This window comes from Capra hircus (assembly GCF_001704415.2).
Source record: "Capra hircus breed San Clemente chromosome X unlocalized genomic scaffold, ASM170441v1, whole genome shotgun sequence".
NCBI classification, from domain to species: domain Eukaryota; kingdom Metazoa; phylum Chordata; class Mammalia; order Artiodactyla; family Bovidae; genus Capra; species Capra hircus.
In genome coordinates, this window is record NW_017189516.1 from 33,939,091 (window position 1) to 34,011,179 (window position 72,089).

At 39.0% G+C, this 72,089-nt stretch overlaps 1 protein-coding gene across 1 annotated transcript; it reads left to right on the forward strand.

Annotated features, from left to right (window-relative positions):
- The first annotated feature begins 18,413 nt into the window (after nt 1-18,413).
- LOC102187039 (melanoma-associated antigen B16-like) lies at nt 18,414-19,481 on the forward strand. Its single transcript, XM_005700949.2, has one exon. It carries the CDS (start codon nt 18,414-18,416, stop codon nt 19,479-19,481), a length of 1,068 nt encoding a protein of 355 aa, XP_005701006.2.
- Nucleotides 19,482-72,089: the final 52,608 nt, after the last annotated feature.

A 72,089-nucleotide genomic window follows, 5' to 3' on the forward strand; every position in this document is an offset into this window, starting at 1 on the left:
AGTCCATTGTATGTTTGGACTGCTGATGGAAACAGATTGCTTCTATGTCATGACTATTGTAAATAGCACTGCTATGTACATTGAGGTAGTTGTATCTTTTTGAATTAGAGTTTTCATCTTTTCATCTGGGATGATTATGCCTCCAGCTTTATTCTTTTTCCTCAAGATTGTTTTGTTAATTCTGGGTATTTTGTGGTTCCACATAAATTTTAGGATTATTTATTCTAATTCTGTGAAAAATGCCACAGGTAATTTTATAGGGATTGTGTTAAAACTGTGGATTACTTTGGGTAGTATGGCCATTTTAACTATATTAATTATTCCAATCCAAGAGCATAGGATATCTTTCCATTTCTTTGAATCATCTTCAAAGAAATGACACTAAAAAGGCTGTCTTTTTTTGGTGTTCTAGAAATTCTTGTAGGTCTTCATAGAACTGGTCAACTTCAGCTTCTTTGGCCTCAGTAGTTGGGGCATATACTTGAATTACTGTAATATTGAATGGTTTACCTTGCTCATTTTGTTGTTTTAGTGATTGCACCCAAGAACTGCATTTAGGACTCTTGTTTACTATGTGGGCTACTCTATTTTTTCTAAGGGATTATTGCCCACAGTAATAAATATAACAGTCATCTGGATTAAATTTGCCCATTCCCATCCACTTTAGTTCACTGATTCTTAAGATATTCATGTTCACTCTTGCCATCTCCTGCCTGACCACATCCAGTTTACCTTGATTCATGGACCTAACATTCCAAATTCCTGTGCAATATTTTTCTTTATAGAATTAGACTTTGCTTTCACCACCAGAAACATCCACAACTGGGCATTGTTTCTGCTTTGGCTCAGCCTCCTCATACTTTCTAGAACTGTTAGTAATTGCCATCTGCTTTTCCCCAGTAGCATATTGGACACCTTCCAACCTGGGGGCTCATCTTCCAATGTCATATCTTTTTGCCTTTTCATACTGTTTATGAGGTTCTTACAGCAGGAATACTGTAGTGGTTTGCCATTCCCTTCTGCAGTGGACCACGTTTTGTCAGAACTCTCTACTGTGACCTGTCTGTCTTGGGTAGCCTTGCATGGTATGTCTTATGGCTTCATTGAGTTACACAAGCCACTTTACCACGACAAGGCTGGTGACCAATGAAGGGGCCTGTTAGCTTTAATGAAGCTAATATTCTCTTTGCTGTCTTCTTACATTATAAACTTGACCCAAATTTAAAATGAGAAGAATTACATTACTAGTATTGTAACTTTATTAGGTTTTACATATTAGGTTTAAAGTCTTTGAAATAAATTACTTTGTTCTCATATAAGGTCAAGATTAATGATATGTTAATTTGAAAATAATTTTTACCTGCTTTTATAGAGCAACATGTTATGTGTACTGAAGAATGTTTTTTTTTTAAGTATGCTGTTTTTTGCACATGCTCTTAATTAAACATTTTACCTTTAACCAAAATTTGTGAGTGTATTTGCTTGTATGCAGGTTCATCCAACTAGAAGGTGATATTGAACTTGACTGCCATATACAAATCTTGTTTCAGTGTGTGTGTTTTATTTTAAAGAAAAACTTTACAATGTTATAAAATTCACCATGCAGTGGTATTGACCTGTTTAAAAATAAGCATACAGTTGATTGTAGTCGCATAGGATAAAACATTTTTCTGTCAAAGAGGAGAAAGAGAAACTTTTATTAAGTAGGTATTCCAAAAGGGGTTTTTGAAAACTCCAAATAAAATTTCCTTCCTTGACGAATATGATCTTTTCTTTTCATAGTCACACTTTTGAGTTTCTTCATATTTTTCTCAATTTCAGTATGCACATCTCTCAGTTTGCCATCTTAAATCCTTAGTTCCATCTTTCCCTGGAGAGAATATTTCTTCTTATGATATCAAGAATCATTTCCTACCTTTATTGCCCCTGGATTAACCTATCATAATTATACAGTTTCTTGAGAGTGCTCAAAGTTCAATATGTCTAAAGTTTTAAATCTCTCATCTGTGCAGCAAAATCTTGGCAACTTCTATTTTCTCAGACAAAACTTCTGACTCCCACCATTTATCCCCATGGTTCATTTTGGCATGTCTCATGCGAAACACAGACTCTGGCATGTATAAGGACTCACCAACATTCATTGAATGGATGAATAAACGAATGGATAGTTGATTTTCAGCATTTTAGCACTACATTCAGAAATTTTTTCTCCCTGATCTGGTCTTTGTTATACAGTTTTCAAATTGGACTATGGCCCCAAAAGATCCTCCCATACCTATAAGATAAACCCTTTCTACAATTTCCCAGTGACTTTGGCGTTGATCTCCCAGCCTGCCACTATCATATTTTACTAACCACAATACCTTAGGAGATTTTACTTTTCCTCCACTCCAGACTCTTATTTTCCCTCATATCTATGGCAACTATATTTTTGAAAACAGCACATAAATAATGTAAAATACTAATTTAATCTACCTGAGAACAGGAGACAAGAACAATTCAATGATCTATTTTTATTAAAGTGTACTATTATTTTTTTAAGGAGAAACTCTGTTTTCAAATCTCATTTCTAGACCATTCACAGGATATCCAATCTCTGCCGACATGAGTGTATGTATTCTTTCCTACAAATAGATCTTAACTAATACATAATTTATATTCAGTATGTATCCAGAGATACTCAAATGAAGTTGCTTCCTCCTTGATAGTTTTTTTTTTTTCATCTTGTATAATCTAATTCCATACCAAGCAAGGAAACTGTCAAAGAATTTATGGCAAGAAGCCAATAAGCCTCCTCCACTTAAGTAACTGTTATTCACCATCCTGAAGCACTCCTGAAACACACATAATTTGTTAAGCCCAGCTAAGTAAGCTACTGAGTTGAAATATGTTGTCTTGTATAATAGAGAATGAAACAAGTAAGTTTTGCTGTAAAAAGTGCTTTATGCACTTTCCAGTTTTCTTCAAGTCTAAATCTACAAATGACGACCTGCATGTCTCAGATTACTGAATAAAGGATCCCTTTCCTTTAAAGAACATGGGAGTAGCCAGGGGAAGCAGGGCACATTGCTAAAATGCATAGACGGTGTAACAGCTGGACGACGTAACTATAAAAAATTATCTTCCTCTACTGAAAACTTTCTTATTGCCCTGCTGTTTATCCATGGAGAGTTTCCCTGTTTCTTCAAGGTCCTGGAGCTGATCAGGCCGGCTATCCTTTGTTTCACTTATCTATGCTGGTCTTTTATTTTCAAGCAATGTCACTTTTGTCTGAAGGTTTCCATTTTTCTAATCTTAATGAAATCAGAGCACAGTTATAAGAACCTCCTCAACCCAAAGGGTAGGATACAATGTAAAAGAATAATACAAATTTTTGTATTATGGTTTTTTTTTCCACTTATTGCCAATATATATAAGTAATCAATAAATAACAAATGAGAAAAAGTGTCCTAAGGTCTAATTCCATGTAAGGAAATTCTCCAGAAAACAAGAAAAAGCTTATCAATCAAACAGGTATCATGTTAATGAAACTAAATAGATATGATTTTAATTCACTAGTGTCAAAAACATAAATATCAAATTTTAAAGATAGCAACTTTGTTTTCAAATGCACTGAAATTTGTGTCAATAAAATCAGTCACTCCTGCAAGAATATTATTTGTTTTAAATCCATTGTAAAACAAACTGAGAGTTTGAATGTGGTTATGTTTTATGTGCATATTATATTTTATTACAGATTAATTGCATCATCACATTAATTATACATTATGTAGCACATATTATATGTTATGTGCTGCTTTATATACATATTATAATTTTATATTATATATTAAAACACATTGTCAGTGGATCACAGTTGAAATCCATACAGTGTCTAATCAAAGCCCCAAGACTCTCAGATGGTCTGTTAGGCAAACACAGTTACTCTCAAAGACCGTCAGAATATTGCTAGTTTTATTCCATCCTACTCAGATACAAATATAATTTTAGAATATAATTTTCTCTTGGCAAAAAAGGACTCCAGGCACCTTTTACCATCTTTGTTCATTGATTATTTTCATTCTCAGAGAAGTATTTGGCTTGTGGCAATCTCATTAGAGGAAAACAGGAGAAAGAACTGTTTGGTCAAAATGTGTTATTTTATTAGCAGAAATCCAGGGAAAAATGCCTGATTTTTCTCGTGCATGAACAGATTGAAATTTTTATTTATTTTTTAATATAAATTTATTTTAATTGGAAGTTAATTACTTTACAATTTTGTATTGGTTTTGCCTACATCAACATGAATATGCCACAGGTATACACGTGTTTAAAAAAAACTTTAGAATAGGAAATTTACATAAAATGAAATGTTTCGAGTAGGAAATTTAAGCAGCTCAACAATAATTATTAATGTTATCAAAGTCAAAGAGTCACTGGCTTCTTCACAGTACACAAAAATAAAAATGTGCAGGTTCAGGTAGAAACTTTCTCTCAAAAGCATCATTTCCTTTTCCTTAAAATATTCATTTCCTAATGATATAGACTGTGAAAGTGAAATCCAAGGACATTCTTAAGTGTGTATTATTGAACTCATGAGATGTTCATGAGCAAAGACCCACAGTGACAGTCGCCTCCTTTAAGAGTCCATAAAGAAATCTGTCATAATAGTGGAATTTATGGAAAAAGTGGTTCTGTTTTTGAAGATGTATTGATAAAATAATGTTTCTTTTTTAATGTTTGTTTTTTAAAAATTTAAAATAATTTCATTGATTCATATAATAAGCATAAGTAGGTGTGTTATATACTATAAATCAGAAGCCACTTCTGGGTTAAGAGATTCGTCAATAATATCCACATCACCTTAGATGTAAAATAGCAAAGGTAGAAACTATTATCATCCTTAGAAGCTTGGAAATTTCCCTGGCCACGTTGTGCCACCATACCATCATTGTCTTTTAGGGACGTGTTTTCTCAAAGTTCTTTCCAGTACTGCTCTGTAGCAGATAGCGTCCATGCCTTGCCATGTCCCTTCACATTTAAATCTTCCCTGTGGGTCAGTAGCTTCCTGAAAAATTGTTCCTTTCTCCTTGAGGGCTTTCTCTGTTCACGGAGGGTGCTCAACCCTCAAATGCCTCAGGCCAGAAGTAGCAGTTAAAACCTTCAGGCCCAGTCCTCAACCAGTGATGGATGGAACTTGGTGAAAAAGTAGCACATCTTCCTTGCCCTTAGGTTGGAATAACTCTGAGGTGAATTTTATTGCAGAGATCCACAGTGGGCATAAGCCCCAATTACCCACAGTGGTAACCTGCTCATTCACACCCACCCGATTAGTCACTGCTTTTCACTCTTAGTGCAGAATGTCTACCAACCTACATGGAGGAATACACTTTTATTATATTGTAAACTTTTATTGTAAGTTCTTTATATTTCAATTTTTGTCTGTTTTATCATTTAGCAGTCATTTTTTTTTCTGGCTAAAACACAGCTACTCCTCCTAGTGTTACGCTTATTAAAATTTTTCATTACTAAGGCAATTGTACATATATTCCTGTTGCAAGAAATCCTAACAATTGTCCCCATTTGCTATTCAAAAATTCTGCTCCTTCCTCAAAGGTGAATGCATTTAACATCTGAAATATATTAATTTAAAGCTGATTATAGGTAGTCATTTTTTCATACATAGATACACCCTAAAAATATGTGGTGCTATTTTTCACATACATGGGTTCACTGATCCTTTTTAGCTTTTCAATATCCAAACCAATGTGTACTTTTACCTCAAGCAGTTTTACCTCTTCAATTTTTAAAAACATATTTATTTATTTATTTGGCTTCACCAGATCTGAGTCGTGGCATGTGGGAACTTTTTAATTGTGAATGTGGGGGCTAGTTCCCTGACCAGGGATCCAACCTGGGCCCCCTGCATTGGGAGCACAGAGTTTTAGCCACTGCATCACCAGGGAATTCCCTTCACATTCATTCTGTTTTTAATTATTTAAATAACTTAGTCTTGGCTGTGCTGGGTCTTTGTTGCTGTGTGCCGGCTTTCTCTAACTGCAGTGACTAGGGGCTACTCTCCGATGCGGTGCACGGGCTTCTCATTGCAGTGGCTTCTCATGTTGTGGAGCAACAGGCTGTAGAGCATGCAGGCTTGACTAGTTGCAGCTCCTGGGCTCTAGAGCTCAGGCTCAGTAGTTGTGGCACACGGGCTTAGTTGTTCCTCAGCATGTGGGATCTTCCTGGATCAGGGATTGAACCTGTGTCTTCTGCTTTGGCAGGCACATTCTTTACCACTGAGCCACTAGGGAAGCCCCGTCATGCTCATTTTGAATCTTCTCATATCTTCTATGTCTCCAACCCATTTAATTTTATGACATATGACATATATTTATAATAACTGTTTCATTGTCCTTGACTATGCATTTTATCACCTGTGTCATTTCCAGGTCAGTTTTGTTTGCTTGTTTGTTTTTTTTTTTCCTAATTATTGGTTATATATTCCTACTTCTTTGTGTACCTGGTGATATGTGATTGGATGCCAGACATCATGATATTGTGATTTTTGCCTTGCTCACACTTGTCCAGAACCAATGCACAGTTTGTTTTTTTTTCTCCAGTATATCAGTATTCTCAAGCCCTGTTTTGTAATGAATATTAAGTTGCTTAGAAATAAAATCTTATCAGTTTTTGTTTCAAGCTTCATCAGTTGGGACTAGAACAGCATGAACCATGGCTTACCTCACTTTACCTCTGAGTTCTCTCCCTGATGCCCTATGAATGATAATGGTTTATCACTCTGACAAGAAGTGCTCCCTGCCCTGTATGGGCACCACAGTTTTCTCTGTGTGCAGCTCTCTCCTCTCTGGTACTCTCTCTTAGGAACTCTAACTGCATTGGCCTTTCCTGACTCCCAGCTTTATCTTATCAACTTAGAGATACCACAGGCTCCACTGGAGCTCTAGGAAGCAAGCTGGGGCAAGTATAGACTCAGAACCATTCTTTCCCATTTCTCAGTGATCCCTGTTTTTCATGGGCTGATGTCCAATATATTGAATAATGTTGTCTTATATTTTGCCTACTTTTTTAGTCGTTTTCAGATGAGTGGGTAAATCCTGTCCTAGTTACTCCATCTTCAGCATGGTATAAGTTTTAGAAGTCATCAGTAAAATCTAAATTATTGCAGCACACAGATATCATGAAAGAATAAACCAGCATTCCAAAACACGTTAAAAATTAAAATTAGAATATGAAAGACTGTGGCAAACACACAAACACATATACTGATATAATTTTAGCCTTTTGAGAATTTTATGTGAATGAAATTATAGAGTAGATAAGGTTGACCTTTAAGTTTGGCTCCTTTGATTCAGCATTATTTCTTGAGATTGGGTCCCATTGTAACATGTATACTTGTCCCCTTCTTTTTTATTGTGGTACAGTATGAATCACAGTCTTATCAGTTCCTCATTGTGGGATGTTTATTTGCTTCTACTTTTTGGCCATTGGAAATTAAGTGTCTATAAACATTCAGATGCTGTTTTTGTGTGTGTGAGTAGAAGTTTTCATTTCTCTATGAAAATATACTGAAAGGGCCTTTTCAAAGTTAAGTAATAAATTAGTTTTATTAGAACCATCTAGATGGTTTCCCAGAGAACCTGGCTCATTTTGCATTCCCAAAGCAATGTATGAGAGATCTGATAGCTTCACATCCTCACTCAGGACTTGGTATTTTTAGTACTGTCTTTTTTTAGCTATTCTAATCGATATGTAGTGGCATCTCATAGCATTAAATTTACATTTTCTTAAAGTGTAATGATGTTTAAAGTAGTCTCATCTCCTTATTTGGCATCAATAGTCCTCTTTGGTAAGCATGTGTTCAAGTTTTATGCCAGTTTTCTAATTGAGCTCTATTACTGTTGAGTTTAGAGAAGTCTTCTTATTTAGGGAAGAAGCCTTTTTTTCCAGATATCAGATTTGCAAATATTTTTCCCAGTCTTCATATTGTAATTTCTTTTTCTTAGCAGTGTTATTCACAGAACAAAAAATGTTTTAAACTTGACTAAGTCCAGCATATTTTATTTTATGGATTGAAGTCAAGTGTGAGAACTTTTCACGTTGGAGAAAGTGGACATGCTATGCACTTGTGGTGAGTCTATAATCTACAGTAGGAGGAAGATGACTAGATAGATTAGAGGGAACATTTTAAAATCCACCCCTTAGTTATTCCAAGTGTGACTTGGTTCAATGGATTTCTGATGCTTCACTGCAAGAATCTGAGGTGGCTCCTGAAACCACAGCTGCCATCGACCATCAATAGGGTCATTTCAATAAAGCATAAAAACTTGACTTGCTTGAGGCAGTATGATTACAGGGTGTATAATAACCACATAAAGCCTCTTTGGTGGGTGAGAACTGGCCTATTATCATTTTAGTTGATTATAAAGAATGGACTAGAAATAGAATCGAGGGGGACTTTCCTGGTAGTCCAGTGGTTAAGGCTCCATGCTTCCTGTGCAGGGGGCACTTGGGATTCTCCAGAGCTCTCCAAATATCCCCATATACCATCACTACTGCTGTAGCTGCATCCTAAACAGAAAGCAATAAATGAGCTAACAAAGTTAAGGAAGGGAAAATTCAAGCACCTCATAAGCCCTTCCTGACAGTAAGTGCTTGTGTGCAGATCCTGTATATAACAAGGTTACTCTCTGGGTGTCATTTCTGTTGATCATTTTATTTATTTGGCTGCACCAGGTCTTTTTTGTGGCATGCAGGATTTTTAGTTGCAGCATGGAAACTCTTAGTTGCTGCATGTGGGATCTAGTTCCCTGACCATGGATCAAACCTGAGCCCTCTGCATTGGGAGTGTGGAGTCTTAGCCACTGGATCACCAGGGAAGTCCCTGTTGATCTTTATAAAATGAAAGAGCACAAAGACACACATGCTAATGAATGTGAACAACGGGACCACTTCCCTGATATCAGGGTAGCTTTTGAGTAGATGGAGCTGGGTGTTTTCAGTGATTTTAAGAAAGTTGACTCCATGGAGCCCTTCCATGCCCTTATCAGCAAAATAGACCTCACCTTTGCTGGGAAACTGAGTAGTGACAAGGACATGCCCAAGGCTGACCGCTCGTTTACTATCCCCCTCATGATCTTCAGGAAGGACAGCTGGGCCACTGAGGAGGAAATCTGGGAAGAGATTAATGTAACGAGTGTATATGCTGAGAGGAATCACTTTTTTCTACTAAGAGCCCATGAATCTAATCAACAAAGACATGATAGAAGAAAATATCTAATGTTTTAGAACATTCTCAACAGCGATCTACATGCTCTGAATACATGTGGATTCCAACAACCCATGCTGAAATCAACACAATTAAAGCCTTGCGATTTTTCAAGAGGGCCCATGTTATAGTTCCCATTGCCCTCCCTTCCTGCTATGAAGAGGCTCTAAGCAATGAGGGATGGATATCCCAAGCCAAAATTGCAGCCAGGGATGGCCCCACTGCCATAGCAAGTGTACATTACAGGGCCAAGTTCAACAGCTTCTCCTGACACAGATGTTTCATTTGGTTTTAAAAGACTAAAGTCAATGTTCTAAGCAGTTGAGGTCCAATAAGGGCTGGAGGGAAACTTTTACATCATCTTTGTATTCCTGACTTGTGTGGTAACTTGGAGTTTTTCCTCCCTCCCTCCTTCCTTTCTTTTCCACACTTTCTCTTTTTCTTCCTTTTCTCATCTCTCCATCCCTACTTCCCTTATAGCCTTACTTTCTTCTTTCATTTATTTTTCCAGTGCTGTTCTTTTTACACAAGGTTTAAATAGACCTTTAGAATCTATATTTATGTATGATTTTGGTTACATGTTTATGCTTTCTGTCATGATTGAATAGGAATTTTGTGACTCTGTAAAACAATATTTGCAGTCCAGAACAGGATAACCTGGTACTGCAATCCATGTTTCTTAGGAAATATGAAATAACTCAGTAGTAAAGTCATTTCCCCCAAGAAATTTGTATAAATAAATTAAATACTGGTCAATTCTTACCTTTCCTAATGCTTTTTAATGTCATTTTGTAAAACCAAAGATATCTATTTGTATTTAGTTATAAAGAATATTGGAGAAATTTAATCTTAATAATTAGATACCAAGTTCATTGGTTCATTTATCTCCAAAACATTCAGAGTCTGCTCTTTGGGAGACACTGTGCCATTGCTTGAGTTGCTCAGATTTTTTGTGTGTAGACATTGTAAAAGGTGAGATAGCAGGGTAAACAAAGAGGGACAATTTTAAAAAAGGAGTTAGGAGGCATGTGTGTGCATGCTCAATCACGTCTGACTCTTTGTGACCCCATGGACCTCTGTCCATGTAATTCTCCAGGCAAGAATACTGGAGTGAGTTGCCATTTCCTTCTCCAGGGGATCTTCCCAACCTGGGGATTGAACATGGGTCTCCTGTATTGCAGGCAGATTCTTTACCATTTGAGCCACCAGGGAAGCCTACTATTAAGAGATATTTCTAAGTATAAAGACAGGTCAACTTAAAAAAAGTATCAGCAGATACCTGCTTGACTTTATCTTATAATCTATAGGCAATGCATTAGAATATGTAACGAATCCATACATCTTTTCCAAAGGAATGCCCAAGACAGAAGTAGCAATAAATTTATAAATGACAATCATCAATCAGATGAAATAATTTAGGTGAAGCTTTTCTCTCTTGAAGAGATGGGTCTGGGCAAGTGGTCAGGAAGGAAATACAATGTGTTTTTAACTTAGCATGAAAAATAATGTTCAGTTCCATGCTGCTCACCATAGTTCTGTTTTTGCCACATAAACCCTGTACTTCAAATTCCTGTCTGAATGCTGTATTAAAACTCCACTTCTGACCTTTGTTTGGAATCTGTTACTTTTGTTGCCACCTCTTGTTCACTATCCTCTGAAGCTTCTAGTTCTTTCTCACTGTCCCCTGACACTTCGGTTGCCCTCACGCTGTCCATTGAAGCCTTGACTACCTTCCCACTGTCCCCAGAAGTTGCAATATCCTTCCCGTGGTCCTTCTAGCTCTGGTCGCTCTGTGGCCACAGAAAGCTGCCAGCACTTTTCAGTGAATCATGCCATTTTCCTTGTACTACTTTTACGGATGTAGTAGGGATATCAAGGCAAGCACACTGCTTTCCTTAGAGAAAGACCATTCCCTTCACTTTGAAATCGATATCCTCACTCAGTTGCTCTTTAAATTCTTTCCAAGCATAACTAATGTTTGGCATTTCAGTTGAGCACTGCAGGATCATCACCACAAAGCCCACATCTGAGTTGATTAAGAAGCGCTGGAAGAATAAATGGGATTCTATTCCCATCACATTTGGATACTCTGGCATGGTACTGCATGTAGGTCAATAATGACCTCTTGGTTTTCAGTGTGTCTGTAATCAAAAAGCTATTCCCTGGTGGCTCTTCTCTGGAACAATATAGTCCAGAGAATATAATTTCAGGAGATGCAGAGCAATGCAAGTCAGCATGAGTGATGATGTAGTGCAAGGTAAAATGAACAGATCATTGACTTAGATAGCATTCTCCCAATACAACACCAAGTCCCAGTTGTCACATTTTGAAAGTGAAGGCCCCAAAAGAAAAAAACTGCATGTGGAACATGGGGAAGAAGAGCTGGCATTTTTTCTATCCAGCTCATATCATCTCATGTACTTCTATTACTGACCTGATAGATATCCCCAGACTTATTCTTTCTCCTCCAGACTTGATACACTCAGTGACCATGGCTGCCAAATCACTTCTTGATAGAACATACAAAGATTTTGTTTGTTCCTTCTGTTATATAAGATCTATATGACCAATAGTTTTATAAGTGTTCTCAATCACAAAAGAAACAGAAATAAGTGATAATAGTTTTAAATAGTCTGTAAAATATAGGTGCAGATATTAAAGTCTTTTAAGAGAAAGCTAAAAGTATTTTTATAACAATACCTCAGCAAAAAGTGGCCACAAGGAAAGGTTTTGGCCTATAGAAAACTTCTCTTAATGATTTAAAGATATGATATTGACAGAATGAGAAAATTACCATTCTGTAGCCAGTAGTGGAGAATGGAGAATGGTCATAATTATCAGAGTATGAAGATCATAAAAAAAGAAGACACAGACATTATATAACTCCTAGAGGGAATGGCAGACCACTCTAGTATTCCTGTATGAAGAACCCCATGAACACGAGCAGTATGAAAAGGCAGAAAGATATGACACCAGAAGATGAGCCCCCCCAGGTCAGAAGGTGTCCACTATGCTACTGGGAAAGAGTTGAGGGCAATTATTAATAGTTCCAGAAAGAATGAAGTGGCTGGGCCAAATTGGAAATGACACTTAGTTTTGGATGTGTCTGGTGTTGAAAATAAAGTCCGATGCTATAAAGAAAAATACTGCATAGGAACCTGGAATGTTAGGTCTATAAATTGAGGTAAATTGAAGGTGGCCAAACAGGATATGGCAAAAGCGAACATCAACATCTTAGCAATCAATGAACTAAAATGGAGGAAATGGGCAAACTTAATTCAGATAACCATTATGTCTACTACTATGGGCAAGAATCTCTTAGAAGAAATGTAGTAGTCTTCATAGTCAACAAGAGTCCAAAATGCAGTACTTGGGTGCAATCTCAAAAACAACAGAATGATCTCGATTTGTTTCCAAGGCAAGCTATTCAATATCACACTAATCCAAGGCTATGCCCCAACCACTGATGCTGAAGAAGCTGCAGTTGACCAATTATATGAAGACCTATAAGACCTTCTAGAACTAAAACCAAAAATGGCATCCTTTTTCATCAGAGGAGATTGGAATGGAAATGTAGGAAATCCAGAGATACATGGAGTAACAGGCAAGTTTGACCTTGGAGTACAAAATGAAGCAGGGAAAAGGCTAACAGAGTTTTCCAAGAGAACTCACTGATCATAGCAAACACCCTCTTCCAACAACACAAGAGACAACTCTACACATGGACATCACCAACTGGTCAATACTGAAATCAGATTGATTATATTCTTTGCAGCCAAAGATGGAGAAGCTCTATACAGTCAGCAAAAACAAGACCAGGAGCTGACTATAGCTCAGATAATCAGCTGCTTATTGCAAAATTAAGGCTTAAATTGAAGAAATTAGGGGAAACCACTAGGCCATTCATGTATGACCTAAACCAATCTCCTATAATTATACAGTAGAGGTGACAAATAGATTCAAGGGTTAGCTTTAGAAGACAGAGTGCCTGAAGAACTATGAACAGAGGTTCATAACATTGTACAGGAGGCAGTAACCAAAACCATCCCAAAGAAAAAGAAATGAAAGAAGGCAAAGTGGTTGTCTGAGGAGGCTTTACAAATAGCTGAGGAAAGATGAAAAGCGAAAAGCAAGGGAGAAAGCAAAAAATATACCCAACTGAATGCAGAGTTCCAAAGAATGGCAAGGAGAGATAAAAAGGCCTTCTTCAATGAACAATGCAAAGATGTAGAGGGAAATAATTAAATGGGAAAGACTAGAGATCTCTTCAAGAAAGTTGGAGATATCAAAAGAACATTTTGTGTAAGGATGGGCACAATAAAAGACAGAAATAATAAGGACCTAATAGAGGCAAAAGAGATTAAGAAGAGGTGGCAAGAACACACAGAAGAACTATATTAAAAAGGTCTTAATGACCAGGATAACCACAGTGGTGTGGTTACTCACCTAGAGCTAGACATCCTAGAGTGTGAAGTCAAGTGGACCTTAGGAAGTATCACTACAAACAAAGCTACTGGAGGTGATGGAATTCCAGTTGAGCTATTTCAAATCCTAAAATGATGGTGTTAAAATGCTGCACTCAATATGTCAGCAAATTTGGAAAACTCAGCAGTGGCCACAGAACTGGAAAAGGTGAATTTTCATTCCAATCCCAAAGAAAGGGCAATGCCAAAGAATGTTCAAACTACCACACAGTTGTGTTCATTGCACATGCTAGTGAGGTTATGCTGAAAATCCTTCAGGCTAGGCTTCAAGCAGTACATGAACCGAGAACTTCCAGATGTACAAGCTGGGTTTAGGAAAGGCATAGGAACTAGAGATCAAATTGCCAACATCCGTTGGATCATAGAGAAAGCAAGGGAATTTCAGGAAAATATCTATTTCTGCTTCATTGACTACGCTAAAGCCTTTGACTGTGTGGATCACAATAAACTGTGGAAAATTCTTAAAGAGATGAGAATACCAGACCACCTTACTTGTCTCCTGAGAAACCTGTGTGCAGGTCAAGAAGCAACAGTTAGAACGTTACATGGAACAACAGACTGGTTCAAAATTGGGAAAGGAATATATCAAGGCTGTATATTGTCACTCTGTTTATTTAACTTATATGCAGGGTACATCATGTAAAATGCTTGGCTGGATGAATCACAAGCTGGAATCAAGACTGATGGGAGAAATATCAACAACCTCAGATATGCAGATGATACCACTCTAATGGCAGAAGGTGAAAAGGAACTATAAAGCCTCTTGATGAGCGTGAAAGAGGAGACTAAAAAAGCTGACTTGAAACTCAACATTCAGAAAACTAAAATCATGGCATCTAGCCCCATCACTTCATGGCAAATAGATGGGGAAAACATGGAAACAGTGACAGATTTTATCTTCTTGCCTTCCAAAATCACTGAAGATTGTGACTCCAGCCATGAAATTAAAAGATGCTTGCTCCTTGGAAGGAAAGCTATGATAAACCTAGATAACATATTAAAAGGCAAAGACATCACTTTGCTAACAAAAGGCCAGTATAATGAAAGATGTTATTTTCCCCATAGTCATGTACAGATGTGAGAATTGGACCATAAAGAAGGCTGAACACTGAAGAATTGATGCTTTCAAATTGTGGTGCTAGAGAAGACTCTTGAGTGTCCCTTGGACCACAAGGGGATAAAACAAGTCAGTCCTGAAGTAAATCAACCCTGAATATTCATTGGAAGGACCCATGCTGAAGTTGAAGCTCCAATACTTTGGCTGCCTGATGCAAAGAGCCAACTTGCTGGAAAAGACCCTGATGCTGGGAAACAATGAAGGCAAAAGGAGAAGAGGGCAACAGAGGATAAGATGGCTAGATGGCTCAAACTCTGGGACATAGTGAAAGACAGGGAAGCCTGGTGTGATGCAGTCCATCAGGTTATGAAGAGTTCAACACGACTTAGCAACTGAACAACAACTCCCAATGGAAATATAATACCATTTGGGGCATGCTCTTGCCAGAAAAACAAACATATTGGCCAAAAAAATACTGATCTAATCAGACTCATACATATAACTATTGATGATGGTTATGATGAGTGTCAGGGAAATAGGGTTCATAGTACTGTTTTGTGTACTATACTAAATGGCAGAGAATTTATATGTGAAATGATTTATTATAAAGATCATGCCTTTAACTTTGAACACCCAAGGGAAAGGCTATTTTTCAGCAGAACATAAAGTGAAGAGTAGGCCCATTATAAATATAAAATTGAAATCAGCAATCACAATCTGAAATACCAAGCCAAAGCCACATAGTTTGCATCAGATCTAGAGGCTACTTGCACCATATAATCAGGAAAAACTAATCAGCATGTTATGTAAACTTTTCCAAATCACACAAAAATATTTCAAATTACTCCACACATTCTAACAAGCAGGCTCCCCTTGATACAAAAACAAAGTAGATGAGGAGATTCAAGAAAATATTTAAGCCATTTTTTTAAAGTGGACTAGAAAACAAAGCTACAACAATAAGAATAGAAAAATAAAGCAAGAGTATAAAAATGCAAATAAAGAGATAATATTTATCATCTGCATATGATTTCTGTATATAGGGATGTGAACAACTTCACAAAACAGGGGTTTTCAAAATCATTAATCTCAGTCCCTCCATGTACAAAGCACACTTTTTAGTGGATAAAGTATGAAAGAGGCTGTCTTACTGGTGAAAGCAGAAATAGATGGCCATCACTTTTCTCTGACAGCCCACCCCCCACCTGGCCCCTGCCTGCCTTGTGCTCCAACTTCCCCTTTTTCCGTTGAGGCTGGAACATGACTCCTTCCAAGCACTGCAAGGACTGCAGTAAGTGAACTCATCAAGGCTTTGCTGGAATCAGACACTTCCCAGAAGGCCTTAGTGACAGTGAAGTCGCTCAGTTGTGTCTGACTCTTTGCGACCCCATGGACTGTAACCTGTAATCCCATGGCTTCTCTGTCCATGGGATTCTCCAGGCAAGAATACTGGAGTGGATTGCCAATTTCTTCTCCAGGGGATCTTAAATCATGAAAAACAAGCCAAAAAAGAGAACTCCATGAATGAGAACACAGGAGAACAACAACAGAGAATAAAGGGGGATCACACGCAGACGGGCTAGTGGCTGCTTTTCATCCTAAAAGCCCCTGTCAAGGCTGTCAGGCTGAGACACGCCCTCAGTTATGCTTCAGGGTTCTCAGGGGCAAGACAACCTTGGCAATGAGGGTCAAGACATCAGCTCAACAGAAGGAGGTATCAGGGGCTTGGCAGAACCCAATGTGAGGACTGCATACAAGAGCTACAGCCACCTTTGCTCCAAAACTGAGTGCTGGGTGTGCAGTGCCCACCCCTGCTGGTGGCTCTGGTGACGCCAGGGCAGGGGTCGCAGGAAGTCACAGCCCCTGACTTGCACCTGCAGAGAGTGAGGCTATGAGAGCTTGAATCCGAGGTGCGGACTCCAGTCAGCAACCGGAGGAACCCCAGGTGCTGTCAGGTGTCAGGTGAGCCTCTAAATGAGGACTGACGGGATCCCCTACCCCAGAAAGGAGTGCACCCACCTGATGAGAGCTCCACCCCAACCCTGGGAGACACAAGCAGGTTCAGGCTGAGCTACCACACGCTTCCTGTTTGGCAGTCTGATTGAGGTGGCGGCCTTTGTGCACAGGGCTCAGGGTCCCTGACCTACAGGTCCAAAAGCAGAGTTCCCTGAGTGAGTCTTGTGGGGACCCCCACACCCAGCCCCTCCACCCCACCCCCTACTCCCCAGAATAGCAGTGAATCACTGAGCCTTTGCAGGACTGTTGGCCCTGGGAGGCTCCTGGCTGGGGGTAGCTGGAAGTGCTGCTGATTTGCTTGGCCATTGTAGTCTGAGGGAGTGGAAGCCTTAGTCTGGGGCAGGTGGTGTCATGTCACCACAGGAAAGCATCTCAGACTATGCAGGAATCCCGATGAGGACCCCAAGTGATTTCTTAGGGAATCTTCTGACCCCAAGAAAGAGGATGTGCACAGTGTCTGCTCCTCTTGTCAGCTCTCCATGTCCTGTCATGAGGTTCTCCTCGCTTCCATCTTGGGGTTTCACCAAGATGAAGCCTTGATTGGAGGGGGGCCACAAGCAGTAGATAGAGTGGGCACATTACCAACCAGAATCCAGTTTGAGAAGCGGATGTGAGAATTGTGGGACTAATCAACCCAAGATGGAGGGGACTTCAAAGAGTCCTTCCCCTGTTATCAGCCCTAAGAAGCTCAGGGATTTATATAGGCAGAGGCCACCCCTTTTTTGCTCCTCAGTGTCTGGCTTTTGCTACTGGCACAGGGAAGCCCTTGTGGAGGTTGATGGAGTGTCTTTCCACAGTTTACCCTGAAGTAACTCAGAATGATACGGCATTCTTGTATGCAGAGGGATTGACATCAGTTTGCAGAATGGTCAGACCTAAAGCCCCACCAATAGTCAAGAGAAGGACCCTTAATGATAACTGAAGGAAAGTCAGGATCACAAAAAGTGCAACCCTGCTCCATTGTCACTGCAGAGAGGCTACAGACAGGGCTTTCAGGTGCCCTAATGCCCTTCTCCAGATCTCAGTAGGTGGAGGTTTTGTTCTGAGGAAGATTCCCATACTAGCATAAAAAGACATTCCAGGAATTGCCTGGATTTAAAGCAAGGCAAATGAGTGAGAACGTGGAGGACACTGAAACCATACTGATAATGTGCACAGAATCTAGCTCTGATGTCTACTCTGGGAAAACCCAGGTTGGGTTTCTCAAGGAGGTAACACCACACTTGCCTCTCAATTGTCTTAGCGGATATGATTTTGGTCTTAAAGGGACAGCCTTATGTTAGTATAGAGGAGGTGACCAAAGCCTTGTCCAATGACAAAGTGTGACCTGAGGAAGGACTAATAGAACCACACTCTTCCAAACAGAAGTGGCTCTACAGAGCCCACTCACAATTTCCTATTGTGTGTGATCCCTGAGAATTATCCACTCGAGTTGGCTGACTGTACCCTGAGGAATATTCACACTTCCTCCTTCATGTTTTTGGAGACTTATTTGCCACCAGGTCAAGAGACCCATGAAGCCATTTAGCACTGTTGTTAGAAGTCCACTGGAGGCAGCTTTTATCTGAGCCAGCACAGTGGAGCTTACCAGATGAGGCCACTCACATCTGCTTTCTTTCGCTTAGGTGGTGCTTCCCCTTTGTTCTCCTTCTTGACAATACTCTTGTCTGTTACCAGCAAGAGTCATCATGCCTCAGCATCCAGAGAGTCACAATGCTCCCATGATCAATGCCTTCGGACCTGCATCCAGTCTCAGTCCCTGGAAGTTGCACAGGTCTCCAACGCACTGGAGGAGACCCATCTCCCCTCCCATCTTCTAATGCCTGGCCATTTGAAGGAGTATCCCGGTGCTGGTATTCCCAGTACTCCTGAAGGTTGTCAGAGTTTCTGTGCATCTTCCACTGCCATTACAGCCACCTCATCCATCAAATCAGAAGAGGGCTACATGATCCAGGAAGAAGAGAGTAGTCCAGGCCCTTCACTGGCTCTGCTAGACCCCAGGAGTGTGCCTATATATGCTCTAGATGAGGAAGTGAATTTGCTGGTGAATTTACTGGTGAATTTCCTGCTGCTTAAGTATCAAATGAAAGAGTCGATAACAAAGGCAGATACGTTGAAGATTATCATCAACAAGTGTGAAGTCCACTTCCCTGAGATCTTTCTGAGAGCCTCTGAATGCATGAAGATGCTCTTTGGCCTTGATCTGATGGAAGTGGATTGTACCAATCACTGCTATCGTCTCCTCATCAAATTGGGCCTCATCTATGATGGGATAAAGCACAGTGAAGGGAGGCTGCCCAAGACTGACATCCTGATACTTATCCTGAATGTGATCTTCATGAAGGGCAACCGTGCCACAGAGGACAAAGCCTGGGAAGTTCTTAATGTGACTGGAATATATTCTGGGATGAATCACTGCATCTTTGGGGAGCCCAGGAAGCTCATCACTGAAGATCTTGTGAAGGACAAATATCTGGAATACTGGCAGGTGTTCAACACTGATCCTGCAGGATTTGAGTTCCTGTTGATCCCCAGAGCTCATGCTGAAACCACCAAGATTAAGGTCCTGGAGTTCCTGGCCAAAGTTAATGGGACTGACCCAAGTTCTTTCACATCTCAGTATGAGGATGCTCTGCAAGATGAAGAAGAGAGAGCCTGAGTCAGAAGTTGCCACTACAAGTTCTAGTGCCAAGGCTAGCAGCTTCTCCAACAGCTAAATGAGTCAGGGATAGTTTCTTCATGCATTGTTGGAAAAGGCAGTTAGTGTTTGTAGAATATATCTCTGAGGTGGGGCTGAAAGGAAGACAGTATTTGTGCCTATGTCTTCCTATTTTGTATGTTTAATTTTTAACTTTTTATTTAGTTATTTTGGTCTCATTAGTTATCTATTTTTTGATGTATGTACTATTCAAATATTGTTTATTTTGTATATTTTTTAAATGAATTTTTATTATTTCTTTGGCCACATTGCATAGCATGAGGGATCTTCTTTCTCTTACTAGAAATTGAACTCATGCCCTTGTGATGGAAGCATGGAGTCTTAACCACCAGGCTACCAGGAAAGTCCCTGTTGTTTCTTTCAATATAGATTTAATTGCCTTCAAAATCTTCAAGTTTTTGAATGATACTGGTCACACATTTAATGTTATAATGAGGTTTAAAGTAAGAGTTTTGTTGTTTCATAGAACAAATTGTGAAACTGTCTTACTTTGTCACCTGTAATAAGAATATGGCATTGCTATACACACTCTTAGAAATGTGATGGATCAGTATTAAGATAGTTTGGATCAATAAGGAAAGAGAAGAAAGTCTAAAGATACTAAGGCATTCTTATCCCTTTTAGTTCTTGTTTTGTAAAAGTAAATGAAATGTACATTAATTTTCTAGTTCTTTCAACAGTGTGTAAGAAATAAATGTTAATAAATTGGATCTCACACTCACTGAACCGTTTATTCCCCCAGCCTTCAGTGACTACCTACTCTTCGTAAAGCTTAGCTTTAATACTGGGAATGTGAAGTACTCAGGACCTGCCCATGGAGTTTAACATATAAAAACAGTAATCCTTTAAGGACAGTGGTGGAATCTTATATTCTAAACAATTAGTAAAATGAAGGAGTCAGTGGGTAGAGGTGGGCAATCCTATGAGATTGTCAAAGTGTTATTGCAATTAGATGTGGCAACTTGGGACATTGGGAAACTTCAGGTCCTTTAGTAGGAGTTAATTTTACATGAAACTAGATGATGGGCTACCCAAAAGTCACCGGGTTAACAATTGGCCATCACCTGGGGGAGCCAGTGCTCACTTCATTCAAAGGGAATTTCAATTGAGCTGTGTTCAGTGTAATTTGGAAAATAAATAAGAATTAAAGTTTCGTTAGGGATAAAATGAATGAAAATGTGTAACAAAGTGGCATGGAAGGAGCAGGAGAGAAAAAGTAGTTTTCCCTCTTGGTCCTTCCCTGAGTTCCCCTTGTAAAAAAAAGATAAACATCAGAAAAACAAATTCAGTGTTTGTATTGGAGCATCACAAATATATGAGACTCAAAGAAATGACGAGAGCAGGAAGCTTTTGTATCTTTCACACAAAGAAACTATAAATTTGTGTTTCTGGTTGAATTGACATAATAATGGGATTTGGACTAGGGGTAGTAAGTCTTGAAGAAGAAACAGGGTTTTTTTATACATCCTTCTTGGCCCTAACTTTTTGTGTCTCATGGTAAAATGTCTTCTACTCTCTTGGTACAGGAAGCATGCCTTTCTGAGGGAGATTTATCTCCTGCCTTCAGGGGAACAAATGAGAGTCAGAATCTTTCTTTCATCAACTGTTTTTCAGGTACCTTCAATTTAAATAACCTATGTGCAGAGTGGCATTTTTGAGGTGACAGACAGTAATCTCTCCTTATTTATGGTTTCAGTCATTTGTGGTCAATCATGGTCCAAAAAAAAAAAAAAAGATTAAGTAGAAAATGCTCAAAGTAAGTAATTCATTAGTTTTTTTTCCTGGATATTAAATATTAATTGATAAACTATTATATATCATGAACATATAAGAAATGCTTGGGGTAACATAAACTGATAAACATAATTGACTACTTGTTTTTAAAATGTTACACCCAAATGGACTAAATACATCAGATGGTTTCACACCAGTGCGAAGTTCAGTGGGACATTGACCTAACTGTACACTATGAGGCAGAAAAAGGAAGCAATAGATTTTGGGGACTCTCTATCCAATATTAGGTCATTTAGAAGTAATTCATTAGTTTTTTTTTTCTTTTAAAGCAAACATTTGGTTTTTGTGTGTGTTTTTAACATATTTATTTATTTATGTGGCTGTGCTGGGTCTTAGTTGCAGTACTCAGGATCTTTTCCTTTTGCTGCACACTTTAGTTGCAGCATGCAAATTTGTAGTTACAGCATGTGGGATCTAGTTGCCTGACCAGAGGTCAAACCCAGGCCCTCTGCATTGGGAACTCAGAGTCTTAGCCACTGAATGACCAGGGAAGTCCCAATTCATTAGTTTTAAATTGCACTCCATTCTGAGTACTGTGATGTAATCTTATGCTATCCTGCTTCATCCTGACTGGGATATGAATCACCCCTTTGTCCAGTGTGAAATGGAATATCTCCTACCATCTCAATAAACAAGAATGTAACAACTATGAATAATTTCGGGACTCTTGTATCTTCCCATACATAGAAGAGTGCTAAATTCCTTGAGATATTTGGTTTTCCCTAATTACCAGTAATTTTTAGTGTTCAGACTGCCTGCCTCCTTTGTTGCAAACTTCTGTATATCCTGACTCCTTCCTCTGCCTCCTCGGAGCAGTCTCTCAAGGCTACCTGAGATGCTGTCTCCTGGGCTTGAAGTCCTAACATTTTCCATTAAGTAAAATAACTTTGTACTTTCATGTTGTGACTAAATTTTTTAGTCAACACCAGTATATCCTGATCTGATAGACAGAGTGCCTGATGAACTATGGATGGAGATCTGTGACATTGTACAGGAGACAGGAATCAAGACCATCCCCAAGAAAAAGAAATGCAAAAAAGCAAAATGGCTGTCTGAGGAGGCCTTCCAAATAGCTGTGAAAAGAAGGGAAGTGAAAAGCAAAGGAGAAAAGGAAACATATACCCATTTGAATGCAGAGTTCCAAAGAAGAGCAAGGAGAGATAAGAAAGTCTTCCTCAGTGATCAATGCAAAGAAATAGAGGAAAACAATGGAATGGGAAAGACTAGAGATCTCTTCCAGAAAATTAGAGTTACCAAGGGAACATTTCATGCAAAGACGGGCACAATAAAGGACAGAAATGGTAGGGACCTAACAGAAGAAGATATTAAGAAGAGATGGCAAGAATACACAGAAGAACTACATAAAAAAGATCTTCATGACCCAGATAATCATGATGGTGTGATCACTCACCTAGAGCCAGACATCCTAGAATGTGAAGTCATGTGGGCCTTAGGAAACATCACTATGAACCAAGTTAGTGGAGGTAATGGAATTCCAGTTGAGCTATTTCAAATCCTAAAAGATGATGCTGTGAAAGTGCTGCACTCAATATGCCAGCAAATTTGGAAAACTCAGCAGTGGCCACAGGACTGGAAAAGGTCAGTTTTCATTGCAATCCCAAAGAAAAGCAATGCCAAAGAATGCTCAAACTACCACACAATTGCACTCATCTCACACGCTAGCAAAATAATGCTCAAAATTCTCCAAGCTAGGCTTGAACAGTACGTGAACCGTGAACTTCTAAATGTTCAAGCTTGATTCAGAAAAGGCAGAGAAACTAGAGATCAAATTGCCAACATTGGTTGGGTCTTCGAAAAAGCAAGAGAGTTCCAGAAAACATCTATTTCTGCTTTATTGACTATGCCAAAGCCTTTGACTGTGTGGATCACAATAAACTGTGGAAAATTCTGAAAGAGATGGGAATACCAGACCACCTGATCTGCCTCTTGAGGAACCTGTATTCAGGTCAGGAAGCAATAGTTAGAACTGGACATGGAACAACAGACTGGTTCCAAATTGGGAAAAGAGTATGTCAAGGCTGTATATTGTCACCCTCCTTATTTAACTTATATGAAGACTACATCATGAGAAACACTGGACTGGAAGAAACACAAGCTGGAATCAAGATTGCCAGGAGAAATATCAATAACCTCAGATATGCAGATGACACCACCCTTATGGCAGAAAGTGAAGAAGAACTAAAGAGCCTCTTGATGAAAGTGAAAGTGGAGAGTGAAAAAGTTGGCTTAAAGCTCAACATTCAGAAAACTAAGATCATGGCATCCGGTCCCAATACTTCATGGGAAATAGATGGGAAAGAGTGGAAACAATGTCAGACTTTATTTTTCTGGGCTCTGAAATCACTACAAATGGTTATTGCAGCCATGATATTAAAAGACACTTACTCTTTGGAAGGAAAGTTATGACCAACCTAGATAGCATATTCAAAAGCAGAGACATTACTTTGCCACTAGTCAAGGCTATGGTTTTTCCAGTGGTCATGTATGGATGTGAGAGTTGGACTATAAAGAAAGCTGAGTGCCAAAGAATTGATGCTTTTGAACTGTGGTGCTAGAGAAGACTCTTGAGAGTCCCTTGGACTGCAAGGAGATCCAACCAGTCCATCTAAAAGGAGAGCAGTCCTGGGTGTTCATTGGAAGGACTGATGTTAAAGCTGAAACTCCAATACTTTGGTCACCTGATTTGAAGAACTGACTCACTTGAAAAGACCTGATGCTGGGAAAGATTGAGGGCAGGAGGACAAGGGGACGACAGAGGATGAGTGGCTTGGATGGCATCACTGACTCGATGGACATGGGTCTGGGTGGACTCCAGGAGTTGGTGATAGACAGGGAGGCCTGGCATGCTGCGGTTCATGGGGTCGCAAAGAGTCAGACACGATTGAGCGACTGAACTGAAGTGAGTATATCCTGCCTTATTCCCTTAGTAGCCTTGTCAATTATCAGATCAGGTGTCATGGTTTCACAATGATTGTGTTCAAGTAACTAATAATGGCCCAAAACAGAAGTGTAGTGGTGCTGCCACATTGGATATTGTTTTACCACACACAATTTATAAATTGAACTATGTCTTATGTATATGTATGTAGGCTTCCCAAATGGAGCAGTGGTAAACCATCCTCCTGCCAATGCAGGAGACTCAAGAGACATGGGTTCAATCCATGGGTGGGAAAGATCCCCTGGAGAAGTAAATGGCAAATCACTCCAGTATTCTTGCTTGGAAAATCCCGTGGACAGAGGAGCATGGTGGTCTACAGTCCACGGGGTCACAAAGAGTTGGACATGACTAAGTGATGGAGCACACACACATAGGTATGTATATGTAGGAAGGAATAAACCCAGTAAAAGTAGGATTCAGTACTGTCGGTGGTTCCAGACACACACTGCTGTTCTTGGGACATATCATATCTTCTGTGAATTCATCTAGAACTCACTCTTTCATTCTCCTAGCCTGAATCAGACCTTCTGTCCCTTATTTCTCTTCTCACTACTCCTTAATGCCTCTCAGGATATAGAAAGAAGGATGTTGGAGCCAGGAGCTTACCGTAGGTTTAAAGACATAAGGTTGAAGTAAGACACACAGCTTGGGGATTATCTGTGAGCTTCTTTTATGAATGTCTTGAGAGTTGAGCCTGCCTAGGGGCTGGCATTTTTATCATCTCCTGCTCTCTCGGCAATTCACTGTCCTTCCCCTGAGTCTTCTCCAGTGCACACTGTTGTTCAAACTGGAACCTGACCTGTTGGCCAGCTCTTCTGTCCTCCTCTGAAAGCTGCACCTGCTCCCAGTGGAACAAACAGGGCAAAATTCACCTGCCTCCCCCTGACTTGGAGCATTCCAGCTCCCTGGTGGTCCCCTCCCTCACCTGTACCCCTGTGATACCAACATCATGTTCCATACAAAAGGTAACTTTGGCGTTGGAATTTAGATCTGGGCACCCAGTGGGCATTTCCTCCAGGTTCTCAAAATATTTTCCCAAACAGTTGGTAAGTATAGTTTTATCTGTCAAATAATCTACTAATTTTGGGGAAATAACCCTGAAGTTGGAGGGGGGATTTTGAAAGCACCTAAAGATTTGTAATATAATTGTAATGAGTTTTTTTAGCATGCCCACTGGACATAAACATTTATGAGCATACCTATGTGGTTAATAACCAAAACTTCCCTCATAAGTGACAGCTGCAGAGAGGTAAAAGACCTTAGAAATCACAGCACAGCAAACATCTAGTGAGGATTAATTTCTTAAATTCCCTGGAGTCCTTCCAGGAGATGAAAAATGGTTTATTGACAAACACTCTGTCTTTGGTTTAGTTCAGTTTCAGTTCAGTCGCTCAGTCGTGTCTGACTCTTTGCAACCCCATGAATCGCAGCACGCCAGGCCTCCCTGTCCATCACCACCTCTCGGAGTTCACTCAGACTCGCATCCATCGAGTCAGTGATGCCATCCAGCCATCTCATCCTCGGTCGTCCCCTTCTTCTCCTGCCCCCAGTCCCTCCCAGCATCAAAGTCTTTGGTTAGCAGAAATAAAAATGTTTCAATACAGTTCTACTGCCTCTTGTCTATGTGACCGAAAGAAAATCTTCTTTTTATCCTTGTGCCTTTTCCTTCCTTTCTTCATATAAAAGTGTTTAGCCATGCTCCTACATCTTGAAGGTGACAGAAATTCACAGATTTTTGACCAGAAACCAACAGAAAGAAGAAAATTCTCATTCCTTTAAGATTTTTCCAGTTGAGGTTTAGGTCAATGGAGGAAAGTACTACTGAGTGAAGAAGGCAAAATCTTCTTGTTGATATTTTATAGGATCCTTTAGAAAATTTGATGTGAGCCTGTATTTGGGAGTAAGTATCACATAGTAAGACCTCAGAAGTTAAAGAATTTCAGGTAAATCTGACCTTCTCACACACTAACAGGAAATAGACAGGATGGTTTGTCATAAAAATTCTACTCACTTCAGTTGCTCAGTTGTGTCCGACTCTTTCTGACCCCATGGACTGCAGCACACCAGGCTTCCCTGTCTATCACCAACTCCTGGAGCTTACTGAAACTCATGTCCATTGAGTCGGTGATGTCATCTAGCCATCTCATCCTCTGTCATCCCCTTCTCCTCCTGCCTTCAATCTTTCCCAGCATCAGGGTCTTTTCTAGTGAGTCAATTCTTCGCATCAGATGGCCAAAGTATTGATGTTTCAGCTTCAGCATCAGTCCTTCCAATGAATGTTCAGGACTGATTTCCTTTAGGATGGACTGGTTGGATCTCCTTGCAGTCCAAGAAACCCTCAAGAATCGTCTCCAACACCACAGTTCAAAAGCATCAATTCTTTGGCACTCAGCTTTATAGTCCTTCTTTATAGTCCATGTCTCACATCCATACATGACTACTGAGAAAACCATAGCTTTGACTAGATGGATTGGTGTTGGCAAAGTAGTATCTGTGATTTTGGATGTTGACAATTTGATCTCTGGTTCCTCTGCCTTTTCTAAATCCTGCTTGAACATCTGTAGGTTCACGGTTCATGTACTGTTGAAGCCTGGCTTGGAAAATTTTGAGCATTACTTTGCTAGCATGTGAGATGAGTACAATTGTGTGGTAGTTTGAACATTCTTTGTCATTGCCTTTCTTTGGGATTGGAATGAAAACTGACCTTTTCCAGTCCTGTGGCCACTGCTGAGTTTTCCGAATTTGCTGGCATATTGAGTGCAGCACTTTTACAGCATCCTCTTTTAGGCTTTGAAATGGCTCAGCTGGACTTCCATCACCTCCCCTAGCTTTGTTCGTTGGATCATTGTAAAAGCAAGAGAGTTTCAGAAAAACATCTACTTCTGCATTATTGACTACACCAAAGCCTCTGACTGTGTGGATCACAACAAACTGTGGAAAAAATTCTACTAGTCACAGTATATTGAGCACTAACTTTGTAACAGTTTATGGGGAAAACTACAAGTGGCCATCCACATCTTATCTTCCTCTCCTTTCTGGGCTTATGGAGAGACTGTGTTCCCATGTGCAAATGTAGTTAGAAAGGGCATTTGACTAACCCTTGCCATTGATCTGTGATCAAAAGCAGTATTTGTCATTTTCAGGCCAAAGCATTTGCTCTTCAGTTTACCACTTGCATGTTTTTTCTTGCATTCATCAGTAAATGTGGAAATCATGTATTGATTCACAGACCTACAAGAAAGGAACAGCCTGAACCCCTTTGTTGCCTGTTAGCATAGAATGTCTACCAATTCATAGGGAGAAATAAATTTTTATCGTATTAAGCTTTTGTATTAAGCTTCAAGTGTGGTCTGTTATATGATTTATCAGTCACTTTTTGTGGCTAAAGCACAGCTACTCTTTCTGGCATTATGTTTAATCAAATATTTTAATTACTACAGTAACTGTGCATATTTTGTTGCAGGAAATTCTAACAATAGTAAGAAATCAGAATTGTCCCTCTTTACAACTAAAAAATTCTACTTCTTCCTCAAAGGTAAACTCATTTAACATGTATTATCCCTGGACTTCACCAGGCAAGAATCCTGGGGTAGCCATCCACTTCTCCAGAAAATATAATATTTTAAAGCTAATTATTTTTATACATAGATATACTGTAAAAATACATTGTGATTTTTTTCACATACATGAGTTCACTGATGTTTATTATTTCATTATTCCAATCCAGTGTATATTTTTATCTCAGACATTCTAGTTTTTACCTCTCCAGGTTCATTTTGGGTCTTTTTATGTCTTCTGTCTCATGAACCAGTTAATCCTTCTTGTTTTTGGAACATATGAAATATTGTTGTAATAACTGTTTTGATGTCCTTAACCAATTATCACATTATATACCTTTAACTTACATATTGTACCAATAATATCTCAATAAATCTCAAAAAAAATGTAAAAGGAGGCAAGATCCATCAGAAATAGAGGTTGCAATGAGGTATGGATGAGATTTCCACAGTTTATTATGATCCACACAAAGGCTTTGGCATAGTCAATAAAGCAGAAATAGATGTTTTTCTGGAACTCTCTTACTTTCTCGATGATCCAGCAGATGTTGGCAATTTGATCTCTGGTTCCTCTGCCTTTTCTAAATCCACCTTAAACATCTGGAAGTTCACGGTTCACGTATTGCTGAAGCCTGGCTTGAAGAATTTTGAGCATTACTTTACTAGCATATGAAATGAGTGCAATTGTGTGGTAGTTTGAGCATTCTTTGGCATTGCCTTTCTTTGGGATTGAAATGAAAACTGATTTTTTCCAGTCCTGTGGCCACTGCTGAGTTTTCCAAATTTGCTGGCATATTGAGTGCAGCACTTTCACAGCATCATCTTTCAGGATTTGAAACAGCTCAATTGGAATTCCATCACCTCCACTAGCTTTGTTCATAGTGATGCTTCCTAAGGCCCACTTGACTTCACATTCCAGGATGTCTGGCTCTAGGTGAGTGATCACACCATGGTGATTATTTTGGTTATGAAGCTCTTTTTTGTACAGTTCTTCTGTGTATTCCTGCCACCTCTTCTTAATATCTTCTCCTTTTGTTAGTTCCATACCATTTCTGTCCTGACTTGCCTCTTGAAAAACTTACATGCAGGTCAGGAAGCAACAGTTAGAACTGGTCATGGAACAACAGACTGGTTCCAAATAGCAAAAGGAGTACGTCAAGGCTGTATATTGTCACCCTGCTTATTTAACTTCTATGCAGAGTACATCATGAGAAATGGTGGGCTGGAAGAAGCACAAGCTGGGATCAAGATTGCTGGGAGAAATATCAATAACCTCAGATATGCAGATAACACTACCCTTATGGCAGAAAGTGAAGAGGAACTAAAAAGCCTCTTGATGAAAGTGAAAGAGGAGAGTGAAAAAGTTGGCTTAAAGCTCAACATTCAGAAAACGAAGATCATGGCATCTGGTCCCATCACTTCATGGGAAATAGATGGGGAAACAGTGGAAACTGTGTCAGACTTTGTTTATTGGGGCTCCAAAATCACTGTAGATGGTGCTTGCAGCCATGAAATTAAAAGACACTTACTCCTTGGAAGAAAAGTTATGACCAACCTAGACAGCATATTAAAAAGCAGAGACGTTACTTTGCCAACAAAGGTGTGTCTAGTCAAGGCTATGGTTTTTTCATGTATGGATGTGAGGGTTGGACTGTGAAGAAGGCTGAGCGCTGAAGAACTGATGCTTTTGAACTGTGGCGTTGAAGACTCTTGAGAGTTACTTGGACTGCAAGGAGATCCAACCAGTCCATTCTGAAGGAGATCAGCCCTGGGATTTCTTTGGAAGGAATGATCTAAAGCTGAAACTCCAGTACTTTGGCCACCTCATGTGAAGAGTTGACTCATTGGAAAAGACTCTGATGCTGGGAGGGATTGGGGGCAGGAGGAGAAGGGGACGACTGAGGATGAGATGGCTGGATGGCATCACTGACTCGATGAACGTGAGTCTGAGTGAACTCTGGGAGTTGGTGATGGACAGGGAGGTCTGGCGTGCTGCAATTCATGGGGTCGCAAAGAGTCGGACACGACTGAGCAACTGCACTGAACTGAACTGAACTGATGGAGGAGATTGAGCTTTTCAATCATTGGTATCTCTGTATCACCCTCAACTCTCTTGTTAGCTGTCTTAAAATACTATAACTGAACCAAGGAGGGACAATCGTCTACTGACTTCTTGTCTCTTGACAGTCCTGGAAATGAAAATGCAGACATACTAACTGAATTTTGGCTTTCGCCTGCAGACTTCTGGAGCAACTTCTCCTTGAGCATACTGTTGGCCTCAAGGTATCATCCCACACTTCCCAAGACTTCCTGCTGCCTCAAGTTACCTGTACTGGTTACTCCATTAACGTGGCAGCACATGCTGAAAGTACTGACCACAATTCCATTCTCACCTCTTCATTGCTCTCACCACAGGGGCACCTGTGGATGTCAAAGGGAAGAAAGTGGAGCTTCTGGCTTGAAATCTCTTCCACTTCCAGGTAAAGAATATGTATGGAGTGGATGAACTCTCTCATGAAATCAGACTTCACTTCTGCTAAAACATGAAGCAGAGCTTGTCCAAATATCATTTTGTAAGTGTTATTTAAATAAAGCAGCTGTTTCAATTAGTGATGAACATCTGGAGATCAATAAAATTGCTCAGAGCATTAGCACACAAGATTAAAAGATGATACGTACATTTGTTAATGAAAGTATGGGTGACTCGCAGCTCAGCCTTTTTTAAAAATTCATAATGGGTACCCTCTATTAAGGAATTTTATTACAAGAAGAACTTGACTGTGATTTAAAATTAGCCAGTTAAATACATAGCAAAGGAGTCACCTATGAATCTTCAAAAATTTTTATGGACTATAATAATTCATAGTACAAGATGTAATGGGAAATTGGAATTGGAAATAAAGGGCTGTTCTATGTCTCAACATACACATCTTTGTAGTGGTTTGAAAATATAGCCACAATTTCTTTAATACTCCATTGAATGTGGTGATATGCTGGGCCAGCTTTAGCGACAAATAGTATGCTAGACTGCAGCAGAAGTGAAGCACTGTGATTTCTGATACAAGATCAGGAAATTTTATTACAAACATTTTCATTATAGAACTTCTGCCTAATCTTTTATCTTTTTAGCTTACTTGACTTTAGAACCAAATTGCCATCCTGTGAAATAGCCTGGGCTACATGGAGAGGCTACCTGTAAGGGTCCTGGCCAACAATCCCTGCTGCAGATAATTTGCTAAGTGGCTACAGGAAACCAATGAAATCTCCAAACCTCTGTATGTTCAGCACTTGCAATCTCCCTTCCTTCCATCTTTTTATCCTGGTGATTAGAAAAACAGACTAACTTAAGCTTTATCGCCATTACTTTTCCTTACCTATTTTTTTTTTTTTTTTTTTTTTTTGGCAAGCAGCTAATGAAAGTCCTTTTTTGAATAAGTCAACAAATTGCTTCATCTCCAAAGGAGACTCTCAAACCCAGGAAACAGAGTTAAGTGTACTCTTCATAGCAAAAACAGCTTAGAAAATCTTTGAGAACCTAAGAATTTGTATTTACACGTTTATAAAGCTAATTATTATCCTTAGCGTTACTTTAGAGATGACAGAAAAAAAATTAATAAAATAGTTTGTCTTGGGCAAATTCTGTTTTTACCTGATTAATGTTCCTGAGTCTAGAATGTCAGTAACGAACCTGTTTTGTTTACAAAACAAGTGTCATATGTACTCAGAGGATGAAAATGAAAACACCTTCGTAAAGTGATACGAGATCAAGTTTTAGATTCTCCCACTTTTATGTGTCGAGGAGTTCAAAAAACAGACAAGTGGCCATCTAGAAGGCAATAAAAATGAGATATCTGCTGCATTTTTTACTTCTTTACCTCTAGGAAATTGAGGAGTATCTTAAGCAAGAGGCCCTAACCTGGGGTCTAAGAACAGAGTGAATATGTGAAGTTCCAACTTTATTTTTTATTGGCTTTTAATTGCATTATAACATTCCCAAACCACATTATTACTAGTTGTCCCTATCACTTGGCCACCAAAGAATTACAAATGTTTATATCACATTTCTATTATAGAAATATTGTGATAAATATTTTATAGTTTTATATATTTATATATATAATTATATATATTTAATATATAAATATTTTAATTTTAAATATTTTTAAATGATTAAATTTAAATTTATTTTTTAAATTAATTTTAATATGAATTTATTTATTTTAATTGGAGGCCAATTACAATATTGTAGTGGTTTTGCCATACATTGACATGAATCTGCCACGGGTGTACACGTGTTCCCCATCCTGAACGCCCCTCCCACCTCCCTCCCCATACCATCCCTCTGGGTCATCCCAGTGCACCAGCCCCAATCACCCTGTATCATGCATCAAACCTGGACTGGCGATTCATTTCACATATGATAATATACAGATTTCAATGCCATTCTCCCAAATCATCCCACCCTTGCCCTCTCCCACAGAGTCCAAAAGACTGTTCTATACATCTGTGTCTCTTTTGCTGTCTCGCATGTAGGGTTATCATTACCATCTTTCTAAATCCATATATATGCATTAGTATACTGTATTGGTGTTTTTCTTTCTGGCTTACTTCACTCTGTATAATAGGCTCCAGTTTCATCCACCTCATTAGAACTGATTCAAATGTATTCTTTTTAATGGCTGAGTAATATTCCATTGTGTATATGTACCACAGCTTTCTTATCCATTCGTCTGCCGATGGACATCTAGGTTGCTTCCATGTCCTGGCTATTATAAACAGTGCTGTGATGAACATTGGGGTACACGTGTCTCTTTCAATTCTGGTTTCCTCGGTGTGTATACCCAGCAGTGGGATTGCTGGGTCATATGGATGGCAGTTTTGTTTCCAGTTTTCTAAGGAATCTCCACACTGTTCTCCATAGTGGCTGTACTAGTTTGCATTCCCACCAACAGTGTAAGAGGGTTCCCTTTTCTCCACACCCTTACCAGCATTTGTTGCTTATAGACTTTTGGATAGCAGCCATTCTGACTGGCATGAAATGGTACCTCATGGTGGTTTTGATTTCCATTTCTCTGATAATGAATGATGTCGAGCATCTTTTCACGTGTTTGCTAGCCATCTCTATGTCTTCTTTGGAGAAATGTCTGTTTGGTTCTTTGGCCCATTTTTTGATTGGGTCATTTATTTTTCTGGAATTGCTTATATATTTTCAGGAGTTGCTTGTATATTTTTGAGATTAATTCTTTGTTAGTTGCTTCATTTGCTATTATTTTCTCCCATTCTGAAGGCTGTCTTTTCACCTTGTTTGTAGTTTCCTTTGTTGTGCAAAAGCTTTTAAGTTTAATTAGGTCCCATTTGTTTATTTTTGCTTTTATTTCCAATACTCTGGGAGGTGGGTCATAGAGGATCCTGCTGTGATTTATGTCGGAGAGTTTTTTGCCTATGTTTTCCTCTAGGAGTTTTATAGTTTCTGGTCTTATGTTTAGATCTTTAATCCATTTTGAGTTTATTTTTGTGTATGGTGTTAGAAAGTGTTCTCATTTCATTCTTTTACAAGTGGTTGACCAGTTTTCCCAGCACCACTTGTTAAAGAGATCGTCTTTTCTCCATTGTATATTCTTGCTTCCTTTGTCGAAGAAAAGATGTTCATAGGTGCGTAGATTTATCTCTGGGCTTTCTATTTTGTTCCATTGATCTATATTCCAGTATTTAATATTAAAATAATATCTACATATATTATATAAATATTTTCTATTACTACTTTGAAAGTATGACAGTCGTTAGATCCACCATTAGATGTTATTATTCATTGTGTTAATGAAGTCTACATTTAAAAACATAATGTTTTTTTACTTTTTGAAAAATGTATTCAAATATTAGTTTCTTCCACAGTTTTTGCATCTTATTTTTTGTATGTTAAACATCCTATTCTATGAAGAAGCAGAGGCTTCATCAAACTGCCAAAGAGGCTGATGGCTTAAAAAAAAAAAAAAGTAACTCTGATCTAGAGCGACAAGATCAAGGCAGCTTACCATTGAGTATATACACTTGCTTGTGATTTGCTCTGGTTAATTTAGAGGCTTGCCTCATTCACATTACTAACTCAGTGCAGTAGAATGAAATATTTTTTATTATGACTCTCCAGAATCCAGCTTTTAGTGAGCTTTTAGTGAGGATCAGAACCCACACACATATTTCCATGAGGAAACTTCTTTCGCTTGGATATGTATTCTGGATCAAATTACTCTGGGATATAAGCCTAAATCCTGAAACCCCTAAGTTTTTGTACCACACAGTCTGCCATAAAATGTAGGCCTGCAAAAAAGTAGTTACAGTGCAGAATGATGAATACTTTAATACCTTTTCAACCTTCATTAACCCTCCTCTATGCTGACCCTGTGGTCCATATGCACATTCATAAGGCTCATGCTTCCCTTTGGCTGCCCCCAGTGCTTCTGCCATCCCCTCTTTCCATGCTTTCTTTCCTTATAGGGTACTTCTTTCCCTTCTCTAGACTCACACTATCAAGAGCTTATTCATTTCTCAGAGCCCCATTTGTATGAGATAAATAAAAGCCACAGAGTAGTACAGTATATATGTGAGAAAAAGGCTTAGTACCACATAATTCTCCTTAAATGTCCTCTCTTCTGCCATGAAATTCTCTTATCACAAGGGTCCCCAACCTCTGGGATCTAATACCTGATGATCTGAGCTGGAGCTGGTGTAACAGTAATAGACATAAAGTGCACAGTAAATGTAATGTGCCTGAATTATCCCCAGACCAACCCTCACAGCCCCACCTCCATGTCTGTGGAAAAATTGTCTTCCACAAAACCGGTCACTGGTGCCAAAAATGTTGAGGACAGCTACTCTATCAGATCTAAATAGTGGTAGTCTTCTATCAACTCATAGAGCAGTGTTTTCAAATGTGATACCAAGTGCATGTTGCTTTGTACAACTGCAAACATTAGTGTAAATTATTTTTCTACTTGATGGTGGGCTATTTGAGAAACAGATCTGACCTGTTAATCACTATATTTTCCAGGACTACAAAGAATGCCTGGAGTGCCATCTAGTATATATCTGTGATTGAGTACATAACTCAATATTTCTGGTAAGAACAACAAATCCTATCAGTGGAAGAAGTAATTTTCAAATGATTCATTTCTGAGCACAGTTGATCCATTGATCAATTTTAAAACTGTGGCTAAAACCAGTCTTTTATACAGATCTTTGCCAGCCAGTTCTTTGGGGATTAATTAAAATAAGAATTTGTTAACTGTTCTTGCTTATGCTACTGCTTCATATTCTCACAAAATGAAATGTGTGATGAATATAAAGTCTACCACCCATGCCATTTAATTTTTTTTCTGTGTATCCATTGCTTACAAAGAATAGGTTATAGAAAGAAACTTTAAAATCAGGGCTTATATGTTTAGCAACACCTGAAAGATGCTTTTAATACCATAAGGCTCATTTGAGAAGAGAAAATATATTCTTTTGAGATACATTATGGTGCAGTAGCAAACAACCTCCAAAATCAGTGGATTTGCATAGTAGTTGATTTCTTGCTCCTATGACATGTCTATTATACACGGAGAAGTTACAGCCAGAGACCCATGCTGAGGGCGAATCAATTTCTGCATTTACTTCAAAATTCATTACAGCTGAGGAAAGGAATCTGAAAAAAATTACCCAGTGACACTTAAACTTGCAAAATACTGTATAGCCCTTCTCATATGTTTTTGGCCAAATAAATTATATGTTCACCCATAGCTTAAGTATCAGTGAGGAAGTGAACTATTACCATGTACGTAAAAAGAGAAGAACATGAATATTTTTTAAAAGCAGTAAAAGCAATCTAGTCAGTTTATGGGCAATTTTTTTAAGCTTTTCTTATTTCCTAGTGTTACTTTGCTGGTTCAATCTCGAGACCAGACCTGGGGTTTTTTATTGAGACAGTGTCGTGCTATTACATTTTTTATTACATAAGAAGATTAACCATAGAGTTACCATGTAGAATTTCTATTCAAAATGTGATTTTAAATATGCATTCTTATATTTTAGTTGTGCCTGGAATTCTCTTCAAAAAACAAAATAATGAGAGCTCTGAAAAAAATGTGATCTTGTAACATTCAGTTCAGTTTGGTCGCTCAGACATTTCTGACTCTCTGCGACCCCATGGATTGCAGCACGCCAGCCTCCTGGTCCATAACTAACTCCCTGAGTTTACTCAGACTCATGTCTATTGAGTTGGTGATGCCATCTCATCCTCTGTCGTCCCCTTCTCCTCCGACCTTCAAACTTTCCCAGTATCAGGGTCGTTTCAAATGAGTCAGTTCTTCGCATCAGGTGGCCAAAGTATTGGTGTTTCAGCTTCAGCATCAGTCCTTCCAATGAATATTCAGGACTGATTTCCTTCAGGATGGACTGGCTGGACCTTGCTGCTGTCCATGGGAATCTCAAGAGTCTTCTCCAACACCACAATTCAAAAGCATCAATTCTTTGGCACTCAGCTTTCTTTAGAGTCCAACTGTCACAACCATACATGACTACTGGAAAACCATAGCTTTCATTAGATGGACCTTTGTTGGCAAAGTAATGTCTCTGCTTTTTAATATGCTATCTAGGTTGGTGATAACTTTCCTTCCAAGGAGGAAGCTTCTTTTAGTTTCATGGCTTCAGTCACCATCTGCAGTGATTTTGGAGCCCAGAAAAATAAAGTCTATTACTGTTTTCACTATTTCCCCACCTATTTGCCATGAAGTGATGGGACTGGATGCCGTGATCTTAGTTTTCTGAATGTTGAGTTTTAAGCCAACTTTTTCACTCTCCTCTTTCACTTTCATCAAGAGGCTCTTTAGTTCTTCTTCACTTTCTGCCATAAGGGTGGTGTCATCTACATGTCTGAGGTTATTGACATTTTTTCCTGGCAATCTTGATTCCAGCTTCTGATTGATCCAGGCAAGCATTTCTCATGATATAGTCTGTATATAAGTTAAATAAGCAGGGTGACAATATACAGCCTTAATGTACTCCTTTCCCGATTTGGAACTAGTCCATTGTTCCATGTCCAGTTCTAATTGTTGCTTCTTGACCTACATACAGATTTCTCAGGAGGCAGGTCAGGTGGTCTGGTATTCCCACCGCTTTATGAATTTTCCACATGTGATGATCCAAGCAGTCAAAGGCTTTGGCATAGTCAATAAAGCAGAAATAGATGTTTTTCTGGAACTCTCCTGCTTTTTGATGATCCAATGGATGTTGGCAATTTGATTTCTGGTTCCTCTGCCTTTTCTAAATCCATCTTGAACATCTGGAAGTTCACGGTTCACATACTGTTGAAGCCTAGCTTGGATAATTTTTGAGCATTACTTTGCTAGTGTGTGAGATGAGTGCAATTGTGCAGTAGTTTGAACATTCTTTGTTATTGCCTTTCTTTGGGATTAGAATGAAAACTGACTTTTTCCAGTCCTGTGGCCACTGCTGAATTTTCCATATTTGCTGGCATATTGAGTGAAGCACTTTCAGAGCATCATCTTTTAGGATTTGAAACAGCTCAACTGGAATTCCATCACCTCCACTAGCTTTGTTCATAGTGATGCTTCCTAATTCCCACTTGACATCGCATTCCAGGATGTTTGGCTCTATGTGAGTGATCACACCATCATGGTTATCTGGATCATGAAGATCTCTTTGTACAGTTATTCTGTGTTTTCTTGCCACCTCTTCTCAATATCTTCTGCTTCTGTTAGGTCCATACCATTTCTGTCCTTTATTGTGCCCATCTTTGCATGAAATGTTTCCTTGGTATCTCTAATTCTCTTGAAGAGATCTCTTCGTCTTTCCCATTTTATTATTTTCCCCTATTTCTTTACATTGATCACTGAGTAAGGCTTTCTTATCTCTCCTTGCTATTCTTTGGAACTCTGCATTCAAGTGGGCATATCTTTGCTTTTATCCTTTGCTTTTCACTTCTCTTCTTTTCACAGCTATTTCTAAGGCCTCCTCAGACAGCCATTTTGCTTTTTTGCATTTCTCTTTCTTGGGATGGTCTTGTTCACTGCCTCCTGTACAATGTCATGAACCTCTGTCCATAGTTCTTCAGGCATTCTGTCTATCATATCTAATCTCTTGAATCTGTCACTTCCACTGTATAATTGTAAGGGATTTGATTTAGGTCATACCTGAATGGTCTAGTGGTCTTCCCTACTTTCTTCAATTTAAGTCTGAATTTTGCAATAAGGAGTTCATGATCTGAGCCACAGTCAGCTCCTGGTCTTCTTTTTGCTGGCTGTATAGAGCTTCTCCATCTTTGACTGCAAAGAATATAATTATTTTGATTTTAGTATTGACCATCTGGTGATGTCCATGTATAGAGTTTTCTCTTGTATTGTTGGAAAAGGGTGTTTGCTATGACCATTATGTTCATACCTCCAGGATAGTTTGGCCTCAGGTCAAATAACAGAAAGGGAACAGAGAAAATTGGATTAAAGATTTACCGAACATGGCCCTACCCATCAGAACAAGACCCAGTTCCCCCCGCACCCCAGTCAGTTCACTCCCATCAGGAAGCTTCCATAAACCTCTTATCCTTCTCCATCACAGGGCAGACAGACTGAAAACCACAATCACAGAAAACTAACCAACCTGATCACCTGGATCACAGCCTTGTGTAACTCAGTGAAAGTATGACCCATGCCTTGTAGGGCCACCTAAGATAGACAGGTCATGGTGGAGAGTTCTGACGAAATGTGGTCCACTGGAGAAGGGAATGGCAAAATACTTCAGTATTCCTGCTTTGAGAACCCCATGAACAGTATGAAAAGGCAAAAAGATAGGACACTGAAAGATGAACTGCTCACGTCAGTAGGTGCCCTATACGCTACTAGAGATCAGTGAAGAAATAACTCCAGAAATATTGAAGAGATGGAGCCAAAAAAACAACAGCACCCAGTACTGGATGTGACTGGTGATGGAAGTGAAGTCTGATGCTATAAAGACCAATATTGCATAGGAACCTGGAATATTAGGTCCATGAATCAAGGCAGATTGGAAGTGGTCAAACAGCAGATGGCAAGAGTGAACATTACTAAGTGTTAATTTGTAACATTGCTGCTGCTGCTGCTGCTAAGTCACTTCAGTCGTGTCCTACTCTTCACGACCCCATGGACTGCAGCCCACCAGGCTTCTTCATCCATGGGATTTTCCAGGCAAGAGTACTGGAGTGGGGTGCCATCTCCTTCTCTGATTTGTAACATTACTAAGTGTTAATTTTATTGAGAAATATTTACATATCAAAAGGTCTCATTATGCCTACATAACCAGGTTGATGAAATATTAGATAACTGTGTTGTTAGAGATAAAAGTTCTTTTCCTGTTACCCCATTAACCATTGTACCTTTGATTTTATTTAGGCATGTGAGCATAGATCTGGTCATCTGATTCAGATTTAGACCATGGGCTACAAGCGGAAGTGCTGTATTGTAAAAACAGAAGGTACTTTTTTACTGCCCTTCCTGTTTTTCTGCTGTCCAGAAGGTGGGTATTATGGTTGGAGTTCTGGAAATTTTCACTGAGCCTTTAGCAAGTGCAAAGATTTTTTTTTTTTGTAACATGACCTAGAGCCTGGAGGTTCCATAAAGCCTGGGACCCCAGAGAATATAAGAAACTATTTAGCATTTCAGAAAATCAGGCTTTTCAGTGAAATTGTGACTACTCTACTTAATTCATCATATGGGTTGGGGCTTAAGCAGTCTATGCCAGTTCCCATATTAGAAATCAAGGACTTGTATAAATGCGCCAGTGCCTTTTCCTTGAGAAATCTTGTGGCTTTTGCCTTTGTAAGTCCCACCCCTGCCTTTGATCTGGGAGACAGTCTTCACAGAGATATATGGAGTAAAACCTCAATCCTTTAAACTAATGGCTCAGAGTTATTCTTTGAAGGTTAGTTTGCAGAATACTGACTTCTCTATGTTGGATCACGTTCGTCCTAACTTCGGTTAGGTCATGACTCCCTCACTTAGTGTTTCAGCAACTTTATGTTTCTTTTATCACAAGGAGAGTTGAGAGAAGAACTGAGGCATTCAGTAGTATTACTGTAGATGGAAGAGACTGTATGAAAAAAAATAACCAATAAATCTTGAGAGACACAAAAGGTGACACTCTTCTTAAGCTGTGCTTTAAACTGAGTTGGTAATTATTTTAGATAAATACTTCAAGTTTTCTTTTCCTGCCAAAATTGCATTATGTTTTTATACTTGTGAATTCCATTTTTGTTTGACTTGGCACATATGCCATAAAAAGAAACATACCTCTACCTGTAACTTTAATGTCTATGGTTTCAATAACTTTTGACTTTGGATCTAGTTAAACACATTCCAGAACATTATATAAAGAAAAAAAATGTTAAAATCTGTGAGACAGAATTCTTATATTGCATTCCAAATTTTGAAAGTAAAGTCAATTTTGCTATTCATTAAACTAAGTCAAAATTTTTTTGTTACTTGTGCTCACAGATGTCTATAGAATTGCTTTGAAGTTTGACTCAAGTTAAATAAGTGATATCATAGATTATTCAAAATGAAAAGTAAAGAAGGGCTTTTAAGACAACTCAGGTGAAATCTATTAGTACATGACAGTAACTGTTTAATCAAGAAGATGCAAGGAGCTAAAAAGTTAGATTTCTGGAAGAACTAGTGTTTGGCAGTAATATTTGATGTCTACAAATAAGTTAACATAAGACGCCTAAAATCTCCAGGTGCTGTATGTTAAGGTATAGTGTGGTATTGGGGCCTAAGGCAGGCTTCCCCCCATGTCACCTCGGTGGTATGGTAATCATTTTTAATTAAAGTTACTTAAGAAACAGTCAATGCATGAGGGACACTTTGACCCTACTCTTTGTCTCTGAAAGCAGAGATGAATCTCTCATGTGAAAGGTGTTCTCCCTGCATCTGAAGGCAGAAGGACACCCTTATTACCAGAGACAGGGAATTTGGGCAGGGAAGCCAGTATCCACAAGCCTTGTTACTTCCATAATTGACTATCCCAAGCCCAGACCCTGCTTAGATTCTTCACTAATTAAGCACCCAAAGCCTTTAGTTTTCTTTGTCCTGTGGGTTTCTTTGACCTTTAAATTCTTCACAAATTTATTGTTGCTTTTTCTAAAAAGTATACAAGTTGCCTACTTTGGCCACTTCTTAGGTCCTGTTTCTATGATACCTCCATGTGCAAAATTAAAATTTGTTTCTTTTTTCTCCTGTTAACCTCTCTTATCACCACGTGGGACACAACTGAAGAGATTTAGCACACACACAATCTCTCGTGTTAATTTTATTATTAGTTAATCCAATCACAAGGACTCAAGAGGAAGTAGAGGGAGAAATTTCCTCCTCCCTGACAGTGTGGCATAGTATTAAAGCTTAGCTCATCAATTCATGTCATACCGATTACTAAAGGTGAGTGAGAAAGCACCTGGCCATTAATAAAACAAGTGCAGTGAGACCAAATGGCATCTTCTTTAACAACTTTTCTCATAGAACAACCAATAGGGAAAGCAAACATAACAAATACTTTCTTAAAAAAATACCAGCTTGAGTACAATTCACTTTTGGAAATTAAAATACATTTATTTTAATCTTAGCAAGATTGGTGCAAGCACTGTAATGATTTTAGATGATTTTTAACAACCCATATTACCAAAACTTCCCCAATTATTACCTGATGAACCTTTTTTACTCCTAAAAGGATCACACAGACAGAAATAAACAAAAATGTGATGTAAACTGTCAGTATAGCAGTAAAGGTCAATATATGAATCCATTTTATTCATAGAAATCTGCATTATTTTCTTTTGTCCTGATGTCTCTTAACTGTTATAACACTAGTTTTTATCTCTTCACTATCAATAGTTTTCTGCAGCTTTAAAGATACTAGATTATAAAGCAGTCTAAGTTTTAAAAACTCTGCTTCTATATCCTGAATTCAAAGACTCTTTATAAACACTGATGGAAGAAATTTAAATATTAATGTTGTCAAGTGCATATTTATTCAATTACAATTCACATGAACCTTGTAACACAGAAAGATATATTTGAATAAAATAGGAATAATATAATCATTTTGAATAAATTAAAACCAATATGCAAATTTTTAATAAATTCATTCAGTGCAAATTATACTGATAATTAAGAATTCATGAAATACAAATATTTACCAGTAGTTCATGTGGTTAACTAATTGGCCAAGTTTAGTTAATTGTTATAGTTAAGATACAAACATTGAGGACGCCACCAAAATGACCCTGAAATAGATGAAACAAGAATCATTTAGAATTCTCCTTCATAGAAATCCACACAACCACAGGAACATTCTTTGTTTTTTCCCACCATTCATGAAAAATAATTACAGTCAGAATAAATTTCAGTTTAAGAGGTATAAGTCTTCCCATTCTACCACTCAAAACTTAACGTCAGAAGACAAGAAAGTATGGATTCCCAGGCCTCTCTCCTGGAAAAGTCTGATTCAATTGGTGTAAAATGGGGCCATGATCTTTTTTAAAAGAATGAATATCATAAAATAGTCATAGCCAGAGAAAGTTGAGAAAAAAATGAGTTAGTCTGAACAGGTGGTTTGGGGGAAACCTGTAATCTGTCTGACATAAGATTCCAAAAAGCAAGCTGTTCCTGTGCTTAGGATGTCAAAAGCCACCTCTGTGCTTCCGATGATCGCACCTCACCTTGTCCACTCCTGCTGGAAAAAAGATCTAAGGGTAATTGCCCAAAGTTTCTTTCTCCAGCTGAGTTTTTCATAGTCATTTCACTATTTCTCAAACCAATATTCCAGAAAAAGAAATGGAGGAAGAGGCAATAACATAGGATACACATGATGCTGCGCTACACATCTTCTCTTTGATCATCTTTATGCTAAAACATTTAAATATTGAATTACTCATATCACAGTTTATACTGAGTATTCTTCTTTAATAACTATGCTAGTAAACATTTAGAATAAGTAATATGATGACTTCTGAATGTACAAAAATTGCATAAATCAAAACCCAAGCCAATAATAAGATTAAAGTTTTTTTTTTTTTGCACTTCTTAGCCAACTTAGTACAACAGCAATATTTTTATATATCCTGACACTTGAAAACCAACATCAGATTCTTTCCTTTTGTTATAACTTAATATGTCTAATGCTTTCCTATTTTACTTGTAAGATGTACCAATAAGCATGTCACAGAAAATGTTCCATATATAAAATTAATCATAGTAAAAGGTAATCTATAAATTATGCAAGACACATGACAGACTTTCAGATGTACCTATATTCCTGTAAAGTTACAGTTAGGCAAATATACAAGCAAGTGTTCCTCTCTGGAGAGTAATTTAAATTTAAAACCAGGCACTGAATTCTCATTTAAATTTCATACAGTTATGAGGCAAAAGAAAACAGAGTCTACAATGCTTTTCTGTATTTCTGTGAATCTAAGGTGAATCGTTGGGGCAATTTATTTTGGTGATAATCTATTGTGGCTATTACATAGCCACAAGGGTAAGACATTTTGACACACAGGTCAAAAGATTAAGCCAATGTAATAAATATAAATATTTCATCTTTTATGTACTGTACATGTACTACTTTGAGATAAAATATCATTCCTGTTGATTCTGTTTGCTGAATCCCTGCTTAATTATGATAAATACATTTTCCTTAAAATAGATGGAAAAATTAACTGCAAAACTGAGATACAAACTGCCTGATTTAAAAAAAAAAACTGCTCTTTTTTTTTTAATATCAGACAGTTTGTATCTCACTTTTACAATCTGAACATTTGAATGTAGAGTTCCAAATAATAGCAAGGAGAGCCTTCCTCAATGGTCAGTGCAAAGAAATAGGGGAAAACAATAGAATGGGAAAGACTAGAGATCTCCTCAAGAAAATTAGAGATACCAAGGGAACATTTTGTGCAAAGATGGGCTCAATAAAGAACAGAAATGGTATGGACCTCACAGAAGCAGAAGATATTAAGAAGAGGTAGCAAGAATACACAGAAGAACTGTACAAAAAGATCTTCATGACCTAGATAATCACAATGGTGTGATCACTCAGCTAAAGCCAGACATCCTGGAATGTGAAGTCAAGTGGGCCTTAGGAAGCATCGCTATGAACAAAGCTAGTGGAGGTGATGGAATTCCAGTTGAGCTATTTCAAATCCTAAAAGATGATGGTGTGAAAGTGCTGCACTCAATATGCCAGCAAATTTGGAAAACTCAGCAGTGGCCACAGGACTGGAAAAGGTCCATTTTCATTCCAATCCCAAAGAAAGGCAATGCCAGAGAATGCTCAGACTACCACACAATTGCAATCATCTCACACACTAGCAAAGTAATGCTCAAAATTCTCCAAGCCAGACTTCAACAATATGTGAACCATGAACTTCGAGATATTCAAGATGGATTTAGAAAAGGCAGAGAGGAACCAGAAATCAAATTGCTAGCATCCACTGGATCATCGAAAAAAGCAAGAGATTTCCAGAAAAACATCTATTTCTGCTTTATTGAGTATGCCAAGGACTTTGACTGTGTGGATCACAGCACATGTGGAAAATTCTTAAAGCGATGGAAATACCAGACCACCTGACCTGCCTCCTGAGAAATCTGTATGCAGGTCAAGAAACAACAGTTAGAACTGGACATGGAACAACAGACTGGTTTCCAATTGGGAAAGGAGTACGTCAAGGCTGTATATTGTCACCCTCCTTATTTAACTTATATGCAGAGTACATCATGAGAAATGCTAGCCTGGATGAAGCACAAGCTGGAATCAAGATTGCTGGGAGAAATATCAATAACCTCAGATATGCAGATGACACCACCCTTATGGCAGAAAGTGAAGAAGAACTAAAGAGCCTCTTGATGAAAGTGAAAGAGGAGAGTGGAAAAGTTGGCTTAAAGCTCAACATTCAGAAAACAAAGATCATGGCATCCGGTCCCATCACTTCACGGCAAATAGATGGAGCAATAGTGGAAACAGTGGCAGACTTTATTTTTGGGGACTCCAAAATCACTGCAGATGGTGACTGTAGCCATGAAATTAAAAGATGCTTCCTCCTTGGAAGGAAAGTTATGACCCACCTAGAAAGCATATTCAAAAGCAGAGACATTATTTTGCCAACAAAGGTCCTTCTAGTCAAGGCTATGGTTTTTCCAGTCGTCATGTATGGATGTGAGAGCTGAACTTATTATAAAGAAAGCTGAGTGCCAAAGAATTGATGCTTTTGAACTGTGGTGTTGGAGAAGACTCTTGAGAGTCCCTTGGACTGCAAGGAGCTCCAACCAGTCCATCCTAAAGGAGATCAGTCCTGAATATTCACTGGATGAACTGATGCTGAAGCTGAAACTACTTTGGCCACCTGATGCAAAGAGCTGACTCAATGGAAAAGGCCCTGATGCTGGGAAAGACTGAAGGCAGGAGGAGAAGGGGACCACAGAGGATAAGATGTTTGGATGGCATTACTGACTCAATGGACATGAGTTTGAGTAAACTCTGGGCGTTGGTGATGGACAGGGAGGCCTGGCGTGCTGCAGTCCATGGGATTGCTAAACTGAACTGAACTGAACTGAATAATCGCCTAGGGTACATATTTAAAAATCAAATTACCAAAGTTTTACCTGCTGAGATTCTAATCAGATAAATCTGATATGGGTCCCAGGACCCTGCATGTAAAAGAATCTCTCCAGATGCTTTTGATGTTACGTGTCCATGGATTCTCTCCTGATGAATCCTGTCCTAGACCTGTCCAGTTCTAAACTATATTCTGCATAAGAAGCCCCTGGGGATGTTGCATGTTCTAATTTAGTAAAATTGGGATGGGGGGGGTCTGGGGAGCATATTAGCATATCCAGTACTTTGGCCACCTCATGCAAAGAGTTGACTCATTGGAAAAGACCCTGATGCTGGGAGGGATTGGGGGCAGGAGGAAAAGGGGACAACAGAGGACGAGATGGCTGGATGGCATCACTGACTCGATGGACGTGAGTTTGAGTGAACTCCGGGAGTTGGTGATGGACAGGGAGGCCTGGCGTGCTGCGATTCATGGGGTCGCAAAGAGTTGGACATGACTGAGTGACTGAACTGAACTGAGGTGAAATCAATGCTTATGGTCCATGGACCACCACACTTTGAGAAGCAAGGTTTTAAAACTACAGCTTTGTTAAATGTAAACCAAGACTTTCAGAGATATGAGCTGCAACAAAATTATAATACTTACCAATAAGTTGGTGATGGACAGGGAGGTTTGGCGTGCTGTGGTTCATGGGGTCACAAAGAGTCGGACACGACTGAGTGACTGAACTGAACTCAACTGAACTGAAATTAATAAAATACTTGTGCTGATGGTGGAGATGGTTTGGAGGTTTTTAGCTAGAAAGGGGGTTACTTAGTGTTTATGTAATTAAGGATTGAAAACTAGCAGTTTATAGAGAACTTGAATTATCCATACATTTGTATGTGTTTTGGGGTAAAAACAAATCCTGCTATTTGTTGGACAGAAAACCCCCTTCAGTTAGGTCCAGCAAGAGTCATTCAAAGATAATGCTATTTTTTTTTTTTAAGATTCAGCTGGTTAAAGCATTTTTGATGAAGCACGATGTTCAGTTTTATACCATGTTGACTTTAAAAAAATGCACAACTTGAGAGTTGCGAGTTAAATTTTGCTTGGGACAAAATGAGGACTGCAGCCCAAGAGACAGCACCTCAGATAGCTCTGAGAAACTCCTCCAAAGAGGCAGTGGGGAAGGTCAGTATGTATGAGATTTTGGTGAAGGGGAAGTACATACAATTAAGCACATATTTTTCCAAAAGGTTTCCACTAGTCATGATGAACAGTTGTTACCATGAAGGATTTTAGTGCTTGTCTAGATATGCAGATATACAAGAATTGGGCTCATAAAATCTTCTCTTTAAAATATCTATCTGAAGACCTGTCTTGTCAGTTTTACCCTGAGTGCACTGTGCCTCATTTCTGCTCTTCACCCTGACCTCTTTTCAGAGGATGTTGAAAATCAGCAGCTGCATCAGCACAGGATTTAATCCTTGTACAGGGAGATGGTAAGTGCCCATGGTAAGTGCCAATGTGTCATTGACAACCATTAGACAAATGGTGCTCCAGGTGAATATCTTTCCTTTTCACACTACTAGTGGAGAATTTACCCAGCAAAACAGGGCAGATAGATGATTATGAAGTCATAAAAGTATGGTTTGCAGACTTATTTTCTCAAGTGCCTTTTCCCCAGCTTTATTAGTTGTTTTTACCTTATATTAACTAATAGATTCAACAATTACTAGAACTCAATGTCAGTTACTTGATTTAAACAACAAACAGACTTAATGCTGAGTATTATGTATAGGATAGAGAAGAAACTCTTAGGTTTACTGTTTAATTCCTTAAGTTGCACCAGGCAGACATAAGGCTTTCAAACGTGCTCAGTTGGTTGAACATGTAAAATCCATGGTTCCTCTGGAAGTCCATGAAATATAGATACTAAGTTTAACCAAGTATGTAATTTTATGCAATGCCAAGGACTTTTAGCAAATAATAATAAACATAAGTTTTGTGGAATAGTGATATTTTGTAAGCAGATTGTTCTGCTTGACTTTCTTAGTATCAATCCTAGAAAAACCGTAAAGGGGAGAAACATGTATTTTAGGAACTTAACCATCACAGTAAACCCAGAGAGAGGGCAGGTTTTTGAGGACTGTTTAGGGATGGAGGTTCAGGTGAGAGGTTGCATGTGGACAGGAGGAGGCCATGAGAGGAGAGGCTGAAGAATCATGTGAAGTTCTGTTCTCTGTCTCTCCCCTGAGTTGTCTAGACATGACTGTTACTGGTGAATATATGGTTCTTTCACAGAAAGAATTCAGAAATAAGACAGAGAGGGAGGTCAAGAAAGTCAAGTGAGGATTTATTTACGCAGGAATATCTACTCAGAGGGAGAGCAGACACACAGGTGAGTAGCTGTCCTCGATTTCTTTGGCAGGCCTGTTATGTGGGGCATACAAATGAAGGGGCAGAACATTCATGGAGGAAGGAGAAGTTTGGGGATCCCATTCTCTGAATTTCATCCCAGCTTCACCTTCCCAGGGGAGGAGGGATTTTCATCCTTATTTAGCTTTGATCATGGCATTGGTGCAGTATGCTACTGCTGTCACTTCAGTCATGTCTGACTCTGTGCGACCCCACAGACGGCAGCCCACCAAGCTCCCCCATCCCTGGGGTTCTCCAGGCAAGAACACTGGAGTGGGTTGCCATTTCCTTCTCCAATACACGAAAGTGAAAAGTGAAAGTGAAGTTGCTCAGTCGTATCCGACTCTTAGCGACCCCATGGACTGCAGCCTACCAGGCTCCTCCATCCATAGGATTTTCCAGGCAAGAGTACTGGAGTGGGGTGCCATTGGTGCAGTATGGGTACTTCTTATCTGCAAGGCTAATTTTGTTGTGATGAGGACATAATAAGCAACAGGTTACGTTCAGTTGCAGGAGATTCATGCCTTTCCCCACCTTTCTTTGTCTGCCTCCAAGACAGTTATCACCCACAAATTTGTGGTTTCCTGTCAGTCTGGAGGCCCCTGCTTTTCTTTTCCTACCCATGGACTTCCCTCTGTTTACAAGGTATATGGTTTTTTGCCACCGGGCCCGTGCCCCCCTTTCTCTGCTCATATCTTGCTACATGCCTGCTGTAACATGACCACCAGCCTCCCTCCATTAAAGAAAAAAAGCATCAACAGGCTAGCTCTCTGGATGCCTGCATCCATAAATTGGGGTGTGCAGATGATACAGAAAGGAGCAGATGGATCCTCAATCACTCCTCCTTCACTCCTTCCAGGTCTGCAGGGCTGACGGATTGTAACTTTAGGTCCTCACCCTGGACCTGATTCCTAAGGATTTGAAGAAAATCTCTGGACAAAGGAGTTGGCTGATAAGTGGGCAGCAAAATAGAGTGACCAACAGCAGTTCATGTCACGTCTGGGGCTTTGCACCCTGGTATGTGACCTCTTTCCTTTCTTTTGTCAAAAGTTCAGAAATAACAGAGAAGTTAAAACCAATGAATAATCAAAGTCATAGCTGGTAAAAGTTTACTGCTGCACACACCAAAAAGACAGTTTGTGAACCAGGAGCACTCTAACCAAAACATGGAATGAGGCTCCGGAGTGTGTTTATATTGTTGGGGGAGTTTGTAATTTCCTCAGTTCTCTCTTGCCACAGCAAAAATTTGAAGCGACAGACAAATCAGTGTTACAGCTCTGTTTTATTAGGAAAAACAAAGGATAGTATACCCTTGAGGAGTGAGGGAGGGCCGACCCAAAAAAACGAAGAGAAGAGAAGAGAAGCCTCAATCCTTCTAGGCTTCCTCCTTTTCCACATTTGTCTCCTCCCCCCTGACCTTGCCCTATGTAAATTGGGCTAGCCAGGAGGACTGTTTGTCCTCAGACCTTCCTTTCTTCTATTTTCACGGACTTTTCCCTTCTTTGTCTTTTAGCCACCACCATTTTGGACTCCTTTTTCCTATTCTAACTACCTAACAATATAAAACAGTTTATATAGTGAAGAGGGAGGCCACCCACTCCAGTATTCTTGCCTGAAGAATCCCCATGGACAGAGGAGCCTGGCAGGCTGCAATCCATGGGGTCACAAAGAGTCAGACATGGCTGAGTGACTAAGCACAAAAGCACATAGTGAGGAAGCTGTTTATTCTTCAAGGTGATTTTTAGAAAAATATAGATGGGAGAAGAAGATAAAATAACATTAAGACTTTGTCTCCATGGCCATGGAAGACAGCTATTGGCTTCTGTTAGCAAGAGAACATTCTGACAACTCAGGGAACATTGACTTCCTGGAAAAGAATTTGAGAACAGTCAATCTGGGCACATTTGCATAGAGAGGCTTGGGAGTCAGCAAACCAGTGAGTTCATTCTGGCTCTGTTAAATCTGGCCTGGGTTCCCTCATTTATGACAGTAATATTTGAAATTTGATAAAGTGATCAAACCTGGTCCTTGTGCTGCACACAATTATAGGGAATATATGTGGACATTTTAATCTTACTTTCACATAATTTAATGTCAGATTATTAATAATAAATTTCTATCCTATTTTAATGCAACACTTAAAAAGAATTTTTTAAATGACTGGTTACTATATTGGTTATATTAAGTGTAATCTATATAGTAACTGATTGGCATTCAAATTCTTTTCTAATTTATTTTGTACTTTTTAAGGTACAAAGTAATACATGCACATCATAAAATACTGATTTTTCAAATGTTTGTATTTATTTAAATTTTTTAATTTACATTCTCATTGTCAACATTTATGGATCATATTCTTACAAGGGAGAACACAGTTGAAGAATCCTAATTAATCTTGCTCTCTGCCAAACCACTAACCCCTCACAAAAAGTAATCATTTTAACTCAGTCTGAGCTAAACTGTAAAGACCCAATAAGCTATTGCTATTTTTTGAGAAATATATAATTACTGAATATAATAATCTTCTAACTTCTGGAACTTTGAAACTTCCTTCAATGTTAACCTTAGAATGAAGAAGTAAGAATTTTGAGCCTGTTTTTTTTTTTTTTTTTTCTAAAGGGCGGTAGCCAGACATTTGGTTCATTTAATGGGAAAAAAATTTTAATTTTTAAAAAAACTTATTTTGTATTGGAGTATAGCCAATTAACAATGTTGTAATAGTTTCAGGTGAAAAGCAAAGGGACTCAGCCATACATATACATGTATTTATTCTCCCCCAAACTCAAGCAAGAATTTTAATACTGAATCAGTGTCACATATCATGACGTTTTCCTGGTCCTTACACTCTAATGTAACCCTTAATAAAATTATAGCTCTCCCTCGCATAGGGAACCATAAATTTACCAGGAACCATTTCAACAAGAGTTTCTGTTTTGTAAACAATGAGTTTGTTAACAGGCGCTATCAAAGTCTAGATCTTCAGTGATTTAAAGAACTAGAAAATACCAAATACCAAGTTTAGATATATGTGTAACATCCAGATATCAACACAGGTATTGACCTGAGGGACTGATTTCTGAAGCTGAGTTCATATGAAGCAAAGTTCATGGCATAAACATTTGATATTTTCACTTACAATCCATCTTTTCCCTCAGTATGTAAAATTGTAGGAATTTTGACAAGTCATTAAGAACAGAGAATTTTTTCCATTGTGTCCATAAATAATATTCAAGCATTTTATTGTTTTTTTATCTCAAATCTATTTTTGTCTCTAATCTCAACATAAGCACATGTACATTGCTGTACTAATGTTCTGTACTAATTAATCATGATACCTTAAGTAAAAATTCATTTTCTGTTTAAATCAATTTTTCAGTATTAATATTTAATAGATGAAGTACAATTATAAAAAAGTCTATTAGTTATAAAATTTAATATATTGACAGAACACTGGATCTCAGTAAGCCTAAAGACAAGATTAATAAATTTGAAGTAATCTTTGCTTTGTACAGATCAAAGAACACTTCAAGGAAAACTGATTTGCCATGATTATTCATTTTTATCTGATGATGCTTATAAGTTATAGAGCTATAAATACATATAATTTCTTTTCAAAACAATTCATGTTCAAGAGATAAAGAAAATTATATATTTCTCTTAGAAGGGAAGAATGCTAATCACAGTGAATTTATACTGAGAAAACTTATTTAAGCCCTCCCCAGTTTGGAAGGGGTTTTGACATTCACAGTGATTTCTTTCCATTGTGGTGTTTTTGCATTTTATAACTTCCCAAATAACAAAGAAATAAATCAAAATATCTGAATTGATAATAATAAAAAGGAGTATCTTAAATTAGAAACTTTAAACTTAAAAAACATCATTGTAAATATTACACTGATATTAAATTATGTAATTCCTGTTTTCCTACAAATAGCATGCTACTGAAGTCTAGGTTGGGCTTCCCTGGTAGCTCAGCTGGTAAAGAATCCACCTGCAATGAAGGAGATCCCAGTTCGATTCCTGGGTTGGGAAGATCCCCTGGAGAAGGGCATGGCAACCCACTCCAGTATTGTTGCCTGGAGAATCCCCATAGACAGAAGAGCCTGGTGGTGTACAGTCCACGGGGTTGCAAAGAGTCGGACACAACTGAGCAACTTTCACTTTCATGAGTGTGACATGACTCTGTTTATAATGCTGTGGCTATGTTGGCATATTTGCACTGTAATAAAAGCATATATATAAAACTAAAACTTCGATTCCCAAATGACTTCCATGGAGTGGAACCTTTCAGAAATTCTGTATTTTTAGACTGGTCATGTCCTTTCCTTATTTATTTCTCCATTATTATGCAGTTTGCCTCCTGGTAACTTAAGACCATGAGTGAGCACATGAGAAAGTAAACAGACCACATCATCTTCAGGTGTCAGCTTTTCTGCCTAGAATCATGTTGATGACAGGCTAAAATCAGTGCTATCTCTTAGGCACATTTCAAAGCAATGTCATGTTTCAGAGAATTTCTTTGAGAAAGTTGAGAAATATGTGTTCGTTTTTCAGGAAGAAATCAGAAGATCGCCACACATACCTCAATAACAATCAAATACCACGTCCAGTTCTGGCTGTCATTATCTGATCAGATAGTTGGCTCACATGAGCATTTTGACACTTTCCTTACACATTTGGCCACTACTCAACCCTCCTGATGTCATCCTCTCTGTTTCCCATTCCTGCCTCTGCCCACCTAAAATTCTTTATAAATCCATATGAGAATTCAGCAACATAATGAATTTCCTTTTTTTTTTAATTTTTATTTTTACTTTATTTTACTTTACAATACTGTATTGGTTTTGCCATACATTGACATGAAGCCACCACGGGTGTACATGCGATCCAAAACATGAACCCCCCCTCCCACCTCCCTCCCCACAACATCTCTCTGGGTCATCCCTGTGCACCAGCCCCAAGCATGCTGTATCCTGCATCGGACATAGACTGGTGATTCGATTCTTACATGAAAGTATACATGTTTCAATACCATTCTCCCAAATCATCCCACCCTCTCCCTCTCCCTCTGAGTCCAAAAGTCCGCTCTACACATCTGTGTCTTTTTTGCTGTCTTGCATACAGGGTCATCATTGCCATCTAGTATACTGTATTGGTGTTTTTTCTTTCTGGCTTACTTCACTCTGTATCACTCTGAATTTCCTTTTTTTAAATCGCACACATCTGTGGCAGAAAATAATATTTAGACAAGATAATGTCTTCAAAATTAAATCATGATAATGTCTCAATAATTTTCTTAGAATTTAAAAATCAACCCCTCCTTGAGTTATAAACACTTAGAACTATGTTTAGAACATCATCACCTCTTATTAAATGCCAGCGTTATCATTATCTTTATAATGGATTTGCTCCACAGGAGACTCAAGATGAACTGATGAATGTTCCTGTCAAAGAAGATAGCTGTCCTCATTTCTGCATAAACCTCCAACCCATAATCCAAACAGAAACACAGACTCAGGGACTGCTTTAACTTAAATCACAAGGCTCCATGACAAAAGGAAATATAAATTGCTATGTATATAGTGAATGAATGACTTCTTCATGAAAAAGCACAAATATAATCCTTAACTAACACTCAATGCAGGTTCTTTTAACTTCTTTTATAAAACTGGAGACTTATGTCCACAGAAAGAGTATCAGAGTCACAAAAATCCAGAATAGTGCAGATGTAAGTATTTGTTCATCTGTATGTCTATACACACACACACACACACACACACACACACACACACACACACACACACACACCACAACTTATTTATCCATTCACCTGTAGACAGACACTTAGGTCATTTCCATATCTGGCTGTTGTGAATAATGATGCTATGAATGAGGGAATGCAGACATCTCTTCATTCCATGTCTTTATATATGCACCCAGAAGTTGAATTGCTGGATAACATGGTTCAGTTCAGTTCAGTTCAATCACTCAGTCATGTCCAACTCTGTGACCCCATGGATGCAGGCTTCCCTGTCCATTACCAACTCCCAAAGCTTACTCAAAGTCACGTCCACCAAGTGATGCCATCCAAATCTCTCATCCTCTCTTGTCCCCTTCTCCTCCTGCCTTTAATCTTTCCCAGCATCAGGGTCTTTTACAAAGATTCAGTTCTTCACGTAAGGGGGCCAAATTATTGGAGTTTCAGCCTCAGCGTCAGTCCTTCCAATGAATATGCAGGACTGATTTCCTTTATGATGGACTGGTTGGATCTCCTTCCAGTCCAAGGGACTCTCAAGAGTCTTCTCCAACACCACAGTTCAAAAGCATCAGTTCTTCAGCACTCAGCTTTGTTTATAGTTCAACTCCCACATCCATACGTGACTACTGGAAAAACCATAGCTTTGACTGCAAGGACGTTTGTCGGCAAAGTAATATCTCTGCTTTTAAATATGCTGTCTAGGTTGGTCATAACTTTTCTTCCAAGGAGGAAGCATCTTTTAATTTCATGGCTGCAATCACCATCTGCAGTGATTTTGGAGCCCAAAAAAATAAAGTCTGTCACTGTTTCCATTGTTTCCCCATCTATTTGCTATGAAGTGATGGGACCAGATGCCATGATCTTAGTTTTCTGAATGTTGAGTTTTAGGCCAACTTTTTCACTCTCCTCTTTCACTTTCATCAAGAGGCTCTTTAGTTCTTCACTTTCTGCCATAAGGGTGATGTCATCTGCATCTGAGGTTCTTGATATTTCTCCCAGCAATCTTGATTCCAACTTGTGCTTCATCCAGCCCAGCATTTCGCATGATGTGCTCTGCATATAAGTTAAATAAGCAGGGTGACAATATATAGCCTTGGTGTACTCCTTTCCCGATTTGGAACCAGTGTGTTGTTCCATGTCCAGTCCTCACTGTTGCTTCTTGACCTGCATACAGATTTCTTAGGAGGCAGGTCAGGTGGTCTGATATTCCCATCTCTTTCTCAAGAATCTTCATACTGTTTTCCATAGTGTCTGCACCAAAATGTATTTCCATCAATAGTACACAAGTGTTTGGCTTCCCTGGTGGTTCAGACAGTAAAGAATCTGCCTGCACACAGGAGACCAAGGTTTGATCCCTGGGTCAGGAAAATCCCCTGGAGAAGGTTATGGCAACCCACTCCAGTATTTTTCCCTGAGAATTCCATGAACAGAGGAGCCTGGCGGCTATAGTCCATGAGGTCACAAAAAGTGAGACACAGCTGAGTGACTAACATGTTCACTTTCATTCCTTTTTCTCCACATCTTTGCCAACACTTGTTATGCCTTGTCTTTTTTTAAATATATATACATATATATATAAATATATATATATATATATTTGGCTGTGCTGGGTCTTAGCTGCAGTACGCAGTATCTTTAGTTGCAGCATATAGAATCCAGTTCTCTGACCAAGAATCGAACCCAGGCCCTCTGCATTGGGAGCATGGAGTCTTAGCCACTGGACTGCCAAGGAAGTCTGTATGCCTTGTCTTTTTGATGTTAGCCATTTTAACAGGTATGAGGTGATAACTGATTGCAATTTTGATTTGTATTTCCCTGATAATTAGTGATATTCAACATCTTTTTATGCATGTTGGTGTGTATATGTGTTCAGCCTATTCAGGTCCTCTGCTAATTTTTTAATTGAAGTGTTTGTTTGCTATTGAGGTAATGTGTAGTTCAGGTGGGTGATGGAGAAGATACAATTATGAGAGAGGTGAGCAGGAGCCATATTCTCAGATGGTGTAACTCAGTATTGATAGATAAAAGCTTGGAGTGGGAATTTCTAGCAGTTACTTTGAGATCATAAATAAAGGCAGGAATGGAAGGTGTCCTGTGCTTTTGTCCCAGCACAGTTGAACAACCTAAGTGTTTTATGCACAGTATCTCCAAGGAGTCTTTAAAAAATAAATTCGATAGTCCCTTGAGATGATATATGCAAAAGACATTGGGCTGGCACTGTATATGTAGGACTTAGAGGTCCAGAGTCCACTACATTCATAGAGCATTTTAATTAGGTGATCTTGAATGTATGTTGGCAAATCTAATCAGGGGCTCAGTTTTTGGTAAGAGTAAAATGAGTGAATACAGTGGTGATTTGCATGTCATGCAGGGAAGGAGTTAGTCCTTGACACAAGTTCTAGGATTTTTTTTTTCCAGCCATGCCATGTGGCATGTGGGATCTTAGTTCCCTGACCAGGGATCAAACTCATGGCCCCTACACTGGAAGTGTGGAGTCTTAACCACTGGACTGCCAGGGAAGTCCCACAAATGCTTGGATCTTTGAGTTTCATCCACTTGGGGTGACACCTCTGCACCTAAATTATGTAATAGACTATTCGAGGGGAAATTTTTATTTGATTTTTTACTTTTGCCCAGTAAATTTTTACCTGATTTTATATTTCATATCCTATAGCAATTTGTCTCCTCTGATATATCCTTGATTAATTTTTAATTAAAAAAATAGATAAGGGTGATTACATTTGTGATCAAAACAATCAGAGTAATAATGGCCATTCATAGAGATTTAAGATATACCAAGCACTGTGCCAGGCGTTTTATATACATTACATGCATTCCAATAGACTTTTGATATAGTGTTTATTAGACCTCACTGCACAGATGAAGAAACTGTGGTTCATAGAGCTTGGGATGTGCCTGAATTAACAGAATGGTTTGTGACTGTGCCAGGACTAAACCTGTGATCTGAACTGGTCTAGAGCCCACACTATCCCACTCCTCCCAGCCAGAGGTAAGCCTTCTGTCCTGTATATAATTCATTTCTCTTCTCATTATTCCCTAATGTCTCCCAGATGATAAAAAGAAGGACTCTGTCACCAGAATACTTTATGCAGGCTTAGGAAAATGAAAATAAGAATAAAGTATAATTTAATGGTATATATATATTTTTTGTCCCAACATGTGTCCCTTGCTGCTGACATATCAGAAAAAGCAGTTTGCCTCTTTCAAGTGAAAGAATATGAGTCAATATGCCACCTCTGTGCTTTCTCTTTCATTTAGCAGCAACCCCAGAGAGTTTGTGTTGTGATGGTGGAACTAGAAGGCTGAACAGCCTGGGTCCATGGGTCACATGATAACCTTGTGGCCAGGACAACCTACATTAGATTTCATTGTTCATAAAAAAGAAATATCTCTGTGTTAAGCCATTCAAAATTCAGGTTGTGTATGTTATATCATGCAGCAATCACTCTACATTATTAACACATTCTATCTTATTGGCTACTTTATTTCATTTATTTTTAACATCTTAATAAGAAAACTACTGGTGCATATATTTTTGTGGCAAAAGAGTTTTAACAATATACATAAATCAAAGTTCTCTGCTTTACACTGTTTCTCTAAAATTTATGCCCTCACTGAGAGTTAACCACAAGTCAGAGTCTAGTATGTGTTACTTAAAAGATGACTCTAGGATTTCCAATATAGATATTACTATAAATATGTTTTTAATTTAATGGATAAAAATAATGTGTTGTTTTTCTATTTGCCTTTGCCACTTAATAAAATGAATGCAGGATCTTTTCATGACAACACATATACATAGCCTCACTTATGTAGCTACCCAAAGCAAGTGTATATCATAATGAATTAGCCATTCTACTAATTAGAAACTAAGTTGTTTCCCATTTAATATGGTTTATAGAACTGAAATCAATATTTTGGAAATGCATTACAAGGGTACATGTGCATGCTTCCTCAAAGGAAATATATTGCAAAATGCAAATTGGATTAAGATTGTATATTTTTATAAATATTGCCCAAATTTATTTCTGAAACTTTTCTTCTAGTTCTTAGTCTCACTAATTAATGTGTTTTACCCATCCTTTAAATTGTAGTCAAACTTACTGCTACTGCTGCTAAGTCATTTCAGTCGTGTCCGACTCTGTGCGACCCCATAGACGGCAGCCCACTAGGCTCCCCCATCCCTGGGATTCTCCAGGCAAGAACACTGGAGTGGGTTGCCATTTCCTTCTCCAGTGCATAAAAGTGAAAAGTGAAAGTGAAGCCGCTCAGTCCTGTCCGACTCTTAGCAACCCCATGGACTGCAGCCCACCAGGCTCCTCCGTCCATGGGATTTTCCAGGCAAGAGTACTGGAGTGGGGTGCCATTGCCTTCTCTGGTAGTCAAACTTAAGAGTGAGAAAATAATGTCTCACTATTATTTTATATTGCCTTTTTTCTAATTAGGTTTAGCAGAAAATTATATTACAACCTCACTTATACTAAACTGAATTTATACAGTGATTTGCTGAATAACAGAATATTTCTTGGTATGCTTTGAAATTCTGATGTGTCAACATGGTATTTCTCCTTCATTTGAGAAACAAGGATTTGATCAGACTGACCAGGTGTCAAGGAAGAGGGCCAGACAGGAAAATATTAATTAGTGAGGATCCAAAAGGACAGCATTATCCAGAGTCTATGAGAGAAATCACATGCAAAGCAAGTCCAGGGACCCCAGGGTAAGATAGCTGTCAGGATTCTGAATCCAGAGTTCAGCATTATGTAGAGAAAGCACTGGAAGTAGAGAAGATGGGGAATCTGGGGATGGGGGGCAAGAAGGGAGGGTCCAGCACAAATTGCATTAATAAGTTTGAGAGATCTCTGATCACCATTGCCAGCTGAGCAGTAAGGACATCTCAGTGTGGAGAGTCCACTGGACAAAAGGAATAGAGAGAGAATGACAGCCACCTCACCTTAGAATACTCCCTCCATACTGGGAGGCAAGTGTCAGTATTCCAGAGCTGGGGGCTGTTCGTGTATGTGCATGTACATTATTTATTGACTATAGGTACAATGTTGTACAGTAGGTCCTAGATCTTATCTTGCTTAACTGAAACTTTGCTGATTAGTAACTCCTCATTTACTTTTCTCCCCAGCCCCTGGCAACCATCATTCCACTCTTTAATTCTGTGAATTTGACTATTTTAAATGCCTCATGCACATGGATTCATGAAACATTTCTGTAACTGGTTTATTTCATTTAGCATAATATCCCAGAGAAGGCAATGGCACCTCACTCCAGTACTCTTGCCTGGAAAATCCCATGGACCGAGGAGCCTGGTAGGCTGCAGTCCATGGGGTCGCTAAGAGTCGGACACGACTGAGCGACTTCACTTTCACTGTTCACTTCCATGCATTGGAGAAGGAAATGGCAACCCACTCCAGTGTTCTTGCCTGGAGAATCCCAGGGACGGGGGAGCCTAGTGGGCTGCCGTCTATGGGGTCGCACAGAGTCGGACACGACTGAAGCGACTTAGCAGCAGCAGCAGCAGCAGCAACAGCAGAATATCCATGATGCTCATCCATATTGTTGCCTTTGACAGGATTTTCTTCTGTTTTTAAGGCGGAATATTATTCTACTGTGGAGAAGGAAATGGCAACCCACTCCAGTATTCTTGCCTGGAGAATCCCATGGACAGAGGAGCTTGGTGGGCTATAGTCCACGGGTCGCAAAGAGTCGGACACGACTGAGCGACTTCACTTTCACTTTCACTAGTATTCTACTGTATGTATATACCATATACGTTACTGACCCTTTAGAGTTGGGCCCCTACAAGGGTCCTCCTGTCTAATGTCCTTCAAGCCAATAGAAGGAGGTGAAATTCAGTTCAGAAGCAATGGAAAGCTGTATTCTTTAATTAAAAGGTGGAGAGGTGTGAGCCCCTGCTCTTGAGCATGCTCTCCCTGACAGGCCAGGCCATGGGCGGGGCTGCTTTAATGCAATCAGCGAGGAAGAGTCAGATTTTTCTCGTGGCGGAGTTCTCTATTGCTGGAGATCTCGCGAGGTGGAGTTCTCGCGAGGTGGAGATCTCACTAGGTGGAGTTATCGCAGGGTAGTGGTGTTGCTCACGCTCCAGGTCCTAGTATGGAGCACAGCGTTTCTGCCCACAACCCACAGAACTGAGGGGTCGGATGCAGCCACCTTGCACTAGAAAACTCTGGTCTGAAGAGCCAAGTGCAGGCTGCATGGGCTCTTCACATGGCACCCTATTAGCAAGAGAAAGAAGACAAAACACAGACGGGGGAGAAAAAAAAAAAAAAAGGTTAGACCCTATGGTATTGTCTAGATTGTGTTTCCCAGGAATTGTTAATGAGCTTTGTTGGTGACACATCCCTCCTCTGGCCTTTGGTGGGCTCCTTATTGTCGAGGGGGCGCTGAGGGGCGGTGGATTGCCTTCTTTAACTGCTTTTTACTGATTTCATAGCCCAGGGAGAGGAGCGGAGCTTCTCCCCAGCTGCCTTTAGTTATGTTTGATTTTCCTTAGGTTTTAGCCCTGTTTGCATGTCTGACCAACCACCCTTGGAAGTTTTATAGATTCTAACCTTTTGGAGACAAAGGACACTCGACAGTTTAAGATACACGCGCAAATGTCAGCAAGAGAAGGATGGTTATTAAGGGGCCCAGGAAAAAGGCAGAAACCAGCAAGGCTGGGGCGGGCCTCTTTGACCCTTCAGGTGAGGCTAGCTGCCTTCTGTTTGCCAAGTTGCTGTTACCAGTGGTTCCTGCACACTTTCTTCAGTCGGGCCACTCACATTGAAGTAAAAGCAACATGGCGTATTGGTCAGTGCGCAGACCCCTCCCTTGAAAGCTAAAATCTCTGCTGCTGGGGGTAGCATATAAGGTTACTTATCATTTGCTGTTTTTTGGGGAAAGGAGTTTTATGTAGGAGAGAGTCTCCATGTGTGGTTTGTCCTGATTTCCTGGCTGACCAGTTGACATTGGAGGGCAACAGCCACTAGATGGGCTTGTGCCCAGGCCATTTTATGCTGACTTTTCCTCCTCTGTGTCTCAGTTATTAAACACTCTGTGGGCAGCCTTAAGGGGTTGAGGTACCTGGTTCTATTTCCAGTTTCTGAAGTTTATGCCTGATGTCAGGGGCACTTTGAGAAATGAAATATGACCTCAGGATTGTGTCCCTTTCCAAAGACTCCGAGCCAGCTGTTATGTGGATTTGGAGGCATTTCCTGAAGCTCTAGGAATGCCAAAGGGTTTTCTGTTAGTTGCTGATTTCTTTTATCTATTCCAGTTGACAGGTTTCTTTCCTGTTGCCTAGATTCCCTTTAGGATCATGTTTTTAAAATGAGTCCATCTTTCTTCCACCCTCTTTTTCATTGGTGGTCCCAGTTGAGTTCATTATCTGGGGGCACTTAATTCCCAGGTCTGAAAATGACACAAACTACATTGTTTCTATTCCCTTTGTCTCTTCCTCTGGGACTTTTAAAAAGACCATGGCCTTTTCTTTCCTGTTAGGAGTACATTGAGGAGGCCAGGTGGGGTCATGGATCCGAAAGATTCCCCTAATCAGATTCATAACCCTTCTGGATCTTACCTCCACCCTTACTATGACTTGTGTGGTTATACAGATCAGAAGTGGTAAATGGGATGTGTATACCTGGATGAGTCCTTCTCCATGAGGGAACTGCCTCAAAGGAAGTACTTTTCCTTGTGGGTTGTTGGGCCCTGGCTGGTAATTAGAAGACCCAGTGACAGGCCAACTTCTGACATCTAGCAGGCGTTGGAGGCAGGCTGTGTTACATAGGAAAATTAAACATTTTCATACACGAAAAACTTCCAGTTCTGTAGGATGCACCCTAATTGGATGTGCTTAGGTATGGTGGACGTTTGCTTCCCCATACCTTAGATGTTCTGTTTTGGATTTGTTACCAGTTACCAAGGGGGAAGCTGGAGTGATTTGTTGGCACACAAATGCCATGGTATTTGACCCAAATAAGATTTCGAATTCAGGAAATTTGGAACCAGCAAGCAAAACTATTAATGGGTTCCTCAAGAGACCGAAATAGATATGAGATGTGATACAGTTGGGGGTCCTCTTTGAATTCATGGTGGCCTGTGCTTGAAATAGTCTGTTCTTCCTCAATCAGAATGTCCCACAGGAGGATAGATGGGACTGCTTCCAGGCCAGAGTAGCTTAGCCATGTTCATTTCAGACTACCTTGGTCTTTTAGGGAGTGGCACAGCTGTCTGAGACAGGGCTCTTCTCTTTCCTCCTTTTGGCCAAAGAGAATGAATTTTCAGACTTCTCACTCAGTGAGAAGGACCACTAAAAGCATGAATGATTCCCATGGGACACTAGCTCACTGGAGCAGCTGATATTTTGTGCAGATATTTTGAGGATAGCCTATGGAAACTTAGGGGTCAATAAAGAATCACCTTGTCTCACAAGCTAAGGGCAGGGGGAGGAGAGGTTGGGCAGTGCGTGTTTCCTGTTCTTGCCAGCAGCTTACTGGGCTTCCCAATAACGGGGTTCCTGGTTTTGGCAGCAGCTCACAGGGCTCCCCAGCCCACTTCAGAGAAACTAACACTGACCAGAAGAGGTCAAGTCACTGGTCACCTTCCTTGGGAACCTTTCACACTCTGGTGTCCTCAGTGCCTTTTTCCTACACTCAAATGGAGCATTTTTATTCCATTTTGTCATGTGGTCCTTATTACCTGGTCCTTGTCCTGGTCTCACCTCTAGGCTCACGGGGCTGGCCACTTTCCTTTACCAAACCAAAAGTGACTATGAAGAATGTTACTGTTGACCCCTGGAGGTTGGCAAGCATTGGTGTGGTTGCCACTGCCTTTTGTACTTGGATTAAGAGGGCAATACTACTGGTGAGACAGTGGGCAAAATGGCCACAATTCCCTTTAGTCCACAGATCCTCACTTTCCCTGGTTGTCTGGCATTGTGGGAAGACCAGTCAAGGGCAGTGGACTGGGCAGATACCCATGAGTTTCGATCTCTGATCCCCAATAATGACCCAATATGATTCTCTCAAGGGATCACAGTCCAGATTACTCTGGGAGCTATGCTGCGTGCACACCACACCTGACTGTTGAGTTGTTGAGCAGAGTTGCTCTGAATTCTGCCACCATTTTACCCCATCAGAGTGTACTCAAAAGTCACAGTCAGTCATCCTCACTCAAACCTCCCAAAGCCTCTGCCATCCTCCTTCTGGAACTGGGGTGAGCCCAGAGCCTAGTGGATAGCTGCAGGCAAAAAGGCCCTGGTCCATCACACCTGGGTCACCAAAATTTGTTACCCTTTCAAGTTAGGCTCCAATAAGGATCTTCCCTGCCCTGTGTCACTTGCTCCAACAGAAGGAGACCAAGTTTGGTTCAGAAGCAAAAGAAAGCTTTATTCGTTGATTAAAGAATGCAGAGGTGTGAGCTCTTGCTCCAAAGTGAATGCTCTCCCGAAAGGGCTGCTCTATAGGGTTCTTACCTGAGGAGGAAGGGCCGAGTCCTTGAGGGTCAGGCACAGCTATTTCCCTCAGGCCATTTCAAACTGAAGTGCTGGGTGCTGCATCTCTGCACATGGTATACCATTGCCGTCTTGAATTGAGGTGTCCTGTGAGGTACTTCTGCACAGAGCATGCCAATTGGGGTAGCAGGCATGGAGGTTCTGGATTAGGAGCTCTAATGTGATAGATTAGGATCAAGGCCTCTGCACAGGGCTTCCTATAGGCAAGTGAAACTAGACTAAGCACAAAAGAAGTTAAACTTTATCTTATCACCTAGATTCCATCTTATTTTTCCAGGGACCCAGTGGGCATTACTGGTGACATAGTCTCTATTCATTCATCCACCCATGGATGTTTCCGTTGTTGCTGAGTGTTGTCTTATTGCTTGCTAGAGATGAGTATTTCTTTCTCTGTGAACAGTGGCCCTTCTTCCTTGATGCTGGGTCTATGTAATAGTTGATATTGTTAAGCAATAGGGAAGACAGGCCAGAAGTCCCACGGGTAGTGAATGTGGGTGTGCAGCTTCAAGTATGTCTTGTTTTTCCACTTGGAAATTAGAGGGATACATGGATGCTAAGTACCTCAGTAACTCAACAGATGAGAGAGTGAGTGTGGATGATGTGTCTTCTGAATCAATCCAGATGGTGTCTTCAACTCAGACTTCTTTCCATGGTTTCTGAGCCCTTGGCACACTAGAGAGTGGGTGTTCTGTGGCTTTGATTGCTAGCTTCCAAAGGCACTAGTTACTTCCTGGAGTAGGAAGTTGGCTCAAGGTATAACTGTCTGCAGATTGGATGCTGAACCCATGAAGATGGCACATGTTCTTAAATTGACTGGAATACTAAGGATGTGTGTAGTGCAATGTAAAAAGCATAATACATTGTCCTGTTGTACACACTCTTACCTCTAAAATGAAGAGCTTAGGGCCTGAGAATGAGATGAGATGTTCATTATGACATTCAGGGTGGTAGTTTCACATAGGAATTTTCAAGTTAGATGAGCAGCTTTGTTATAGGAGAGGGAAATGTCACATCCTGGGACCCGCAGAAGTCCTTAGGACAGACTGCCAAGTGGCTTTGCACAGGAAAGAATTCAAGAGGGAGCCAAAGAAAGGCAAAAAAGAGTTTACTTGATAAAATAGAAGAATACACATTTCATAGGCAGAATACAGACCTTAGAAGGTAAGAGCAACCCCAGGGCATGGGGGTCATCTCAGAAAATGAGAGGGGCCCTGGGGCATGGGGGTCACTGGTTTTTATGGGCTGAATAATTTTATATGCTAATGAATGGAAGGAATATGCTTGCTATTTCAGGGAAGGGCAAGGATTTCCCAGGAATTGGGTCACTGCCCACTTTTTTTGCCTTTTATGGTTCATCTTGGAATTGTCATGGCATAAGGAGGAGTGATCTTTTAGTATAGTAATGAAGGTGTAATGAGATAAAAGTCAATGACTGGACTCCTCTCAAAGCCACCTTTGTTTCAGCTGGTTCCAGGTTTTTATTGCATCCCAATAGCTGTGTCCCTTCCTCACTTATCCAGCGTTTGTGTCCTGTCCCTTTCCCTCCTGTCTCATCTATAGTACTTCATGTTTCTTCAGTGGAGGCAGAGGTGAGTCTCTACATTTTGAATTAGGGAATTTGAGCTTTAGTACTTTAATTGATTGACAGATTCCTTCACTCAGAAAACACTGATTATATGCTGATTGTGAAACATAGACAATGGGATCAGCATATGTAGAAAAAGGAAATTAACTACTTTGACAGTTTCACAAGAACTCTGGCAACTTCTAAAAAAAAATGTGTTACTAAAATTCCTACCTTCTTTTTCTTGAGTATTTGGGCATTTTTGCCTGCTCACTTGTGCACATCAGTTTAAAAGAGGACAAGGCTACCCCAGCAGGTTTTTTTTTTTCCTTTCAATTAATTAGCTAGTTATTTTTCTCTGGTGTTCATTGAGAGACCAGGTATTTTAAACCTCAGACATTTATTTGTAGCATTATTTAGGCTGCTATTTCTATGATGACCGTACTAGACCCAACAGCAGTTCACTACTACTGTTTGATAGTCCATAACCATTCCTAAAACCTTAGGGAAGCCACTCTGTCTCATTGTGTCTGTGACACAAAGATGTTGTACTCATCTGATTTCAAACTGTTTTGTCAATTACAATAGCAATTTCTTGATATTTCTTTTTAATCTGTGTAAGGAGTTTGAAAGTGTTGGTAAGAATGACATTCTGCAACATAGACACTTCCATCTCATTGGTTCACAAGGGTAAATTTTGCCAAAGAATCTCTATAATTTCAAATTAGTGATTTTCTTAAGTGAAATTTGATAACAAATGTAGTAACAAAATAATTCATGTTTCCCATTTTCATTCATTTCTAATTTTCTTCCTTTAAAGAATCTTACCTTACATTTATGTCTTCATAAAGATTATTGTCTCTATAATATATCTATATTCTTTAGGTCTAAACATTATTTCTAGTAAAAGGCTAAATAAATTATTCATCTAGTTAAATACACTTTCATTTGATTTTTATATCATACTTAAAATTTGTGTTTAAATGTTAACTAGCATAAATTCTTATGCTTATGAAACTTATCTTGAAGTCAAAAGTCACTGCAATGTAATTACAGCTTTAAGCCTATTAGCATCCTCAAACCTTGAATGTGATTGCAGTTAGGGTATTAGTAAATAGTGCTAAAGAAATTTTCTTATGAGCTTTATATGTCTTCTTCTGACAAAAACAGAAAACTAAAATCAAGTACAAGAGAACACATTTTAATATTTCTTAGCAGAAAATGGGGAGGGAGATGCTTTTCTTCTCTAATCTGAGCCCTTTACCTTTTGAGACAAGAATTTTTTTTTTTCCAATTTATAACTGAATCCTTTTCAAGCATTGCTTGCACCCTCTTGCAGCCTACACATTTTAAATTTTTCTCAAGGACATTACAGTTACAACTTAAAGTTCACCAGAACATACTTCCAAAGGCTAGTATGAACAAGTTTTCAACATGAGAATAAAATTATGTTATCCTAATAAAAATATGAATAAGAATACACAGAACAGCCTGAAGTAATGAACATGAATCAGATCAAAATGGTAAAATATTTATAATATGAAATAAGATTATATTTTCCCATAATATGCTGAGAAAAAAAATATGGTTGAAGATATTATAAAAACTAGTAGTGGGAAAGTGTTAGATAAATATAAGCAATTTAAAACCATGTGCTAGAAAATATTTCTTGTCCTAATATGGAACAAATAATTTGGGAAAAAACGAGTTCATTGTACAAGATATTGTCCCATCATGGACAACACTTGGAAGCATTGACATAGTTATTTAGAAATGTTACCAGTACACCAGACTCAGAAATTTCATTTTCAGTTTCTTCTGCAAGTTGATAAATGTATACTACCCTTTCACTAGTTTCAACGTGTACAAAAACCTTTAGAAATTAGGTGGCCCTGGTCAGGATACATCCCTTTTTAAAATCCTCATTTTTTTTTTTAATTTTTTATTTTTTTTTTTATTTTTTAAATTTTAAAATCTTTAATTCTTACATGCATTCCCAAACATGAACCCCCCTCCCACCTCTCTCCCCACAACATCTCTCTGGGTCATCCCCATGCACCAGCCCCAAGCATGCTGCACCCTACGTCAGACATGGACTGGCGATTCAATTCTTACATGACAATATACATGTTAGAATTCCCATTCTCCCAAATCATCCCACCCTCTCTTTCTTCCAGTGTGTGAATGGCTAAAGAAAAGCTGAACACACTCAGATCACTAGATTCCCCTTTAAGTGTCAGTCCTTTCAAACATGAAATAGATCTCAACAAGCCTGGAGGGATTGGACCTTCAAAAGTACTAAACTGTCATTTCCTATGTCACCAGACTCCTTTAATTTTATGAATAACAATGGACCATGATTCATTGTTAGTGGTTATTGAATTTAAGTGTAAATGTTTCTTTTACTCTTATAAATCCTGTGTGTAGAAGAAGCATATTTGCTAAGTCATTCAACTTGAATAAAACTGTTTTGTATTAATAATTGTGGTTAGGAATTACATATGAAGGAAATATCTAAAACACAGCTTGCATGCTTAAGTAACATGTATTTTGTTCCCAAAGGTATCCACGCCTGTCTCATCACACTGTTGTGTAGAGTACAGTTAAAGAATGTCACCTTCTTTGGCAGATGTATTGGGCAGGCCAAAAAGTTCATTCGGATTTTCCTTAACATCTTACAAAAAATCCAAACAAACTTTTTGGCCAACCCAATATTAGTAACAGTTCACACATGTAGGCAGAAAGCATGAGCATTGGGATTGGATTCAGGTCACAAATGTCAGTGCCCCACTTTTATAAAAGAAAAATATAAATTTAGAGGGTATACAAATAAGTTAAATGCATAAAAATGAGTTAAAACATAGTATAGCAAATATTGCACTATTTTTAAATCAGTTATGGTCAGTAGTGCTGGCCTATAAAACAGCAAACTGCACATTGAAGTAAATCAGAAGATGTTGCACTATGTATTGAAAGATTAGAATCACTAAAAGATAAATTAGTTGTATTCTAAGGAGAACACTGATCTGACAGCCTCAAGGACTCTATAATAGCTAGTCAGAAGGCAGAAGAATACTATTATAGACTCCAGAAACAACTAAAGTGACAAAGACACTATCCCTGCCTTATAGAATCATATAATGCAATAAAATACAAATGGTAAGTAGATAAACTGTTGTGCAGTGAAGAAAGGATGGCAAGAGATTTTCAAGGAAAAGCCCATCTGGGGAGGCTGTGTTTGAGATGTGCCTTGAAGAATGCTTGGATATTGAATAGGTTAAGTTTGGAGCAAGGAAAATTGTGAATTCTAACAGAAAGGAAAGGCTGTGTAATATAATACATAAAGATGTAAAGATTGTGTAAGCTGTATAAAGCACTTTAAGGCAGGGAAATAGGTAAGCATGATGTTTGTTTAGGAAAGAAAAAGAATACAATTTGAATCATGCATAAGATAAGAAGGGACAAGTCATGGGTGAAAAAACTAAATGTCTGTTCAGTTCAGTCGCTCAGTCATGTCTGACTGTGACCCCATGAACCACAGCAAGCGAGGCCTCCCTGTCCGTCACCAACTCCTGGAGTTCACCCAAACCCATGTCCATCAAGTCGGTGATGCCATGCAACCATCTCATCCTCTGCCGTCCCCTTCTCCTTCTGCCCTCAATCTTTCCCAGCATCAGGGTCTTTTCCATTGAGTCAGCTTTTCGCATCAGGTGGCTGAAGTATTGGAGTTTCAGCTTCAGCATCAGTCTCTCCAGTGAACACCCAGGACTGATCTCCTTTAGGATGGACTGGTTGGATCTCCTTGCAGTCTGAGGAACTCTCAAGAGTCTTCTCTAACACCACAGTTCAAAAACTCCAATTCTTCAGCACTCAGCTTTCTTTATAGTCCAGCTCTCACATCCATACATGACTGCTGGAAAAACCATAGCCTTGACTAGATGGACCTTTGTTGGCAAGGTAATCTCTTTGCTTTTTAATATGCTGTCTAGATTGGTCATAACTTTCCTTCCAAGGAGTAAGCATCTTTTAATTTCATGGAAAAAGTGTACACAAAAGTGTAGCAGGACCTTATTATGGAGAGCTGGATGGCAGAGGGAAGGACTTGATGTGTGAACAAGAATAACAATGTAACAGTTCAGGCAGATCAGGAAGCCATTGGGGAAAGAAAGTACTTTGCCAGAAAAGACACACTTTAACAAGGTAGACATGATAATTATATTAAAAACAAATCTGAGTAGTAATAAATTTGAGAAAAAAATCCAAAAGTGTATGGGAATAACAAACAATAGGACCACACATAAATATAGCCACATGTAAGTTGGAGCCAAAAATATAATGAGGGTCAGGAAAAGGAAGGGTTCTTTCTATCAGTCTATGTAGTGACTAAGATCTCCTGGAAAAGGGTAGAGGGACTGGGGGGGGCTTATTCATAGCAAATATATATATATATATATATATATATATATATATATATATAATATAGAGAGGTTGCTGAGAAGTAAGGATTAAGACACACATAGACACTGAATGAACCATCATCTCTCTGCACTTCCACGAAATGAAGATTTTCTATAAATTAAAAGCACACATATAGTCAAAGCTATGGTTTTTCCAGTAGTTATATATGGATGTGAGAGTTGGACCATAAAGAAGGCTGAGTGCCAAGAACTGATGCTTTTGAATTGTGGTGTTGGAGAAGACTCCTGAGAATCCCTTGGACTGCAAGGAGATCACACCAGTCAGTCATAAAGGAAATCTCCAATACTTTGGCCACCTGATGCAAAGAGCCAACTCATTGGAAAAGACCTGATGCTGAGAAAGATTGAAGGCAGGAGAAGGGGCAACAGAGGATGAGGTGGTTGGATAGCATCACTGACCCAATGGACATGAATTTGAGCAAACTCCAGGAGACAGTGAAGGACAAGGAAGCCTGGCATGCTGCCAGTCATGGAGTCACAGAGTCAGACATGACTTAGTAACTAAACAAAAACAGACATTCAAATTAGCAACTGAAAATGATCTGGGTTTGGCCTGGGAATGCAAATAGTAAAATGTTAGAGGAGACCTAAAGGGTCTTGTGGAAGAAATGCGCTTGATGATGTTTGGTAGTAGTAATTGGAGAATAACACTATTCCCTCTGATAATTCAGTATTTCACACATCCTTATAAACTCCTCTCCTTGTAAAGAAGAGAAGGGCCTGTTCTTTCCTTTTATTTATTTTTTTTTGTGGGGGGGGGTCGGTGGTCAATAAGCAGTAAGGTTTACCAAGACACTTTTAAGTGCCTGGAGAAGGGATTGTTGGTAAAAAGTAAGAACTCCAATTCTTTGGCGCTCAGCTTTCTTTATAGTCCAACTGCCTCAGCAGAGTAGAAAGCTGCTTATGATTCTAGTTTAAGGAAAACTAACAAATATACCAGGACCCCAAAGTTTCTCACTAGTATTCTGTGATTCCGCAGTTTTCATTAGAGACACTGTTAGGCAACAGACATAGGTAAAAGATTTCAGAGATGAACAGAATAAAAGAATTTGATTCTTTAGGCTATACTTTTGTAGCCTAAGAATGTCAATTTCAAAATTAAAATATATATCCCTGCTTAGCCCTTTGTGATGGACCAGCCTATAGGTCTGATCTAAAGAGTGCTCTTTGGGGTAATGGGAAATGTGTTTATTGGGGAAATGGGAAAACTAGTAGCAAAACACTCTGGACTCAAGCCTGGGGCTGATAAAATTCTTTTGAAACCTGCCTTAGTATATATGACTTAAAATAGATAACAATATAAAAATTATTTCAAAAACCAATCTTTAAAAATATATGAATAGATGCAGTTATTTGGTAAAAGAAAAAAGTTTATGTCAAAGAGAAAATGTACTTGATAATTAAGACAATAAAGTGAGTAACCTCGTTAAACTCTTTAAGTGAAAGAACGTTCATAAATTTTCTTTTTTCAGTGACAAAAGCCAAAAAATTGACATTTTTGTCACTCCCACATTTGAAAAATGTTAGATCAAGTTTCTCCTAAACATTATTCACATGTGAAATATCTTTCAAAACATAAAATTTCCAAGTCTTTCTTTATCCAAAAAGAATGTAGTTGTTTAGATCTTTATTTTTTTTTTCTCCTAGTGTTTTGCTATTGGCCTCATGAAAGACAGAATTACAGCAACACATGATGGGGGAGGGGGGAACCTCATCATAGAAAAGATCCTGGAAACAAAATCTGATAAACTACATGTAAGTTCTATTACTACACAGTACCATGACCTTGAATTGGATGGTATTGAATTGGATTTCTTAGGCTTCAGTTTCCTCATCAATAACTAGAAGAGAAGGATGATCATGAGCTTCAATATGCTGTGATTTCATAATATCACCAGCTTTCACACTCTATTTGAACTATAACTAGCAGTACCCATTGATATGCTGTAATTCTAGAGAGGACTCTGTTGATTCCCTTCCTAACGGCCATTCCTTTCTGCTTCACTAATCCCACTTCTTGTGCGTGTATCATTTCCTTTGTCAAAGACTGGTTTTCCCACAGATGTAGTACACAATTCTGGACAATGAGAGAGGCAAGGGAAACTCTGCTACATGGCTACTGGGGAAAGAGATTTCCTTTATGAATGTCTCTTACTAAAGAGTAACTTCTGTTTGGTTTTCAGAGCCTTTATCATTTCTGCTTTTTAAACAACAACAAAAAAAATAATCAACTTAAAATAATCCTTGCACCAAAGAGGCATATTTTGGGATAAATTCTGCTCCCCACACAATAATAAAGCAATTGGGCAGATACTGTTTAGGACTATTCTGTCTCTACCTTTATTTACCAAATGAGGGTCTGGGAAACAGTATTCCATCTTCTAGTAACAGAAGCAAGTTGCCACTTCATTAGCTTTCTTTGTAGTTCAAGGTATTTGAAGGTTAACACTTAGGCCTTTTACATTAAATGCAAAATCCAAGAATAAATTAAAACATCCATAGCACAGTTTGAGAAGAATGGGTGTTAATTCTTCTCTAAGAGTTGGGTAGAATTCACCTGTGAAGCCATCTGGGCCTGCACTTTTTTTTGCTGGGTTTTTTAGAATTACTGATTACTTTTCATTACTGGTAATTGGTCTGTTCATATTTTCTGTTTCTTTCTGGTTCAGTCTTGGAAGACTGTGCATTTCTAAGAGTTGGTCTATTTTTTCTGAAAGTGAAAAAAAAGTGAAATTTATATCTTTTCCAGTAATCACTTCTTAGTTTCATTGATCTTTTTTGTTGTTGCAACTTTTTAATTTTTCTAATTTATTTTATCCAAGTGTAATTGATTTACAATGTTGTGTTAATTTCTGCTATATG

Excerpts from the sequence above, each read along its gene's own strand:
- LOC102187039 (XM_005700949.2), top strand. The coding sequence starts at position 18,414 with ATGAGGCCACTCACATCTGCTTTCTTTCGCTTAGGTGGTGCTTCCCCT.